Raw genomic sequence first — 72,089 nt, forward strand, 5'->3', positions numbered from 1 at the left:
AAAGTAGATGACATCTGTTGTTTCAACACTGGACAAACAGATTTGGAGACACCAAGTGTTATCACCTAAGTTATGCAAGCTAGTTGAATTCCACATTTTGGATTTCCTCATATACATATATATATATACATATATATATATATATATATATATATATATATATATATATATATATATATATATATATACACACACACACACACACACACACACATCATGTAGTATGTAAAACTTTCAGCAATATGCAGTGGTCTACTGCTTGCTTGAATGAATGCCTATAGCCAAATAATGATTTTTGTCATCAAACCAAGTACTGATACAATTTAGTTTGGTGGTTTAACTCTGAAAGTTAAGGCTAAACAATGCTAATAAAGCATAGCCTGTAGTCCTGAGTTTAAATCCTTCAATTTCCACCTGCAAACTGTATTACTCAGAGCAAAAAAAAAATTACCAGACAGTACTGTAGGTGCTTGTAACCAGTAAGTTTGTATAAAGAAAAAATGTAGTTATGATATATGCAGATATAGAGTGTGATACAAGAGAAATATCATATGCTGTAACATTATTAGGGGAAGAGTTTATGATGAGCAGAGAAGCAATAAATGTTGAATCTTTCTTAAGGAAGTTGATTTATCAGTTACTTTTTGTTGTGATGGCGAACGCCAATAGCCCACACTCCCAGTCTCTATTTTCTGAGGAAAACAACACTAGTGGCCCTGGAGGATCTTCACTTGAGGCGAATGCAGTGGGGATTCTGACCACCTTAATCCAGCAGCTCACTAACTGGGTTGAGGACCTGTCGAGGAGAATGTCCGAACAGGATCTTACCCCTTCATGCCACCATGAGATCAGGAAGCTATTTAAGTGAGGCATGTTCTAATGCTTCCCATGCTCCTGCTTCAGCATCGCCAGTAGCAGAATTGCTTAACTGACATTCGGGTGCAGATCTACGAGCAAGTGTTATACCTAATGCTAACAGTTTGAATGTTAACCATCATTCTGCATACAGACTGCTCATGCCAACACTTTCTGATTTTATTAATGCACCTGTTCAATTCGGTTCTTTTAATTTGCAACATCCTGTAACAGCTCAAATGGAACAAAGAAATATAGTAATGAATCTCAAAGAATTTGATAAGTTATTGAAATATAAAAAACTGCAAACTGAAATTCTTTATTTTAGAGAGTGTATTAAACTCAACCGTGTCCAAAGGGGCTGAGACAATGGAGATACCCCACTGGTTTAACTAAAAATTCAGCCTTCCACCTACAACTACTTGACATGTTTAATAAGCAAGGTTTTGAATTTTTAGAGATACCTATCGTCAATTATGATCAGCAGGTGAACGATCTAAAAGCCTAGCTTGAGACTCTCGAAACTGACATTAAAACAAATTCTGAATTTGTAAGATATGAATAAAAATTTCATAGGATTTTCACAAGTATTGCTTCATTGATCATGAAAATCATGGAAACAAAAATACGTAAATTGAAGAGGGATAGGCTTGACTACGAACGTAAAACAGACTATCCAGATCCACCGGATGTTATAAATAAATCTTTGAATAGTTCTTCCTCTTCTACAAATGCACTAAATCAAATCCCTCACTGGTAAGATCAGACCATAAACTAATCTCACTAGATATTCACATCCCGACCCCAGCCCCTGCCCAGAAAACCACAGTGAAAAACTTCTCTAAAGCAAATTTCACACTCCTCAAAACCGAGGTGGAATCCTTCAAAGCCCCTGGGCCTGTGGAAAATACAGCCCAGACCGCAGAATCCTTTATAAATGCATTCTATGAACACCTTCAGGAATGCATGGATCATGCAATCTCAAACAAAACCAAGACCCAATCCTCCAAAGGCAGGCATCCTGTCTGGTAGACCCCAGCCATAAACAAACTATACAATAGAAGGAGGAAGCTACTACATGATAGAGCAAAATCCCAAAAAGGAAAGGCATCTCTGATCAGTATTAGCAAAAAACTACGGGCACTCATAAAATCGTCTAAGGCCAGCTTCGAGAGAAAAATTGCACAGGACACTAAGGATAATCACAAGCCTTTCTTTAGTTATGGTAGGAACATGGGTGGGAATTCCCAGATATGCTCAGAATTAGTCCAAAATGACAAAAAATACACCAAACCCACATACATTGCCAACATCATAGCTGACAGATTCAGCGCAAACTCCCCCCCCCTTCCCCACCAAAAGGGCAAATATATATCCCAGCAGAGTGCTGCCCCCCTGACATCTCAGATGCTCAGGTAAGAACCGCCCTCTCCAAAGCAAAAAACACAGCATCAATGGGACCAGATGGTGTCCCGGGCTGTGTCCTACATAAACTCCAAGAAGAACTAAACCCAAACATAAAACTACTGTTCAATCTCAGCCTTACTACAGAATATGTACCCAAAGAGTGGCGTACAGCAACAGTGGTCCCTCTCCACAAAAGTGGTGCCTCAACGGATCCTGGAAACTATCGGCCCATAAGCCTGACTAGCTTGGTCTGCAAAGCTATGGATCATCATGGACCTCATAAACAAAGATACTGGGGACCTACAGACACTGGATCCTACACAGTTCGGCTTTGTTAAGGGCAGATCCTGCCTCTTAAACCTGGTTGATTTCTTTGAAACAGTCACCAAGGCAATTGACGAGGGGAAGGTGGTCCACACAGCCTACCTGGACCTCGCAAAAGCCTTCTATACAATACCCCACTCTGGCATTATACATAAGCTCACCAGCTTAAATATAAACCCCTATGTCACTAGATGGGTTCAAACTGGCTCAAGGTCAGAACCCACATGGTTAGAATTGCTGGAGCCATGTCAGACTCCAAACCAGTTACAAGTGGCGTCCCACAAGGCTCAGTCCTGGGACCTCTCTTGTTCGGTATATATTTCTCGGAGGTACAGGCCAACACGGCAGAACTGTGGCTGACCAAGTTTGCAGATGACTGCAAACTGGGCGCCATAATCGACTCTCCAGCCGACACAAGCATCCTACAAAAGGTCCTCATAGAAACAGACAACTGGTGCCAGAGCCATGGCCTCAAGCTAAACGCCAAAAAGTGTATAGTCATCCCCTTTGGGAAAAACAAAGTGCCCACAAATTACCACATAGATGGTAATCCATTATGTACGGAAGAAGTAATTAGGGACCTGGGGACCCAAGTTTATAGCAATCTCTCATTCGACAACCACGTGGCCAAAGTGGTTAGAAAATCATTCTATATAGCCCACCTAATCATGAAAGGATTCACATCTAGATCAGGGGAGGTCATCGTGCCTCTTTACTCATCCCTCATCAGGCCCATAATTGAGTACAATGCCCCTTTTGGGATGTACCTTACCAGACACCTGCAGCAACTGGAAAGACCCCAAAAGTACCTCACCAAGGGGATCAAAGGGCTCAAACAGATGCCATATGCTGCCCGGTTAAAGAAACTCCAGCTCTACTCAGTGGCATACCGCCTGCTCAGAGGCAATCTGTGCCTGACATATAAAGCCATGTCCAACCCGGAATTAATGGACATGCTGCACCTCAGAAAATCCAAATCCCATTGAGCTATGCGCTCGAGAGACTTGAACCTCAGCACTGAAATAAATAGGACATGCTGGAGGGACAGATTCATAACCCAGAGGCTCCCTTCACTCTGGAATAAAATCCCAGTCCAGGTTAGGCAGAGTCCCTCATTGACTCTCAAGAGGAATCTTGATGAGTGGATGGGCGATCGTAGATTTACTCCGGGTATCACTTCTGTGTCACTGTTAGACAGATGCACAGTATACTAACCTCGAAAAAGGGCATAGCAAAATTCATTTTAAAATGGGTGGTGAAAGCCAAACACACTCTGGCTAGGCTTGTAAATGCCCTAGGGCAGATAGCCTAGTATGAACCTACGACAGAGTCAGATGTCAGACATTATATTTAGCTGGATTCTATATGGCTATCCACAAAAATATAGAGTGAATGCACCAGACATGAATTCATACAGATGACAAGAAAAGCATTAAAATAGATATCCTGAGAGGCACAGACGGTGTTTTTAAATTAAAGGTGAATGGATCCCATCCATCAGGTTCTACCTGTGGAGAGTTGAGCAAGTCCAAAATGAAAGAAATCAGTATATGCGAACTGCTGATGCTAATGACTATGGATGGAATTAAATCTAGATGAGTTTGCTTTAAATATTAAGTACAAAGTCCAACAGAGGACCACACACTTGGGTCTTGGGGAGTTTACAGGTCACTCTTGGCGAAAACGGTTGAAGGCAAAGGCATACACATATATATATATATATATATATATATATATATATATATACACACACACACACACACATACACACACATTATATATATATATATGTATGTGTATACACACATACATATTATTTATATATATATATATATATATATATATATATGTATTTATATATATATATATATATATATATATATATGTGTATAGGTTCACAGGTAGGTACTAGGCTATCTGCCCAAGGGCATTTTTAAGCCTAGCCAGTGTGTGTCAGCTTTTGCCGCCCCATTGATTAATCAACTGGGCCTCTGTCAAGCAGAGCCAATGAAGTGATCCCAGGGGAGTATTTCCTGTTACCCATCCACTCATCAAGACTTCTCTTGAAGAGTGTTAGTGAGGGGCTCTGCCTAATATAGTTAGGAATTTTGTTCCAAAGCATGGGGAGTCTCTGTGACAGGAATCTATCCCTCCAGCGTGTTCTATTTATTGTTGTGGCGAGGTTTAGCTCAATAGAGCACATGGCTCGCAGTGACTTGAATTTCTTTAGGTGGAGCATGTCCATCAATTCTGAGTTGGACATGGCTTTGCAAGTCAGGCAGAGGTCACCTCTGGGTAAGCGATATGCCACTGAGTACAGCTGGAGTTTTTCAGGCGGGGCTGCACAGGACATATGTTTGAGGCCTGTAATCCTCTTGGTGAGGTGCTTTTGTGGTCTTTCCAGCTGTTGGAAGTGTCTTGTGGGGTACATCCCAAATGGGGCATTGTACTCCATGATGGGTCTGATGAATGACGAGTAGAAGGGCACTATAACCTCTTTATTTCTAGATGCGAACCCCTTAGTAATTAGATAGGCCACACAGAAGGATTTTCTAACTACTTTGGTAATATGATTGTCAAAGGAGATATTACTATTTACCTGGGTCCCCAGATCTCTTATTACCTCTTCTGTATTAAGGGGGCTGCAGCCTATGTGGTAATTCGTGGGTGTTTTGTTTTTCCCAAATGGGATGACTATGCATATTTTGGCATTTAGCCTGAAGCCATGACTTTGACACCAGGTGTCTATCTCAGTAAGGCCTTTTTGAAGGATGTCCATGTCAGCCGGAGAGTCAATTATGGCTCCCAGTTTGCAGTCATCGGCGAACTTGGTTAGCCATAGTCTTCCTGTGTTTGCCTGTACTTCTGAGAAATACATGCTGAACAGTAGGGGTCCCAGAACCGAGCCTTGCAGGACACCACTTGTGACTGGTTTAGAGTCGGACCTGGAGCCCGCTATTCTTACCGTGCGAGTTCTGTCTGTAAGCCAGTTGGCAACCCATCTTGTGACACAGGGGTTTATGTTCAGGCTGGTGAGTTTTTCTATAATACCAGAGTGAGGAATGGTATCGAACGCCTTGGCGAGATCAAGGTAGGCTGTGTGGACCACCTTTCCCTCATCTATGGCCTTGGTGACTGTCTCGAAGAAGTCAACCAGGTTTAGTAGGCATGATCTGCCCTTAAAACAGCCAAAATGGGTCGGGTCTAGTGTTTGGAGGTTCCCAATGACTTTGTTAATGAGTTCCATAGCCTTGCAGACCAGGCTAGTCAGGCTTATGGGGTGATAGTTACCAGGGTCAGTTGTGGCCCCTCCTTTGCGGAGTGGAATAACTGTTGCTGTGTGCCATTCTATGGGCACGTAGCCTGTGGAGAGACTGAGGTTGAACAGTGTGTTTAGGTGGGGGGTTAGTTCGTTCTGTAGGACGCAGCCTGGGACACCATCTGGCCCCATCGATGCTGCGTTTTTGGCTTTTGAAAGGGCTGTTTTCACCTGTGCTTCTGTGATTTCTGGGACACTACACTTTTACAGTATTGTTGTGGGCCCTTTTGAAGGTGAGAGGGAGGTGAAGTTTGCACTGAATCTATCTGCCAGGATGTTGGCAAGATCAGTAGGTTCAGTATATTTTGTGCTATTTTGCACTAGCTCAAAGCATATCTGCGAGTTGTCACTTAGATTCTTAACTTAGCTAAAGAAGGCTTTGTGGTTATCTTTTGAATCCTTGGCTATTTTTCTTTCGAAGTTAGCCTTGGATGATTTTATGAGGGACCTTAGTTTCCTGTTGATACTGATCAGGGATGTCTTTCCTTCTTGGGATTTGCTTTTTTTCTGAACTAGTTTCCTCCTTCTGTTGTATAACCTGTTTATGGCAGGGGTCCACCAGACTGGTTTCCTTCTCTTAGGGGAGTGAGTCTTGGTCTTGGTCTTGCTAGGGATGGCACGATCCATGCATCCTTGCAGATGCTCATGGAGTGCAATTGTAAAGGATTCTGCATCTTGGGCAGTGTTATCCTTTAGCATGGGGGCTGTGAAACTTACCATCTCTGCCTTAAGTAAGGTGAAGTTTGCTTTAGAAAAGTTTTTCACTGTGGTTTCCTTGGTTGGGAGTGGTGGTGGTGTGTGGACATCCAGGGTGATTAGATTATGGTCTGATCTAACCAGTAAAGGGTTGCCTTCCGGCACAGAACACATGTTGTCCATGTTGGTGATGACCAGGTCCAATATGTTGTGGCCTCTGGTAGGGGAGTTTACCAGCTGATCCAGGGCATTTGAGTTGATAAATTCCAGGAAGCGCTGAGCCTGGGAGTTTATACTCAAGTAGTTTTCCCAGTTAATGGTAAGGTAATTGAAATCGCCCAATATCAGGGTGTTCGGTAGGACCTTCATGTTTTCCAGTGTCTCCAGAAAGGTGGAGTGGTGGTCCTGGGTCATGGAGGGTGATCTGTAGCAGGCCGCAATCTGCATTGCAGATTTGCCCGATGTTAGTTGCACATGGATGATCTCAGAAGTATCATGCTGCGCCACTAACCTGGAGGTGTGAGTATCACTGATGATTTTGGATACACCCCCTCCTTTTGTGTTTTGATCCGTGTTCTGTGGCCGAAATGTGTGGTAGGAGTTGTAGCCCAGTAGTGCTAGAGTGCTCTCTGGAGCCTTGAATCAGGTTTCAGTTACTGCACAGATGTCGACGTTCTCCATACTTAGGAGTGCTTCGAACACATGCATTTTATGATTTAAACTCCTGGCATTGAGTAGCACAACCCTCATTTTTTTACTTGAGCTGTTTACGTTGGTGGGTTTGAATTTTGAGCTTTGCCTAAAAAAGGCACTATGGGGGCAGCAAGAGCCTTGGCCAGTATTCGAAAGCTTAGGGGTAACAGGTGCAAGCAGTCTCTTGTGAAGCAAAGCAGCTTGTCGAGCATGTCATCCCAGGCTGACAGACATTGGATCCCCTTTGAATGACACTAGAAGCTTAGCCAATTGTTGAAATTGATCATTTTTTCTTTACACTGAGGTATCATTCTTGGTAAGGGCAGGATGCTACTCAGGGTCAGGGCTGAGAGGGTGGTGTGTGCAACTCCGTACGATCATACCTGGATGGAGGTAATTCCTAGATATATATATATATATATATATATATATATATATATATATATATATATATATATCTACATACACAAATGATTTACAAGCAATTCAAGTTACCCACCACAACTACTCATTTTCATTGCAAAATGATTTGCAGCACATTATGCTGGCTGAGAGATAGGAATTACCTCCATCCAGGTATGATCGTACGGAATTGCACACACCATCCTCTCAGCCTGCACACAAATGATATGGATAGGTATATTTAACTTTAATAAAATAAATAGCTATGAATTAAATGCAGCTATACGTATTGATGTCATTTGTTTAACATCTATAAATGAGTGGTTCAGAAACTCTGTCTGGATTTACAGTTGTTACAATGCTCTACATGGCAAACAAATCCCATCATTCTACTATAAAAGTTATAGTGCTTGCACACAACCTATACAAATATTAATTAAAATTAATGTATCCTCAAAAGGACCATACTTAATACCTCATTACACCGCTCTCTCCAATGTGTCTACTATGCATTTGCACAATTTTATACAAACAAAAAATGTTCATTGTTGACCTATTGAACTATATCAATGTAAAATTGTTACTTAGCTTCTTTTTAATGCAACTTTAAATTTATGCATGTATCCCAACATATGTGAATCGTTTAGCTATAACTGCTATTATATCAATATTGTTTAAAATTGTACTTGTTTTAAAATGTATTACTGGAGCTTTTCTCCTCGGGTCTCCAGTGAAAATGGGCCAGAAACCCGGTTAACAAATGTCAATGCTGTAGCTTTCGGTGGTTAACAAATGTCAATAAATAAATAAAATAAATAAATATATCATTATGTTAGGGACTTGCACTGTACAGCTGTGGGCAGATCTTAGCAGTAACAAACTTTTGAAGCACTATAACAACTGGGTGTCTTGCTGTCCAGTATCAGCTGTATTCTGATGTGTCTATGGGATTAGCTGGCCTATGCTAAGTTGGTGATGTTCAGTGTGTTTTTCATTTCTTCAAGTAAGAAACATTTTAAATCTGAAACTATGGTGACATTGCCTTCATCACTGCAAGTAGTGAAAATAATTATAAACAGGTCACAGCATGCTGGCTAAAAGGAGAATCGCTGTAGGAAGTTTCAAAGGGAAAGCACCTGGATTGTTGCAAGATATTATGAGTACCTCCTGAAAAATCTCAGTCTGAGGAGGATTCCTACAGAAGGACAGATGGGCAGAATTCCAGGTAGTATATCATCCCTGACCAGCAATGGAAAGTGAAGAGTTTGGACAGACAACTACTCAGGACGGTTTAAACACAGTTCTTCCTTAACATATGACATAGTTCGTAGTGTTTAATGAATATGTGGGGGAGAAGGCAAATTCTTGAAATAAAGCAGTGCAGGTTGTAGTCACCCCAGTGGACAGTAACAACAGTGAGTTTTGTTGTGCTTGTTAAACGAAAAAGCCACTCAGATAATTTCTGCTAAGCAACATGTACACCTTGCTTGTTTTACACAAAGAAAACAGGTAGCATAGTTTTTATTTTTTCTCCAATCCAAACATCTGGGAAGTGTCTTGATATCCAAGGAGAGCAATGGTTTTTCCTTTTATTCTCTTGTTTTGATGTTTATCAATAGTGAGCTTCGTTGGAAATTATGAAATTACTCTGGGATGAAAGAGGTACTCCAACCCTGTGAAATACATAATCATAAAATGGCTTGTACATTACTTCTGGTATTTCTGAGTGCTACTGTCCATACTTATAAAAAATTATGCTTTTTTTTTTCTGGAGAGAAACTAAGTTTCCTGCAGTACATAGTTCAAGGAAATCAAATATTATATTTCCTGTAACATAGTTCATGTGCTATACACAAGGCAAAACAGTGAGGATCAACATATTCATGGAGGCATTAAACAGCCCCATTTAAATGTTTAATTTAAATTAAAAACTCTGAAGACCAGTTTAGTTCCAGTGGACCAAAAGCTATTGCATAGGGGAAACCAGGAGAATTAAATCCATTACCTGATGAATCTGGGCATCTTGGGGCAATGCAGCAATTGCCTCATGTACACAAACAACCCTCTCCCCCTACCACCCAACACTACAACCTGTGAGAGATGCACTTATATAGCCAAACTGGAAGCAAAGCTCTCTTCACCCAAGACTGGACTAGACAGTCAAGAGGAGAAGGTAAACACTTGCACCACACCACACTCATTGCATAGTCACTCAAAACCCACACCACCAAAAGTAACACAAAACACACACCTACATTCGCGGAGGCTCTCAATAAAAACCTGCCCAAGCATCAGGGACCTCCAAAGCAGAGGCAAGCAAACTCTACCCCCCAACACAACCCAAATGACATATAGCCCACAAACTCAGTGTGCCACTCAACCACAGCCCATAAGGTATAACAACGTACCCAACACTCTAGTCATAGGTGGCTGTATAGTCAGGCACACTGATGTTCCACTCACCAGGCTAAACAAGAAGAAAGCTACTGTCAGCTGCCTGTCAGGTGCCAGGTTCCAACACATAACACACATGCTCAGGTCACTCCACAACAAGTACAAAATATGACATTATCATTGTCCATGTTGGTGTGAATGACCTGAGACGTACCTCCCTGGACTACATGAAAAGAGACATGGAGGAGCTCTTCGATCTTGTAGCCCAGGCAGGTATGACCCTAGCCCTGAGTAGCATCCTGCCATCACCCAGAAGGATACCAAAGTACAAGGACAAAATGACTGACTTCAACAATTGGCCAAGCTTCTAGTGTCATTCTAAGGGGATCCAGTATTTGTTTGCCTGTGATGACATGATCGACATACCACGATGCTTTCCCAGAGATGGCCTGCACCTGTCGCCCTTGGGATTCCAAATACTGGCTAAGGCTCTTGCCACCCCTATAGTGCCTTTTTTAGGCAAGGTTCAAATGACAAATTCACCACCGTAACAGGTACAAGCAAGCAAAATCTGAGGGTAATGATACTCAATGCTAGAAGTCTAAACCTCAAAATGCGCTCACTCGAGGCACTCCTTAAAATGGAGAACATCGACATCTGTGCAGTGACCGAGACCTGGTTCAAAGCTCAAGAGAGCACCCCTGCGTCACCAGGCTATAATTCATATCACATTGTTCTGCCACCTAACCTGGACAAAGCACTAAAGGTGGAGGCATGTCCATATTCATTAAGGACATCCACACCTCCAGGCAAGCTGCACAGCATAATGCATCCGAGATTAACCAAGTGCAACTTACTCTGGGCAAGACCGCAATACAAACTGTAGCTTGCTACAGACCCCCCCACTATGCCCCAGGATTCCCACTCCTCATTTCTTGATACACTGGAAAGTATTAGGGTACAACCCAACACCCTAATACTGGGCGATTTCAACTACTCCACCATTAACTGGGAAAACTACTCATGTACCAACTCTTTTGCTCAATGTTTTCTGAAATTCATAAATTCCAACATCTTGGATCAACTTATTCACACCCCCACCAGCGGCAGCAATATCCTAGACCTGGTCATTACCAACATGGCAACCAGTGTTTCACACCAGAGGTCAATTCCTCGTTGGTCAGATCCGACCACAAGCTAATCACCCTAGACATCCACATCTTGCCCCCACCCCCAATTAGGGAAACCACCGTAAAAAACTTCTCTAAAGCCAACTTCACACTTCTTAAGACATAAGTGGCAAACTTCATGACACCCATGCAGACGGACAATAGAGGTACGACTGCTGAATCCTACACAAATGCACTTTATAAGCACTTACACGAGTGCATGGATCATGCTATCCCTAACAGAACCAAGATGCTCTCCTTCAAAAAACGGAAGCCAATCTGGTGGTCCTCTGCCATAAACAAACTCTAGAACAGAAGAAAGAAACTGTTGCAAAAAAAAAAATCCCATGACTGGAGGAACTCCCTGGTCAACCTCAGTAAGAAGCTGAGATCCCTCATAAAATCCTCCAAAGCTAGTTACGAAAACAAAATTGTCACTGACTAAAGACAACCACAAAGTATTCTGTAGCTATGTTAAGAATCTCAATGGCAACACTCAGATCTGCTCTGAGTTACAGCACAATGGCACTAAATATATAGCATCAACTAATATTGCCAACACCCTGGCAGATAGGCCCTCTAGGGGGTGAGAGGGGGTAAAGTTAGCACTGAACCTATCTCTATACCGGAAGAATGCAAAGTTCCTGTAATTACGGCTGCACAGGATGGGACCTGACAATATCTCAGGCTGCATTCTACACAAACTACAGAATGAACTGGCACCCTAAGTACCATGTTCAATCATAGCCTCACCTCAGGCTTTGTGCCCACTGAATAGCACACCGTGACGGTTATCCCACTCCACAAAGGGGGAGTCACCACAAACCCCGGGAACTACCGCCCCATTAGCCTGATGAGCCTGGTCTGCAAGGCCATGGCACTCATAAACAAGACATTGGTAATCTCCAAACTCTGGACCTTACCCAGATTGGGTTTGTAGAAGGCAGATCATGTCTCCTAAACCTGATTGACTTCTTTGAAGCAGTCACCAAAGCCATAGATGAGGGCAAGGTGGTTCACACAGCTTATCTAGATCTCACCAAGGCTTTTGACACCATCCCCCACTGTGGAATTATAGATAAGCTCACACACTAGGTATAAATCCCTATGTCACAAGATGGGTTGCCAACTGGCTCACGGACAGAACCCACACTGTGAAAGTAGCAGACTCAAAATCCGACTTCAGACCAGTGACAAGTGGAGTACCACAGGGTTTAATTCCTGGGTCCTCTCCTGTTTGGTATCTACTTCTCTGAAGTACAGGCTAACACAGAAGGTCTTTGGCTAACAGAGTTTGCAGATGACTGCAAACTAGGAGCCATAATCGAAACTCCTAACGATGTGGACATACTACAAAAGGTCCTCACTGAGACAGATGCCTTGTGTCAAAGCCATGGCCTGAGGCTCAATGCCAAAAAGTCTATTGTCATCCCCTTTGGTAAAAACTCTGTACCCATGAACCACCACATAAGTGGTAGTCTACTTAATGCCGCAAGTGTGATAAGAGACCTTGGTTCACAGGTGGACAATAGTCTCTCCTTTGATAATCACATTGCCACAGTGGTCAGGAAATCCTTCTAAATGGCTCTCCTCATCACAATTGGCTAAGCTTCTGGTGTCATTCTAAGGGGATCCAGTATTTGTTTGCCTGGGACGACATGATCGACAAACCACGATGCTTTGCCAGAGATGGCCTGCACCTGTCGCCCTTGGGATTCCAAATACTCTCATTCAGAAAAAAAGAGGTCATTGTTCCCCTCTACTCATCACTCATTAGACCCATTATAGAGTACAATGCCCCTTTTGGTATGTACCTCACAAGACATCTACAACAACTGGAAAGGCCACAGAAATACCTCACAGAGAGGATTACTGGCCTCAAACAGATGACCTAAGCAGACCACCTCAAAAAACTCCAGCTTTACTCTGTCACATATTGCCTACTCAGAGGCGATCTCTGCCTAACATACAAAGCTATATCAAACCCAGAGCTGTTGGACATGCTCCACTTAAAGAAATCCCAATCCCTCAGAGCTACACACTCTAGGGACCTAAACCTTGTCACCACAATAAACAGAACATGCTGGAGGGATAGATTCCTGTCCCAGAGACTTCCCATACTCTGGAACAGACAACCTCTCTGTGTCAAACAGAGCTCCTCATTAGCACTTTTCAAGAAAAATCTTGATGATTGGATGGGAAATAGGAAATTCACCCCAGGGATCACTTCTGTGGCTCTGCTCGACAGGGGCACAGGAAAATAATTTTCTTGGGTGGCGAAAGCCAGTGTATCTTTTTGGCTAGGCTTATATAGGCCCTAGAGCTAATAGCCTAGTACCTACCTATGAACAAGTGACAAATTTCAAGTATGTAATCATATAACTTTGCATATTTAATGCAGTAAACATGGGCAGCCACGGTGGTGCAGCGGTTAGCAGTCACCTCACAGCAAGAGGTTCTTCAGTACAGTCCTCAGTTAGGGTGGCTTCTGTGTTGAGTCTGCATGTCCTCCCTGTGGTCGCGTGGATTTTCTCTGGGTGCTCCGGTTTCCTCCCACATCCAAAAGACATGCTGTAGGTGGATTGGACACTCCAAATGGGCCCTAGGCGTGAGTGTGTGTGTGTGTGTGTGTGTGTGTGTGTGTGTGTGTGTGTGTGTGTGTGTGTGTGTGTGTGTGTGTGTGTGTGTGTCCTCCAAAGGTTGGGCACTGGGTTGACAACTCAACACTGTAAAACCCCACTGCCAATCATGAGCGGACAGATGATCTGCTGTGGCAACCCCTAACCGGGAAAAGACGAAAGAAGAAGTGCAGTAAACATTCTTCTACCAACTATAACTTTGCTGCAAATTACAGACGGACAAGCACATACAGTCCAATCCATTATTAGATGTCACAGGTTTACAATTAATTGTAATAAACAGATTTCTGTATGATACAATGAAGAAAACACTACAGAAGCTCTACTACCCCAGAAACAGCCTATGATGAGAGAAAAAGAGAGGCCTACCTTAGAAGAAATAAGGACTAAGGAAAATGAAGTCAGGGAAAGCAGCAGGCTCAGACTGAGGTCACAACAGGTATGATAAAGGTGCTGGGTGTGATAGGGGAGAAATGGCTACTGAGGGTACTCATAGCAGTGTGGAGTGAAAGATGTATCCCAGATGACTGGAGAATAAGCATATTCATGCCAGAGTACAAGAAAGTACAGTTGTGTACACCTACCATAAATGTAGATGTTAGAATGTCTTCACTGTTGCAGTCATGACTGTAGGGTTCTCCCCTGCCGGCAGGCAGCCCTCGGTCGGCCAGAATCCCAAAGTCTGGGTCCGGCGTCGGCTGTTCAACCATGCTCCCTGACGTCAGAGCGCCAGGAGTGTAAAGCTGACAGCCGACGCCATCTTCTCCAGTTTTTCTTGCCCCAGATGTCAGGAGTCCCAAAATGAAAAAGGTCCCATAACCTTTGCAAATACACATCAGAAGAATGGTGAAAAAAGGAAATACACAAAAGTAAAAATAAGAGGGGACAGGAGGGAGGGAAACCCAGATTGCAACAGTGAAGACACTCGAACATCTACATTTATGGTAGGTGTACACAACTGTACTGTTCATCGTGTTTCACTGTTGCAGTCATGACTGTAGGGTAGAATCACAAAGCTGAAAGAAAGGGAAGTGGTCATAAAGAGGAAGGGGCGGCTAAAAGGCCCTGCAAGAATGCAGAGGCAAAGCCTGCCCTGGACTTAGAGTAGAGGTAGATTGTAGTGCTTAGAAAAAGTATGCACTGAACTCCAAGTTGCAGCTTCCAAAATGTCCTTGGTAGGAACTCCCCTGAGGAAGGCCGCGGAAGTGGCAGCAGCTCTGGTGGAATGAGTCCGTATACTCCCTGGGATTTGCTTTCCATGGTGAGAATAACAAAATCTGATTCCATGAGCAATCCATTTAGAAATGGTCTGTTTTGAAATGGCTTTACCTTGGGAACTTGAAGCATAAAAAACAAACAATTGTTCTGATTTTCTGATGTCCTTGGTTCTGTTCAGTTAAAAACGTAGCTGTCTGTGTACATCCAAGGAATGCAAGATCCTTTCCCCTTTATTTTGAGGAGTGGGGAAAAAAGTTGGCAAGTGGACAGTTTGATTTAAAGCCACTTTGGAAACCACCTTAGGCATGAAGGTAGGATTACTCCTCAAAGATACCCTGTCTTGATGAAAAATAATATAAGGTTCCACAGCCATAAGAGCTCGTAACTCTGAAACTCTCCTGGCAGAGGTTAGGGCTAACAGGATAGCTGTCTTCCAAGATAAAAACTTGATGTCAGAGGAGGCAGCAGGCTCAAATGGAGGCAAGGTTAGTTTTTCCAAAACATAGTTGAGATCCCAAGAAGGAATGGGAGGAGATCTAGGAGGTCTTAAGTTCTTAGCTCCTCTGAGAAACTGTCTCATGAGCTGGTAGGAAAAGATGGGAGGGTCCGTATTATAATAAGCAGAAATAGCAGAGGCATGTATCTTAATGGAAGAAGAGGATCAGAATCCTAAGCCTGCATCCAGGAACAAAATCTTTTCCATTTTCCTGCATAAGATTTTCTAGTGCTAGGACGTCTGGCTTCTAAAATGACATCCATAACCTGCTTGGGCAGTAAAGAAGAAATCAAAGGCCCTGGATTAACCAGGCCGCCCGGCTGAGAGTTCTGACATGAGAGTGAAGAACCTGACCCTGATGCTGGGACAGAAGGTTTGGAGACGGAGGTAAAACCCAAGGGGGCTCCAGACATAGGTTTTTTTTAGAGTTGGATACCAAAACTGCCGAGGCCAATTTGGAGACAGCAAGATTATCATCTTGGGCTTGTCCTGTTTTATCTTCAATAAAACCCATGGAAGAAGAGGAAGTGGCGGAAAGGCATATCCCGAGAGGTTCCTCCAACTGAATGACAGGGCATCCACTTTCCAAGCTTCTCTGTGGAAAGTCCTGGTGCAAAAATTCTGTAGTTGATGATTGAGATGGGATGCAAAGAGGTCTATGTGAGAACATCCCCAGACTGCTGTTATCATCCTGAATATTTTGGCGTCCAGCATCCACTCGTGTGGATCCGAAAGGTTTCTGCTCAGACTGTCTGCCAGGAGGTTTTGTTTCCCTGGTAGAAACTGAGCTTGAAGATCCTGATTGCAAGCTAGAGCTGTGTTCCATAGATCCATGGCTAGTCTGCATAGGGGGTAGGAATGAGATCCCCCTTGCTTGTTTATGTACCACATAACTGTGGTGTTGTCTGTCCATATTAGTAGTTGTCCTGGTTGTAAAAGATTCCTGAAGGCCAATAAAGCTTTCTGAACAGCTAACATTTCCTTTAAGTTGATATGCAGGTGCTTCTGATCCTTTGTCCAAAGGTCCTGCAGACAATTGCCCTGAAAATGGGCTCCCCAAGCATAATCCGAGGCGTCCGTGGTTAGAATCTGAGTGGCAGGAGGCAGACGAAAGGGTTTCCCTTTGTTTAGACCACAAGCTCTGGACCACCAAAGAAATTTCTTTTGAAGGCAAGGAAGGACAGAGATCAGTATGTCTAAACTGTGGCAATCAGTAAAAGAAACTCACCACTGAGCGAAGCAGCCTTGGATAAAAAGAGCTGTATACAAGAGAACAAAAACCAAGGATGCACCAACAGCTATGTAGAAATCCAAAAATTATCAGCAGACAAATCCAAAACGACAACAGCCAACGATATATTCCACTTTTTATTGACAGGAACAGAATAAAATAGTAAGCGCTTTCACATCCTATGATGCTTTTTCAGACTTCAATAACATTCAGTGAAAAGCCACTCTTTAAATACAGCTTCTTTGCACAGCTTAATCACATAACAAGCAATTACCTATTCATGTTTAAAGTGCCTGTGCCTAAAGAATTCAGTAGTACTTTAAAAGTTGATCACTTAACCCAGCATTATGTACATAACAAAGTGCAGTTGAAATAACTTTATAAAGTGTTGTTTCAGCATTATTCATAAAACACATATAAGCCACTCTTTAGATGCAGCTTCTTTGCACAACATAATCTCATGTCAAGCAGTTGACTAATCATATTTAAAGTGCCTGTGCCTAAAGAATTCAATGGTGCTTTAAAGTTAGTCACTCAGTACAATATTATATACATAACATAATGAAAATGTTATTTCAACAAGTGTATTTCATCCTTTGAAGTCTTCTTCTGAAAACTCCATTGAACTTATTGACCAAGTTTATAAAGTTTTGTCTATATAAATTAGCTTATTAAAAATATATAAAAAAATAAAATAGAAAAAACTATGATGTCTAGTAAAAAATATATATGCCATTTTTAAAATGTCTCACTAAAAAAACATATAAAAAATCAATGTTTTTTAGCAAGCTTATTGTGTCCATATACAAAGCTTCAGTGTTTAAGTGGTCTGGCTGCTAGGAATGGTTTTAGTGAGATCTTCTCATTTAGACCATGTTTATGGGCTTGCAGCCTAAGGATCCACTTGTTTTCTACTTCCTCTGTTCTATTTTTGGGGTGGTATTTTCCTTGTTTATAGCATAGATGTGCATAGGGGCCCTACTTTGACATCGAAGGAAGGCACTTTTCCCTGCAATGCATGCAATCAATGCAAATACATAGTGGAAGAAGCAACTTTCATACACCCTTATACAGGGCATACATATAGATTTAAAGGCTTTGCCAATTGCAAAACCACAGATGTGGTCTATTTGGCACAATGTCAGTTATGCAAAACGTTCTATGTTGGAAAAACCAACAGAACGTTACGTGAACGCATAAGAGAGCACATCTATGCTATAAACAAGGAAAATACCACCAATGCACTGGCACGACATGTGATAGAAAATGGTCTAACGCAATGTTTTAGATTTAGGGTGTTGGAAAAAGTGAATAGGACAAGTAGGTTGGGGAACCCCAAAAATAGAACAGAGGAAGTAGAAAACAAGTGGATCCTTAGGCTGCAAGCCCATAAACATGGTCTAAATGAGAAGATCTCACTAAAACCATTCCTAGCAGCCAGACCACTTAAACACTGAAGCTTTGTATATGGACACAATAAGCTTGCTAAAAAACATTGATTTTTATATGTTTTTAGTTAGACAATTTAAAAATGGCATTTATATTTTTACTAGACATCATAGTTTTTCTATTTTATTTTTATATATTTTTAATAAGCTAATTTATATAGACAAAACTTTATAAACTTGGTCAATAAGTTCAATGGAGTTTTCAGAAGAAGACTTCAAAGGATGAAATACACTTGTTGAAATAACATTTTCATTATGTTATGTATATAATATTGTACTGAGTGACTAACTTTTAAAGCACCATTGAATTCTTTAGGCACAGGCACTTTAAATAGGATTAGTCAACTGCTTGACATGAGATTATGTTGTGCAAAGAAGCTGCATCTAAAGAGTGGCTTATATGTGTTTTATGAATAATGCTGAAACAACACTTTTATAAAGTTATTTCAACTGCACTTTGTTATGTACATAATGCTGGGTTAAGTGATCAACTTTTAAAGTACTACTGAATTCTTTAGGCACAGGTACTTTAAACATGAATAGGTAATTGCTTGTTATGTGATTAAGCTGTGTAAAGAAGCTGTATTTAAAGAGTGGCTTTTCACTGAATGTTATTGAAGTCTGAAGAAGCATCATAGGATGTGAAAGCGCTTACTATTTTATTCTGTTCCTGTCAATAAAAAGTGGAATATATCGTTGGCTGTTGTCGTTTTGGATTTGTCTGCTGATAATTTTTGGATTTCTACATAGCTGTTGGTGCATCCTTGGTTTTTGTTCTCTTGTAAACTGTGGCAATGCTGAGACCATACACTTTTTAGGTACCACTGTATTTTCCTCATGTGTTGTCTTGCATATGGTACGAGAAGGATGCAGGAGGCCATGTAACCCAAAGCCTGCAGGAATTTCCTTGCAGATAGTTGAGTTAGAGTTGCCAAGGTTTTGAAAGTTGAAGCCAGCTGTAATTGTTTTTCGGATGTCAGAAATGCCATCTGGGTTGTAGTGTTTAGAAGTGCACCCAGAAAAGTGATCTGTTGTGATGGTGTCAAATTTGACTTTTTTATGTTTACAGAGAATCCCAGGAACTTGAGGAGGTTCTGTACAAATTCTAGATGCTGGAGTAAGACATCTTTGCTGTCTGCCTGAATTAGACAATCGTCCAGATAAGGGTAAATTTGAATTCCCTTGAGTCTGCAGTAAGCTACTACTGGAGCCAGGCATTTGGTGAAGACCCTGGGCGCAGTAGACAATCCAAAGGGCAGCGCAGAAAACTGAAAGTGCCTCAATCCGGCCTTGAACCTGAGGTATTTTCTGCGATCCTGCCTGATGGGAATGTGTAAATATGCCTCCTTTAAATCCAAAGTTACCATCCATGCATCTTTGGACAGCATTGGAAGTAGCTGCTGTAGAGTAAGCATCTTGAACTTTGGAATCTTTAGAAAGGTGTTCAAGACCGACAGATCCAGAATGGGTCTCCATGAGTTTTGCTTCCTTGGGACTAGAAAGAGCCTCGAGTAAAAACCTTTTCCCATCTCTGAAAGAGGAACCAGTTCTATGGCATTCATAGCCAAAAGAGCTTCCACCTGGTTTAAGGCCTCCGTCCATTGATGTTTTGGAAGGTCTGGCCATCCGCTTAGCCTTGGCAAGTTATGAAAATGGAATTTGTAACCTCTTAAAATCACATCCAAAACCCATTTGTCTTGGGTTATTTGAGCCCAATTTTGATAAAAAGAGTTTTCCTCCGAGAGGGGCTTCCAGGCAAGAAGTTCCTGTAGCCCAACAGAGGGAGTCATTGAGTTTGTTTCCTTTGAGATTGTGACCTGTCCTCTCCTCCCCTAGGGGTGGAAGCAGTCCACTGTCTTGGTCTATAAGCAGCTTGTGTTTGAGGCCTCCCTCTGGAGCGTCTATATCTACCCCTCTGAGGCCTGTCTGAAGTGGGAAAGGACCAATTTTTTGAAGGCCAATTCCTGTTAAATCTAGGTGGCTGTACTTGTAAGAAATCTTTAACTGTTTGCATGGATTTCGCCTTATCCTCCATCTTTTTAATCACCTCTTCAGCTTTTGATCCAAACAAAACATTATGCTGAACAGGAGCATCCAATAATTTAGCCTTTACTTGTTCAGGTAAATTTTGTTCCTTTAGCCATGCATGTCTTCTAATGACTGTGCCAGAGGCCACAGCCCTACAAGAAAACTCCAAGGCATCAAATCCATAGTGTAAACCATGCTTCCCAACCTGTTCAGTGGCATGCAATAAGTCATGTAATTCCTTATCATCTGCACAGGCAGAAATGGAAGTAAGCTTTTGTTTTAAGACAGACAAGAGAAATTGCTGGTATTTAAACATATGAAACTGACAGTTTAAAGCCCTAATGGACAAAGTAGCAGAAGTGTACACCTTTTTGCCCCATCTTTCTAAGGATTGAGAATCCTTTTCAGTAGGAATGGGATTTTTGGCAGAAGCGGCCTTAACTCCCTTAGGACCCTGAGAAATGGTTTCAGGGTCAGCAGCAGGGTTCTTGTATAAAAACTGATGGGAATCAGGAACCCTGTAATATCTATCAGGCTTAACAGGAGCAGGAGGAAGAGAGTCAGGGGTTAAGTTAGCCTCCGAAAAGGCATCATCCACAATATCCAAAACAGGAGGAATAGCCAAGGGTCTATGTTGGGGAAGAAGAAGAAAATCCCTCAGTCTTTTCTTGGATTCCGAATACTCCTGTCCTTCCCAGTGGAAATGTTCCCTCATTTCATGCAAAGTTTCCCCAAAAGAGAAATCCTCAGGGGGAGAAGCTGAAGGAATGGATTCTTCAGCATCAGAATCCTCATAAGGAGGGAAAGAATATTCCTGATCAGAAGAAGAAACTGAGGAAACAGAAGCCTGATCAGAGGAATCATAATAAACATCCTGCCTAGGCCTTTTGTCTGGAGGGGGATGTGAACCCCTAATCATAGTAAGTAAATCCTCCGCCATCTTGAGTAACTGTTTCTGTGACTTGGGAGCTGGTTCAGAAGAGGCCTGTGTTGAAGTCTTTGATTTAGAAGGAGTCTTTGCCTTTACTAGTAGCTGAGTAGGCCTGAAAACCCCTTTGGAAGCCGGTACCTGCACAGCAGCTCCGGACCCATCTGAAGGAGCATTGTCCGAAGGTCCTGCAACAGAAATATTTAAAGGCCTGGTTGGCTCCTCATGAGAGTCCGTTTCGGCCGTCGGTTCTGAAATGGCCAACGACAGGGGCTGCAAAAGCACCTTACTGACGACGGCCGAACCTGAAGCTGGCTCCGCATGTGCGCTATCATCAGATTTGGACCTCAGAGGCCTGTCTTTATCCTTGCGACGTTTGTGAACTCCAGTAGCCAGAACCGTATCCGACAACATTTTGTAGTTAAAGCGCCTACCGAAGTAATGAAAAGCAAAATCGTATCTTCGCTTAATTGTACGTTGACTGAATCTAGCACAAAACCGACAACTAGCTACGTCGTGGTCAGGGCCTAAGCAAGGAATACAGTAAGAATGAAAATCCTTATGAGGTATTTGCTTCCCACATGAAATACAATTATTAACTTTTTCTGACATTGGAGTGGAGCAAGAAAAAAAGTTTCCCCAACGGGGTACTTAGCTTTGAGTGGAGAAGAAAGTCTTCGGACCGAAGTATATAGAAAAATTCGTCAGGAGTCAACTGACCGGCACTTGTGAACTGCTAGCACCGCACGGCAAGAAAGACTGGAGAAGATGGCGTCGGCTGTCAGCTTTATACGCCTGGCGCTCGGACGTCAGGGAGCATGGTTGAACAGCCGACGCTGGACCCAGACTTTGGGATTCTGGCCGACCGAGGGCTGCCTGCCGGCAGGGGAGAACCCTACAGTCATGACTGCAACAGTGAAACACGATGAACATCAAAGGGGACATCCACAACTGTGGGCAGTAGAGAGGCATCAAACTCCTATCACACTGCATGAAAGTTCTAGATAGGGTGATTGATAAATGGATATGCAGAGTACTAGAATGTAAGATGGGAGATGAGCAGTTCGGATTCAAAGAAGAAGCTAGAGATGAGGAGAGACTCCAACTGGGAATTCTTAGACATGGAGAAAATATATAACAAGGTCCCAAGAAAGCTAATCTGGGCAGCACTGAGGTGGTTCAAAGTCCCAGAAACATTGGTAAAATTAGTGCAAGCTATGTACAAGGACCCAATAACTCAAGTACAAACAATGTTTGGCCTCACAGAGGGGTTCCCAGTTGGAGTGATTGTACAACAAGTTTTAGCTCTAAGCCCATTGCTGTTGAGACTGATGATGGACTACATTAGCAAACAGGTTGGAGGGAACAGATCAACAAAGCTGTTGTATGCAGATGATGTAGCATTACAGGCAGACTCTGAGCAAGCATTTCAACAAAGAACAAGGGAATGGAATGCAAAACTGAAGTGACATGGGATAAAACTGAGCACTGATAAGACAGTGGTAATGGCAGCAAATTGGTGAAATCAGAAGAAGATGAGAACTGACACAGAAGGGAAGACAGTGGTAACAGGTAAATAACTTCAAGTATCTGGTAGGGGTGACTGAGCAGAAAGGAAGTCTGAATGAAGAGATCAAAGCTAGAATCAGTGGGGCTGCAGCCAATTGGAATAGTCTCTCAAGTGTAGTCTATGACAGAAGAATGCCAAAGAAACTGAAAAGTAAGTTCTATAAGACAGTGGTGTGACCAGTAGTACTGTATAGTACAGAAACCTGGGCAGCAAAGAAAGAGCAGACGAAGAAGCTAGAGGTGATGGAAATGAAGTACCTGAGAAGAGTGGTAAGATGCACACTGTGGGACAGACGAAGAAATGAGCACATAAGAGCAGACGCCAAAGTAGCTCTAATTGCAGAAAACGTCAAAGAGAACAGATTATGGTGGTTCGGACACGTGCAGAAAAGCAGAAGATAATCGGGTGAAGACTTATGACAGGAAGGTAAGAGGAAATGAGAACGTTCAGCAAAGAGGTGGATGGACTATGTGAAAGAAGATCTACAAAAGTCAGGCAGGAGTGTGATACTGAATTGAGAGAGATGGCAACAGTTAACACGATACCCTGGGAAAAAGGGGGGGCTGATGATGATGATGATGTATAGTAAGAATACAGACATATCGGTCATGTTTCTTATGGTGAGGTAGCTACCAAACACCATACTAACAGAAGTTTTTATGATGTATATTTTGAAATTATGCTGCCAGTGCCAGTTATCTCACTCTGCTATAACAGCATTTGGTGAGACTAACAATATACATATTTTTTAATATCTGATAATTTTCTCTGCAACCTGTCACATGCATCAAGTTCCAATGTCTTGGTTTTGCAAAAGCGAAAGCCTTATTGCTAGCTTATTTCTGGTTCAGGGTACTTTAGCCCTGAGGTTCTTAATTTATCTTAGTATTTCATACACTTTTGTACCATAAACAAGTGGCTATGATGTTTAGTCAGTGTTTTGTGGGTGGCCCTTGAATCTGTCCTGTGTTTTAAAGGTGGTTATGTGATCACTGACAATAGGTTACAGTGGTGTATTCTTCTGTATGCCCAGTGGCAAGTCCTTCTAATTTCTGTTAGGGATAATAATGACACTGCCTTGTACTAATGGTAGACTGTAAATAAGGTTCTCTACTGGCCTAAGGTGGATAAGGAGAAGGTGGCATGCTATGCCAAGATTGGTAATAACAGATGTACAGAATGAAGCACTTACAAAATTGTATGGCCTCTTATGGGACTGCAGAGGCATCAGCTGACTGAAAAGTAGTAACACTGGTCCATATACAAAAAAGAAGGCCCAGGAGGTGGCTCTGTAATTGCAGACTACTTAATAATAGTTAATAAACCCCCATTCTCAGGAAAATATTAATGGGACAAATTCTGCATAGTAGGATGCTGAAGTCTCAAAAAAACAAATGGTCAAGCAGAAAAGGCAACAATATGTATTTGCAGAGTGGAAATGAGTCTGACCCCATCATGTATGATCAAGTCACCACTACCATGACTGACTGACATACAAGGACAGGATATTGGACATAATGGAGAAAGCCCATTATCTTGACCAAGTCATTACCACCAAGACTGACAGATATAAAAGGATACAAGGACAGAATACTGGCTATAACAGGATAAGCCCACTATCTTGACCAAGTCACTACCACCATGACTGACAGACATACAAGGAAAGGATACTGGATATGATGGGGTAAGCCCATGAGCACAAGAGTCCCTTTTCAGGCAGGGCCCTGAAGCACTGTCTGGTTAAGTGACTCACTCAGAGTCGCACAGCAGCCAAGTGAAGGTTGAGGGAATCAAAACCTGGACAACAGGAAACAACTCACTAGTAGGTCATAGCCTTAATTATCTGCAACTAAAAGTACAGACACACACATGCTACTTACCTGCAACAGTAGATGTTCATACAACACATTGCTACTGGCATTCAGACAGTAGTGCCCTGCTACCTTCCCCTTGCAGTCTGCTAAAGGTCAGAGTCCCTCCCACTGCCTGCCTGGGGGTGTGATGGAACAATCACTTGGTATTACACAGACTGCCTTACAGATCTACAAAGGACCCTTTCCATTTTCTGTGGTCCAGCAGTAAGAGAAGATGAAAATGCCAACTTCACAAACACCTACTGTTCCAAACCAAAATACACCACACAACAATAAAGGACATGAAGCAGATCTCAGCAGCAACCTAAACATCAATCTATGTACATTAAAAAAAAATAGAGAAGTAGGACTTAAGCAACTGTACCATGTTCAACACACAAACAGTGCCTTACTGTCATTGGGTAGATTCCCAAAGCATACCCAACCTGGGAGGAGGAAGGATAAGGTCCAACAGGCCCTGGAAAATGGTCATAAAGAAGCATATTCTGGATCAAGAAAAGGCATTCAGCTTGCAGTGCTTCATATAGGCATGGACAGAGAACCAAGCTGCTGGCTCTAGAATATTTTGGGAGTCCACTCTTTTCCAATATGCCACTGAAGAAGAAAAGGCCCCGGTGGACAGCACCTTGTCTTCTCATGGTGGAAGTGACAAAAAAAATAATACCAGAGGACAATCAACATGCAATGAGTTGCCTAGAGACAGGCGAACCTTTCTTTGCCCCCTGTGTAGGAAATGAAAAGCCGTTCAGCCTTCCTGTTGTGTTTCATTCTGTCAGGGGAGTAGCAGAGCTGCTAGTGCACATCAAAGGTATGAAGTAACCTCTCTCACTTATTCATAGGGGCACTGACTGGCAGTGAATTATGAATGGAATGAAAGAGGGATTGGTGTGTAACGCAACCCTATCCCTATGGAAAATAAGGTAAGGTCGTCTCACTATGAGAGCTTTCAGCTCAGAGACTAGAGTAAAAAGCAAAACAAGCTTCTCAGGTTAAGCTTTTCAGATCATTAGCAATAGGTTCAAAAGGTGGCAAGTCAAATTTTTCCAGGACATAGTTGCCATGAAGGGAGTCTCGTATGCAATACTCCTTTCATGAACTATTTTACACAAACAGAAGATAAAGCAGGACCCACTGGCAAACAAGCAAAATGTTCACTAAACATGCCTTAATGGAATTATATGATGAGCCATCCTGAAGCAGCTTAAACAAATATTTCAAGACAAGAAGAATGCTAACCTCAAGGGATCCTCTGTTTTCATTTAGACACCATTTAGAAAACCTTATCTGTTTGTAAACATAAGACTTTCCAGAAGCATGTTTTTCTGGCCTCCTTTAACACCTGCTGCATGTCTTCATGAAACAAGTGTCAGGCATAGTTGCTCCAAACTCGGATGCACCAGTAACCCCTGAGACTGTGACAGCAAATCCAGAGTGTGAGGAAGCATGTGGTAATTGCCCTTGACCAGTACCATTACAAGGGAAAAAGCAAAACAAGACTGCTTGAGCCAACACGGGGCCACCACAATGATCTTTGGAAATTGTTTTTGACTCTTCAGATGTACCTTGTGACTCAGTGGAGAGGGTGGAAACACATACAGGAACTTTTCTGTCCAAGGGAAAGAAGTCTGTCCTTCAAGCACAGCTTTAAGGATGTCTGGAAAAAATGTCTCCAGCTGTCATTTTTGAAATGAGTTGAACAGATCTGTTGAAGCATTCCCCACATCTGGACTACATCCTGGAACACAAAAGGCTTGATCTGTCACTCATGCAGGTCTGCCCAGGGTCCACTTAGTCTGTGTGACAGAATGCTTTGCTCTGATGGGATGTATGATGATTTAAATAGTCAAAAAATGCTGTAAAGTTAGCTTCCAAGCCATCACTCTAAACTTACACAGAGGGTATGAACTTGTAACCTCGTTTGTTGAGGTAGCACATCACTGTGGTGTTGACCATAACCAAGAGAGGAGGGCCCAGAATCCGTATGTGGTTAAGGACTTTCAAGGCTTGGATCACCATCAACATTTCTGTTCCTCCTGGAGAATCCCTGAAAGTCAGCAGGTAGGATAGGACCTTATCTTCAAGATGAAAGGCCATTCTTTTGCTGGTGTTAAACACCCCAGAAAGATGAATCTTTGTGAGGATGTCAGGCATGACTTCTGAACATTCAACTTGAACCCTAAGCTGGGAGAGTAAGGTTGAGACCTTCTCTAGTGAGTCCAAACACCTGGACACAGGCTCTGCACAGTTCAGAGAGTTATCAATTACAGAAAAATGTGTATGCCAAGAGTCAGGCAGTGAACCAATACTGGAACAAGGCATTTCATAAACACTTGAGGTGCAGTGGATAGCCCAAAGAGCAATGCAAACCAGGCAGAACAAATTTCAGGTATCACCTAAAGTGATGTGCAATGGGGATATGATGATACGCATCTTTCAAGTCCAGATTCACCATGATGCACTGGACTGGCAGTAAAGGAATTCTGTCTGCAGGGTGAGCATCTTGAACTTGGGAACCTTGACGAAAGTATTCAGAATAGAAAGGTCCAAAACTGGTTTCCATGATCATTCTTTTTTGGGTACTAGGAAAGCACTGGAGTGGAAACCTTTCTTTCCTTTCAAAGAAGGTACTAGCACTATGATCCCAGAGTCCAGCATGTGCCAAAGCATAGGAAGGCATAACAAAGTCAGCTGAGGTGGGAACCCTGAACGAAGGTGGATGCTAGCTACTGCCACCTGCACCCTCTGCTGACTATAATAAACACCATTTGTCAGAAACGACTGATGGCCAAGCCACTTTGCTGACAGCTAACTTTCTAGACAGAGCACCTTAAGGGGAAGTTAGAAATGATGGGTGCCAAGCCTCAGCAAAGTCCTAGATTAGAAGCTGGGTTATTCATTTTTAGGAAAGGAGCCCCTCATTAGGTTTGGTGGAGTTCTTGTTCTGCCATTTCCTTTTAGTGTCTTGTTTTTTTGTTTGTCTGGAACTACTTTTTCATGGGCTGCTAAAAATTATCCTGCTTATTGTGGGAAACTTAGGAATACGGATCACTTCAGACACCCATTGCATTAGTTAACCTCTGTCATCCCAGTGCTTTAGAATCTGTTAGTTGCTGTTTCAAACATGCAATCAGAATAAAGCAGGGCATTAAAAATGTTATTTTAACTCATCAGAAGAGTTTTACACATACTTCCTTACCACAACCAACATTGCCACATTTCTAGAAACAGTATCAGATCCCTCCAAGTCACTCTTTAAAGCATGTTTAGACACTTTACATTGGAAATATCTTTCACATAGTCTTTCTGCTCAACAGGTAATGATGCAGCGATCTTGCCTAAAATACCCATACACTTCAACCAAACTTCCATATAAACACTGGTAGTTAAACAGTTTAAAGCTAACATGCTGGAATGCAGCAGCTTCTTTCCCTGAGATTCTAGCCACTTGACTAGTTTATCTAGGAGGACTGGGTTTGATTTGACAAATACATAGTATTTTATTAGAAAATGGTTGTTGGGGACACCAAAGGAGGTTCTGCAGATAAAGGGGCTTGGAGGCTAGGCATGGCTGAGCACACCCTGAATTTAAGCAATTTTTTTAAGCAGAGGAGAACTGCAAACTTTCTTAAAAACATCCTCCATTGCTAGGATCATTAGAAGAATGGTTACCACATCCGGTGCCTTATTCTCCAAAAGATCATATACCCTGCTTAGATTCCCTAAATCTAGCCAGCATTTGGGAAAAGAAAACATATATTTGGGTTTCAGAACCTGTTCATCCTCAGGGGAAACTGATCAGACTGACACCTCAGATTCTTGATCCCCTATCAAAATCAGAATCCTTGGGTGGTTGAACCGGGGAGGGTGGAGCACCAGCTTTATTCATAATTGAGGTTTACACACCATGCTCAACAGCTTGAATAACTGATCTAGCCATAGCCACCAGTTCAGGTGAGAACACAGTTGGAGACTGTTACCCTACAATGTGGTGGGTCTTCTGTCTCTTTTTTTGCAAGTATTACAGTAGTGGGAGAATCTTCAGTGGGAGACATATCAACACTTGCAACGGATTCTGTACCCCTGACCTCACCTGCAACTAAAGAGTTTAGCTCTTCAATACATGAACCAGGCAACTAAAGAGTTTAGCTCTTCAATACATGAACCAGGCAATGATACAGCCTCAGAAGACATGTATGACCATTGTGTCACACACAGTTGTGGTACTGACACCACCCCAGGGGACCTGGAGGCAAACAAAATGTGAGTGGACTGATAGCCTGCCCAAGGCTATTGGGAAGTCACTGAGGTATACTCCTTGATTTACATCTATGTTTTTCAGTTGCACAGGTGGTAGATGGGGGAGTGGTGAGGACCATATCAGAGTCCATCATTTCAGGGGACTAAAAAACTACACACAGCACAGCAATACCAAATAATGGTTGAACAGTCTAACCTGTAAAACAATGAACAAATCCCACAATTCTCCCTCTAAACAGCAATGTGAAGTATATTTCTGCAGGGATACTATTCTAAACACTGCACTGAATAACATGGACAGTAGCTTCAGTAATACAGCTCAAAACACATGTACAAACGTCCCCCATTTTTTTTTATTAAAAAAGGTTAGTTTCAGCCCCAAATGATAATCACTTCAAATAATACCACCACCAAAGGAAAAAAAAAATACAAAATCAGCAAGTTTACCTGTTAAACTTCCAAATGAAGCTTTTAATAAACAGTATGGGCCTTGATCTGTGCAGGCAAAGTAAAAACCCAAGCATATACACAATTTCTAATAAGAAAAAAAAACAAGTCACAGCACAAGAAGCATTCAAGCACTGAGCTCAACATCTAAGGAGATCCCAAATAAGGAACAATCTTATAAGAAATCCTTCTCTTACTATGGCACTTCTCTTACTACGGCTGTGGAAGGCAGTGTCTCTACCACCAAATGATTGGTCCATCACACTCGGAGACAGGCAGTGGGACGGACTCTGAGCTTTAGCAGACTGGTAGAGAAGGGTAGCAAGGCACTACTACCTGCAGTAAGACAGTGTGTGTGTTGGATATCTGTATTAACAGACTATAGCCATATATCTAACATTCATCCTAACAGGATGCTTGTATAAACAGCAAAAGGTATGAGTGTGGGATATGACTGGGGAGGCTACAGGAGACAGACAAGAGAGAAAGAGAATAATGTGGAACTAAATGTCTGTGACTAGTGAGCAGCCACAATTCAAGCGATATATATATATATATATATATATATATATAAATATATGATTAACACTTAATTTATTTACTTGCTGTTTGTTTACTAGTTAAGTGTCATTCACCTGGTCAGGAGGTAACAGACTAACATTCGTGGATTCTGTTCAAGCAGTTCTCTCTCATACATGCTCACTCTCTGGCTGCACTCTCAAAATGGCACTGAAGCTAGCACACACTTGCTATTTATATGCACGTGCTGTCCTTGGACATGCTTCTTAAAGGTACAGCACACATACATATTCTACATCCTCCCTCTTTGAGAAATGAATTGTACTTCATTTATGACATTGCTTGACATGCAATAAATACAAGATGGTTCTTAGACATGCAATTATACAAAACTAGACACATACAGACAATTATGTCCAAGTTGCTATGTATTTCACACTAGGTCTGCAGACGCGACCAAATTGTGTGACAGAACTTAAGAGTTAAGTCTAGCAACTGGGACTGCCACTGCTGAATGTTCAACTGTGGGGACATCAGGAACATCATCAGAAGTAGTAATGGAAGTTAAGACATGTTCTGGAAAAGGAACATTGTCGGGCTTGCTCTAAGATCTAGACATTGTATCACAGGAACAATGCTGCAATACCGGTTCTGATACAGGAAAAAGATTGTCTGCCATTTCGCCTGTACTCCACACCCTCAGATTCCACAAAATAAGATCTCGGCTTGGTACATAAACCTGTTACTTGTCCAATCTGGTTGAAACCTTTCACCATTTCTACCCTCTCGCTCCTTTTTTTCAATGGACGAAGAAATCTGCTCATTTTATCACAAATGGACTTCTGAAAAGAACGTTTTCTGAGTAGTTGGGCTTTGATTCCTTTGCTGTTTTTAGCTTTAGGCCTCAACAAACTGGAACTGATAGGCAAGGTTGTTCTGGTTTGCCTAGATAAAAGTCTTTGAGCAAGTGAGTCAAGTATATCATCATGGGATATGTTTCTGAGATTAAGTAAATTCAAAAAGACGTCAGTAGTATCATGCTTTGACTTCTCTAATAATTGCTTTGCACCCTGTACTGCACATTCAGCTAGTCCATTTAACTGTGGGTATTCAGGATGACTAGTAACATGTACAAAGACCCATTCTCTTCCAAATTTCTGAAACAAACTGACTGGCAAATTGCATATCATTGTCAAAAATAAGCTTATGTGGACTAGCATGGACTGAGAAATGATGTTTCAGCTTGGTAATAAACAGTAGTGGATGATAGGTTAGGCAACAAATCGATCTCAAACCGATTTGAATAAGAGTCGACCAACACTAGGTAATGTTGATTGTTCCACTCAAATATGTCAGTGGCTACTGCTGACCATGGTAGTTCAGGAACTTGACTTAGCTGAAATGGTTCTTTTTGCAATGTGGTTTAGTACTATTGCAGACTGAACAAGATGAAAGTACTCTGTCAATGTCTTTCGCTACAGAAGGCCAGAATACTAGTCCTCTCGCTCTTCTTTTGTTAGATTCGGAGCCTGGGTGGCCTCAATGCAAAATCTAAATATATTCATGTTGTAAGGAAGTAGGAACAACTTCAGAACCTTTGAAAATAATGTCATTTTCCATCAACATCTCATCTCTGTAAGGAAAATACTGTTGTACTTCAGGAGGTACACTGGATTGCTTTGACGGCCATCCTACCAGGATGTAGTGGTTGAACTTTTGCAAAACAGGATCAGTCTTTGTATGATCTCTCAGCTCAAATCTCGTGGTTGAAAAATTATGCACTTCCATGACATCAAAGTCAAAATTCTCTGCATCAAACTGTTCCATTGTATTTCTAGGTGAACTGGATAAGGTATCAGCCAGATAAAGATGTTTGCCTTTTGTATAGACCACTTTGAAGTTATACTTTTGTAATTTGAGTATCATTCTTTGCACTTTTGCTAAAGGGGAATGCATAGGCTTCTTTAAGATAGTAACTAGAGGTTGATGATCAGTTTCAATCTGGATATCTTGATCATAAATATAATCATGAAACTTTGAACATGAAAACACAATTGCCAAAAGTTCTTTCTTAATCTGAGCATACTGCATTTCAGTTTGGGTAAGAGTTCTAGATGCGTAGGCTAATGGTCTGCCCTCTTGAAGAATAACTGCACCAAGACCAAACTTTGAAATGTCACAGGAAAGAGTAAGTGGTCTATTAACATCATAGTATCTTAGTGTAGGTGGAGTGGCAATTTTCTGCTTAAGATAGTCAAAAGCTCTCTGGTACTGTTCTAGCCAAGACCATACAACATTTTTGTGCATTAGCTCTCTTAAATGCACTGTCAGTTCACAGAAATCTGGTATGAACTTGACCAAATAGTTAACCATTCCAGGAAAATGCTGTAGAGCTTGAATATTATCTGGTGCTGGCATCTCAAGAATAGCTGCTTGCTTAGACGGGTCTGGTTGTAAACCTGTACTGGTAAATAAATGACCAACATATGTGACTTCTGGTAATCTGAATTTGCACCTCAGAGAATTGAGCTTTAAATTCACTTCACATGCTCAGTCTAAAACTTTCTTGAGGTTTCTGTCATGCTTTACTTCGCCACTGCCTCCAACAAATCATCTACTATAATGGCACAGGGATAACATGAAAAGATCTGTTCCACTGCACACTGAAGACTTCACTTGCAGAATTACTTCCAAATGGAAATCTGTGTCTTCCAAATGGGGTACTGAATGTAGTTATTAATGAAGATTTGCGATCAAGCATTACTTGCCAAAATGAACTCTTTGCATCCAAGACAGAAAATACATTGCCATTCAGTATCAGGGCTGTGACTTCTTCGACTGTTCACATAGGATGAGGAGGTCTCTTTAATGCCGTATTCAAGTCTCTTAGGTCGATGCAGATTCTGATTTCAGCCCACCCTTTTTTATGAGTTGCCACCATAGATGACACCTATTCAGTTGGTTCTGTAATTGGACAAATTACATCCTGTTGCACCATTTTATCCAACTGTGCTTCAACTCTGCTCTGCATGGCTACTGGAATTTTTCTTGCCGGCCTGACCACTGGACTGACCTCTTGGTCTAACTTCATAGAATACACAACTGAAAGCTTGCCTAGCTTGTCACTGAAAATATCAGCATGTTCTGAGAAAATAGGATCAGTGAAACTAGAACTGGGACATGTGCTTATATTATGAACTTCTTTTATAAAGGAAAGCAAGTCCACTCTCAGACTATCTCTGAGACCCAATAATGACTGCACTTTGCACACAATAAACTCTTTGGAATAAATGCACAGTAATAAACATACACTGTAAGCACTTTTACACACTGTGATGCTTCAAATAACTCTAGCTATGCTATTCAGAGCTTTAGTTAATGCAAAATAGTAGTTTATGCCAAAACACTGATTTGCCAAGAAACATGCAGTCGCCTTGCTTTATGTTTAATATGCCCTTTCTGCCCTTTATAATATTCGTTTTGCCCATTTAATCTCTTTTCTTGTGCTCGTTTTACAAGAAACACACTCATTTTGCAATTCCGAGGTGACTCTGAACCGCCTATAGGCTTTTCTGATAATCAAGAACATTTCGTTTAATTAATAAACTTTTTATACTTTTCGTTTGCTTAAACATTCTATGCTATTCGCTTGTTTAGTAGTGCATTTTTTTGCCCTTATAATGCTCCGTTTTATCTCTTTTAATAAAATAATTGTTTGTGAAAGTTTTCATAACCTTCAGCTTATTTCCAGCCCTTTTTGCTCTCATTCTCTTTCTTTACCTTCCCTATAAATTCTGCACCTCATAACTCTGAAAAGCAGTCTCTGGAATCCTGGTTCTGGCACCATGTCATTAACCCGGTCAGGATGTAACAGACAAACATTTGTGGGTTCTGTTCAAGTAGCTTTATTATGTACAAATATGTAAAAGATTCTGTTTTTTGTTGGAATCTGATTGGATGTTCAGTCAATGTTTAGTAACATGGATTGGTTAACTGTAAGAAGATGGTTTCCTAGGTTCTGAAATGGTCTGAAGTGGCATTTTGTTGCAGTGAAAGCTCTAATCATTTTATTTTTTTACATAAATAAATGTACATGTAGTGTTTAGCAGTGGTGGTTGAAGCCTGAAATATTTTCTCCGTTTGTGGGTATATTCGACCTTTGCCTGGTTCTATTTGATCTGCAACCTTTTGGCTTTCAAAATTCCATGATTATAAGTCTAGAGAGAATCCTCTTCATTACAACATGACCGTATACAGACAGCATGAATCAGGATAAACCGAATATCAAACAGAGGATTGCTGGCAGTCCAAGTGTTCAGTGCAATCCTTTCAACTAAATACGTTTATTTCTAAAAACAAACAAAGCTAGTTCTAAATCTTCCTCTTTCAAAAAAAAAAAGACCAACTCTAGATCATTCTGGTTATAAAACAGTTTTAATTATGTGGATTATTACAGGCCAAAATCATTGTTGAATTCAGATGCAAAAATATTTAATAGATTTCTGGCTACAGTGACTGAGGGGGAACTGTTCAAACTGCTGTAACATTTGTTAGGCAGATGTGATGCAGACAGTGTTAAATGATCCCTATACAGCCTTAAAACTTTACAGAATGGGAATGGAAAGGGCGGGAAAGTAGGAGCAAAGGATGTGGTAATACGGTTACTTGAACAAAAGAAAGTTTCTGATATAGTTAGTTGGTGTTTCATAGTACGGTGAAATTAGAAGTTATGTACTTACCATAACGTTCCATCTGAGTAGGTGTATTCATTTGTCTGCAACCTGTGGGTTATGGATCCGATATCAGATCCGAACCGGCATGGTTTTCCAGCTATGGATCCGAGCTCTCAGCTCCTCCCCTCACCCATAATGCCCTGCTCTCCCTACATGACCTCAGATCGAGTTTGCCATAAATCAAAATACCCTAAAAAGGGTAACACGTAATATGCAGGAAACTGACAAGGCCAGGGGGATAGGAGGGCGGGATGGCTGCAGACAAATGAATACACCTACTCAGATGGAACGTTATGGTAAGTACATAACTTCTAAATCTGAAGTAGGAGATTCATTTGTCTGCAACCTGTGGGACAGAGTCCCCAGCTACCTGAATCTTGGGCGGCCGTCATGGAAGGATATTCCGAGCACCGCTGAGCCAAAGGATGCTCTACCTCTAGATGTAATATCCAACTTGTAGTGGGAAATAAAGGTATGAGATGAAGCCCAAGTGGCTGCTGAACAAATATCATCCAGAGGAATCCTAGCTTTAAAGGCCACTGAGGTAGAAACTGACCAGGTTGAATGGGCATGTACTCCTCCTGCGGGCCTCCCAGAAGCTTGATAAGCCAATAAGATGCACTGCGAAATCCAGCGTGATAAGGAGACTTTGGAAATTGGTTTACCCAAATTGAATTTAGCAAAGGAAATAAACAACTGGTCGGATTGCCTATGACCAGCTGTCCTGTTCAGATAAAATCGAAGTTGCCTGTGAACATCTAAGGAATGTAGCTTGTATTCACCTTTGTTTTGATATTTAGGAAAGAAAACAGGGAGGTTAATGGATTGATTAATATTTGCTTCTGAAGCTACCTTAGGAAGAAAGGACGGGTTGGTCCTGAGGTATACACGGTCCGGATGAAAGACCAAGTAAGGAGGCTTGATGGATAAGGCTTGAAGTTCCAAAACTCTCTTGGCCGAAGTAATGGCTACTAAAAAGGCCGTCTTGAAAGATAAAAATTTTAGATCTACCGTGGCCGCAGGTTCAAGGGGAGCGGTCAAGGCCTGAAGAACCAAAGAAAGGTCCCATGGAGGAACCACTTGCTTTACAGGGGTCTAAGAAGAAAAGTACTTTTAGGAAGATTTTACACAATTTGGCAGACATCAGTGGACGGAGTCATGACCAATATGATAGTGAGAAATTGCCGCAAGTTGTACTTTGACCATGGAACTGCTGGCACCATCATTAAAAAGAGTGGTTAGGAAGTCAAGCACCAGAGGAAGGGGAACAGTGAAGTGGTCTAGACCTTGCCGCTCCGCCCAAATGGAGAACCGTTTCCACTTGCTGCGGTAAACTTTCCTGGTAGATGGTTTATGAGCCGCTACCAGGATGGCCTTAACGGGAGATGAAATACCGGGAGTCCTGATTAGGAGTGGAACTGGAGCAGCCAAGCAGTTAGCTTCAGGTTGTCCAGATTCGGGGTTGATAGATGGGATGGGTGAGATATCAGATCCGGAATGGGATCTAGAATCCAAGGTGGATTCACTGAGTGAGACCTTAGGAAAGGGAACCAGATCTGTTGAGGCCAGAATGGGGCAATGAGAATCATTCTGCACCCCAACCGAGAGGCTTTCTGAAGAACTTGGAGCATCAGAGGCAAAGGAGGTAAGCGTAAAGAAGACCGGAGGGCCAAGCATGCACCAGAGCGTCTCTTGGGGTATCTCCGGGAGGAGGGATTAGAGCAAAAAACTGTCGCACTTGGTGTTTGAGGGAGACGCAAAAAGATCGCAACAAGGTGTTCCCCACCGTGCGAAGATGCGTTTCGCTACTTGAGCACTGAGAGACCACTCGTAAGGGGAGAGAATGGTGCGACTGAGCTTGTCCGCAAGGATGTTGGACCGACCCGGAATATGCGTTGCGATGAGAAAGCGGTTGGTGGAGATTGCCCATTCCCACACTCTCATGGCTTCTCGACAAAGAGGGTAAGACCTGGTTCCCCCCTGTTTGTTGATGTACCAGACGACATGTTGTCCGACTGAATCGCAATAGTTCCCAAGGGAAGAAAGGCCTGTAGTGCTTGCAACGCTAAGAGCACTGCTCTCATCTCTAGAACATTGATATGCAGTAAGGTCTCTGAATCGTTCCACGTGCCTTGGACTGTACGGACTGCAAAATGCCCCCCCCACCTGAGGCAGGAGGCGTCCATGGTCACCGTGGCGAGAGGGGGAGAAGCACAAAAGGGGCGGCCTCCGTGGAGATCCTGTGAGTGGAGCCACCACAAGAGGGACCGCTTGCAAGCCTTGCTGATCGCAATGGGATGATGCATAGGAAGAGCAAGATAAGACCACTGAACTAGGAGTGTCCATTGAAGGACCCGCATATTGAGCCTGGCGAGAGGTAGAAGAGCTATCACTGCTGCCATGGACCCTAGAGCCCTCAGGACCAATTCCGCCGGAACTGAGCTGGAGTGGAGGATGGCCCGCACCTGGAGCCGTAGATTCTGAACTCTGTCTGCAGTGAGGAAGACTCTTAACTGTCTCGTGTCTAACCTGGCACCTATAAAATCTATGAATTGCGTAGGGGCTAGGTTGGATTTTTCTGCATTTATTGTGATGCCCAGGCGGGGAGCTAGATGGAGAAAGGAGTTTTGCGCCAATAATAGTAGATGCCTTGTTGGGGCGGTAAGGAGCCAGTCGTCCAGGTATGGGAAGACCTGTACCCCCTGAAGCCTCAGGTGGGCCGCTACCACTGCTAATACTTTGGTGAACACTCTGGGGGCTGTAGTGAGACCAAAGGGAAGGACCCTGAATTGGTAGTGACTGGCTCCCAGCCGGAAGTGAAGAAACCTCCTGGAGCGTCTGTCCATTAGAATGTGGTAGTACGCATCCTTGAGGTCTATAGAGCACATCCAGTGATTTTCTCCCAGAAGGGGGAGAATGGACTGCAAGGTAACCATTCGGAACTTCTCCTTGGGAACTGCCAGGTTTAAGAGTGACAGGTCTAATATTGGTCTTAGGTCCCCCGTCTTTTTTTGCACTAAAAAGAACCTGGAGTAGAACCCTGATCCGATCTGGTCTGGGGGGACGGGCTGGATGGCTCTTTTCTTCAGCAGATGGCCAATTTCTGCCAAAGCAGCCTCCCACTGACCGGGTGGAATGACAGGGAAGGACTTTAATTTTGGTATGTGATGAAATGGAATGAGGTATCCTCTGGATATGATGCGGAGGACCCAGAGGTCTGATGTTATGGACTCCCATGCCGCTAGGTGCTCCGAGAAACACCCCCCAACTGCCTCCAGAGTGGAGCAGCCGGGCAACCCTTCAGGGCTGCTGTGCGGGCCGTTCAGAGAAAGGTTCTCTGGACCCGAAGTTCCTGGGAGCCCCTCTGCCCCTGGGCGGCCCTCCCTGTCCTCCTCTGCCACGGAAGGACTGGTTGTCCGAGCGGGTTGGGACTGCTGCGACTTCGAACCACATCTTCTTTGGCCCTTTTGGTTCCTAGAATAGGACCTCTGGGGCACAGAGAAGCGGATTCCGACGGCAGACAGCGTCTTCCCATCCTTCTCGCTCTGGGTCAAAGTATCGCGAACAGTTTTGCCAAAAAGGGCAGAACCATCGAAGGGGGCATTCGCGAATGTCGCCTTGAAGGGCTCCGTGAAATCGCAATGGCGGAGCCAGGCCTGTCGTCTAGTAACAAGGCCTACCCCTGCGGCTCTAGCGGCTCCCTCCGTAGCATGGGACAGTAACCGCATAGAGGAATTAGTCACGGACCTGAGAGTGGCCATACGGGTTGAGTGCAACAGTATGGACTCTGGGGGGGATGCAGCGTATTCCTTGATAAGATCGCGCTGCATCCTGATCACAAGTGCCAAGTAGTTGAGCGCCCTCACTGAGAAGGTCGCTGAACTAAACATTCGCTTCCCCAAGCAGTCCATCATCCACGACTCCTTGCTCGGAGGATGGACTGAGGGACTCTCCTGGGCGAGTTCCCTCTTGGTGGCTGCAGCCGTCAACATGGCATCTACCGGAGGCCCCTTGCTCCAGTGGGCACGGTCTGCCGGTGGACTAAGGATGCGGTCTGGCCTTTTGGGGATTGGCTCCACGGTGTCCGGTTCCTTCCACGCCTTGGTGGTAATTAGGTCCACCAGGGGGTTGGCAGGAGGGGACACCCAAGAGGTAGACGGGCCCGCTTCAAATGCCTCCAAGAACACGGACTCATCCGAGGAAGACTTGGGGGCAGACCACCCCCGCCTTATGCGAAGCATTTCCATGATGTCTCCAAAGGAGACATCCTTGGGGGGTGATCTTGGGGAGCCTTCCCCTTCCTCCAAATCCGTGTCTTCTGTGAGAGACTCGGGAGTCTATGTGCCTCCTTTTACACGTATGCTTGCGAGGTGCATCCTCAGGGGGGCTGTCCGAGGAACCCTCGCAAGCGGTGTCCTGTTCCAATGGAACAACTTGGGGCAATGGAGCGGGCTGTCCCAGTGGCCGGATGGTGGAAGCCTGACCCAGTGCAGATGGAGCGCGGGAAGGAGCCGAAGCAAGTGCCGGGGTCCGGAAACCCTCAACAGGGCCCTCTCCACTACATCAAAAGCCGAGGGGAGCCGACTCACCAAAGGATCCGATAATCGGCTCCCCTCGGATCCGAAGAGGATCGGAGCCGCCCCAGGCACTCTGATCCGAGGGGCAGTGCGCCCGCCCGGCACAGACGGCGCCGAAGGAGCACTAATCCCCGGATCCGAAGCTCGATCCAGGCTCCGGGAGGTTGGATCCGGCACTCAAGGGCAGGGTCGGATCCGGTACCAGTACAATCGGCGCCGACCCACCCCGCCCGGCTGCTCGGCTCATGCCTCCGAACCCGGTAGCGGGTCGGAGAAGGAGCTATAGGTTTGAAAAGGGGTCGAGCTCCCCAGAGGGGAGGCAGGAGCACTCCCATCTGCATCTGGGCCTGGATGAACCTTCTCATCATCCGTCCAGATCAGCCAGATAAACTATATGTAGATCTCGACGAGGCTACCGAGGTAGGCCTTGAGTGCCTCCTCGATAGCCTCGACGGAGATCGGGTCTCCTCCTCCTCAGGTCCCGTGAGAAGCAGGCCGGAGACTGGAGCCGAGGAGGGAGAACTGGTAGACAAGGAGGCCGGAGGAGAAGCCATGGCAGGCGGGCCGAAACAGAGGTCTCGGCCCGCTTGTGGTGCTTCTCTCCGGTCCTTTTTTTTGTTTCTCTCCTCCAAACCACTAGAGGGAGGTTGAGTCCCAGGTGGAGGAGGGGAGCAGGAGAGGAGGGAACCAAGACACGGTACCCCTGAAGGAGCTGCTAGCCGTGTCCGGGGGCAGAAGTCCTGCCAGGACCAGCTTCGACCTCCGCTCCTTCAATGCCCTGGGGTTGAACCCTGCACAAATGGAACATCCAGAAGTGAGGTGTTCAACCCCAAGACATCGACCGAGTGTGGCCATCAGCAGGAGAAAGCTTATGGCCACACTCGGAGCACTTCGAAAAGAAAGCCTTAGGGGCTTCAGACATACTAAGGTTTTTTTTTTTTTTTTTTAAATAAAAGTGTTAACTAGCCACAAGAAAAAAAACACAGGCCCAAACACACACTACGCACCAGCGAGGGGAGGGATAAATAAAGTTATAAAATTAACAAAAAACTTTAAATTTTAAACTTAAAAGATAGGGAACCTAACACTTCCACACAAAACTGACTAACAATTTTAGATTTAAATGCTGTAAATATAACAATAAACACTTAGCTGAAGAGCTCTAAAATCCAGTCTGGTCACCAGCGCGGCAAACTAGATCTGAGGTCATGTAGGGAGAGCAGGGCATTATGGGTGAGGGGAGGAGCTGAGAGCTCGGATCCATAGCTGGAAAACCATGCCGGTTCGGATCCGATATCGGATCTATAACCCACAGGTTGCAGACAAATTAATCTCCTACTTCAGATGAAGTGGTTTCCAGACCTGGTGTGTTACCATAGCTTTCTTTTACTGCATGTCATCAGCTAGGTAAATTTTGGCCTTAGCAATACATTTCAGGGCAAAATTTGTTCACAAAAAAAAGCACTCAATAATGACCTACAGTAAGGATGAGGAAGGATAGAGCTATTTGTCTGTTTTTGTTAGTTAAAAAACATTAGCTTAAAGGATGAAGAAGGCCATGGAGAAGGGAGATAAATGAATGAGGATCATTTCAAGCTTTTCATTTGTGATTGCTTACAAATCACATAGGGATTGTTTGTCCCAAGAATTTTTTAAATGCTTTTTGTTTTAGATTTGTTATGTCCAGCCAGTATCCCACTGAACTGCCACCAATAAATGTGACGTCTGGCCAATAACCTACTGGACTGCCAACAATTAATGTGATGTCCCTTACTATCCTGGGTCAGTAACTAAGGAGCTTCTATCCTCACTACTGACTTCAATATGAGACGGTCACTTAAACAGGAGTAATATTTTGTCATTTTCCCCTAAGAGCACAACAGGAACACACTCTATTTTCCTGGGACTGGACTATATATCTCTCCGTCCACCCCAAATGTAACTTCTCATTACAAACTTCAGAGCAATGTGCCACAGTTTAAGACCTCTGATACCCTCACAAGCAAAGTAAACTTAAATCTCACACAACCAAACACTTCTGGAAAAGCCTGACAAGGATTTCCAGCTGTGTCCCTTTCCCAAAATAATACAGTCATGCTGTCACCAATTAGACTGCCCTCATGCCATTCTAAAGGAGTGTCTAATTATGAAAATTAAATATCAAAATAAATGACAGCTATGAACAGACCTTTGAGGTGACCTGGGGAGTATCAAACAGGTATAAGCACGTAATCATAGCTTGGTACTAGGTTATAAGCACGCTCTAATCATAGGTTGGTACTAGGCTATCGGCCCTAGGGCCTATATAAGCCTAGCCATAAAAGTTCCCTGGATATTTTTTCCCACAATATTTACTTCCCTGGACCCCTGTCCAGCAGGGCGACTGACATGATCCCCAGGGTGAATTTCCTATCTCCCATCCAATCATCATGGTTCCTTTTGAAGAGGGCCAAGGAGGTGCTATGCTTGACATGTATGGGGAGTTTCTGGGTCATGAACCTATCCCTCCAGCATGTTTTGTTCATTGTGATGACAAGGTTTAGATCCCTGGAGCATGTGGCTCTGAGGGATTGGGATTTCTTTAAGTGGAGCATGTCGAACAGCTCAAGGTTTGACATGGCCTTATACGTTAAGCAGAGATCACCTCTGAGTAGACGATATGCCACAAAGTATAGCTGGAGTTTTTTTTAGATGGTCAGCATATGGCATCTACTTTAGGCCTGTGATTCTTTTAGTGAGGTATTTCTGCGGCCTTTCCAGCTGTTGCAGATGTCTTGTGAGGTATATACCAAATGGGGCATTGTACTCTATAATGGGCCTAATGAGGGATGAGTACAGTGGGACAATGACCTCCTTTTTTTTCTGGATGAAAAGCCCTTAGTGATGAGGTGTGCCACATAGAAGGCTTTCCTGATTGCTGTGGCAAAGTGGTTATCAAAGGTGAGACCACTGTCCACCTGTGACCCTAAGTCTCTCATCACACTTTCAATGTTTAGTATACTGCCACCTATGTGGTAATTCATGGGTACATGTTTTTTTCCAAAGGGGATAACTATACATTTCTTGGCATTAAGCTTGAGCCCATGGCTCTAGCACCAGACATCGGTTTCTGTAAGGCCCTTTTGTAGAATATCCACATCATTTGGAGATTCAATAATGGCTCCCAGTTTGCAGTCATCTGCGAACTTTGTTAGCCAGAGTCCCTTAGTGCTAGCCTGTACTGCAGAGAAGTAGTTGCCAAACTAGAGTGGTACCAGGACTGAACCCTGAGGTACTCCACTTGTCACTTGTCTGGAGCAGGACTTGGAGTTGGCTACTTTTACAGTGTGGGTTCTGTCAGTAAGCCAGCTGGCAAACCATCGACTGATGTAGGGATTTATGCCCAGCTTAGTAAGTTTATCTATGATTCCACAGTGGGGGATGGTGTCGAAGGCCTTGGTGAGGCCCAGATAGGCTGTGTGGACCGCCTTACCCTCGTCCACAGCTCTGGAGACTGATTCAAAAAAGTCAATCAGGTTCAGGAGACAAGACTGGCCCTTCACAAACCCAAATTGGGTGGTGTCCAGTGTTTAAAGGTTGCCAATGTCTTTGTTTATAAGTTCCATGATAATGCGTGCCATGCCCTTGCAGATCAGGCTCGTCAGACTGATGGGACGGTAGTTCCTAGGATCCAAGGTAGATCTCCCCTTGTGGAGTGGGATAACTGTAGCTGTGTGACACTCAGTGGGCACGAAGCCTGAGGTGAGGCCATGATTAAACATGACACTTAAGTGAGGTGCCAGTTCATTTTGTAGTTCATGTAGTACACAGCCCGGGATGTCATCTGGTCCCATGGATGCTGTATTCTTAGCTTTGGAGAGTGCGGTTTCTACCTGTGTGGCCGTGATTACCGGAATTTGGCAATCTTTTGGTATTAAGATGGGCCTTTTAGGGGGTGAGAAGGGGGTAAAGTTGGCACTAAATCGATCTGCCAGGATACTGGCAATACCCTTAGGATCAGTATATTTAATGCCATTCTGTTGTAGCTCAGAGCAGATCTGAGCATTGCAATTTAGATTCTTGGCATAACTATAGAATGCCTTGTGGTTGTCTTTGGAATCTTTGGCAATTTTATTTTCGTAACTAGCTTTAGAAGATTTTATGAGGGATCTCAGCTTCTTACTGAGGCTGATGAGGGAGTTTTTTGCATCCTGGGATTTTCTTCTTTTCTGCAACAGTTTCTTCCTTCTATTTGTATATAGCAGGGGACCACCAGATTGGCTTCCCTTTTTTGGAGGAGAGCATCTTGGTTCTATTTGGGATGGCACAATTCATGCATGAGTGGATGTGCTCGTACAGTGCCTTAGTGTAAGATTCAGCAGTCGAACTTTCAGATCACATCTACATGAGTGTCATGAAGTTTCTCACTTCTGACTTCAACAGCATGAAGTTGGCTTTGGAGAAGTTTTTTTTTACAGAGGTTTCCTTGCTGGGGGGGGGGGGTGGATGTCAAGGGTGATTTGCTTATGGTCAGACCTGACCAATGAGGGGGTGACCACTGGTGTGGAGCATCTATCTCCCATGTTGATAATGACCAGGTCTAGGATATTGGAGCCCCTGGTGGGACAATGGATTAGTTGATCCAGGGCACTGGAATTTATAAATTCCAAGAACCGTTGTCACTAAAGAACACAACAGATTTTCAGCCACAATGTAAAGTAATGAAAACATTTAATAATAAGTAAAATGATTACAAGAATGTAAATCAAGAACTTTCAGTAAACACCAGAATTCATTCACCAGAAATATATAACTAAGCTGTACAACAGAAAGCCATCATTCTAGAAAAACTATCTGAATAACTAAACTTTCCTAATCTAACTGAAGAATACTGTCCCTGATCTAATCTAACACATAACAGCAAGGCAAAGGCAGGCTTACAGCATTTGGTGAGTTCTCTTTCATAGGTGTTCACTGACTGCTCACTACTTGATTAGCTGTTCAGCTTAGCAGTTTCAATTGTCTTATTTTAAAGATAGCAGTCAGCTGTTTGAAAAAAAAAGTTATTTTTCCTGTCAATCAGCTGTTCAAAATAATCACCTACCAACCAGGAACATTTTAATGACATCGCCCACTGTTCAGCTGATTCTCCACAGTACTTTAGAATGTCCCTCACAAACATGCACAATTAGAAATGCAAAACAGACTCTTCAAACATTCTGTTTAAACAGGGAAATAATCAACATTTAAAAAAAAAAAACTTGATTTACATTTCACAGTTAGATATGCTGGCATACAATACAAGTTAATCTGAGAATATGTACAAATCCTGCCAGACATGCTAATACAGATGACAGTTTTTCATTTTCTTCACATTTATCTGTTTCTGTTAGTTTAAAAGATACTGGCTTAAAGAATGAGGAAGGCACTGGAGAAGTCAGATGAATGAATGAGGGATCACTTCAAGCTTTTCGTGTGCGACTGTTTACTGCTCACAAATCACATAGGGATTGTTTTTTCCCCCAAGAGTTTAAATGCTTTGTATTTATTTGTTTTACATTGATCAACAAACATCTCATACATTCAAGCCAGTCAAATAAATGCCATATTAAAAGGACAAAAAAGTAGAATGAAAGTAACACAGAATAAGTGCAACCCATACAACTGTAAATATAGTATCTACTAAAAACTGTAAAATAATAATAAGTTTACACAAGATCTTTCCATATGTTGACAACATTTCAATAACTTTGTCTAACTCAACATTACTCATATGGTAGTACTGTGTAACCTTACTCCAGGCTTTACATATCCAAACTTTGTTCTCTCTGTTCTCTTGTGCAGCTATGATCCCAGAATATGCTCCAGTGTTATTCTTGCTTATCAGTTCTTGTTTCCAAGATAAATTTCCTTCCAAACCTTAGCTATAAAAATATCTAAACCAGTACAAAACACAAACAAAATAACCTTGCCTGAAAAAGACCATCAACCCCACCAACAGCAAAGAAACAATATTGTCATTTTTGGGTAACCTCCTTTTGGAAAACAGTATCCATTCCTTTATACAATTTTCCTAACATTTCGTAAGACTTATAAAATCCTAAAACATATAAATAAAATTACCATTCAGATCATTACATTTCTAGCATCCCCCTCTCCTTTAGTTCCTGCCATGTGAATAAAATATGCTAGTGTTTAAACCAATCATGCAACCATCTCAAATGATGATCCCCTCACTAGCAGAAGAAGTTTCAAATTGTTCCACAATCTGTTATGTCCCAGGGTTTTGGAGGAGCTTACTATATTTGGAGAGCCCCAAGTGGGTATACTACCTGAGATGCCTATTATTGCTCTGGCTAAAGAAGTGGTGAACATATGGAGAAGAATACATAGAGATGTTTAAGTTTTCCTGTGAGTGGACAGATCTCAAAAGGAAACCAGATGTTTGGAAAAAAGCTCAGAAATACTGCAGCATCAGAAAAGTCTGTTGAAGCCATTCTTAAGGAAGACTGGAACACTGAAAATGATGATGGTTTCAATTGTGTTTTACGCTGTATGACACTGGGGCATTCACCCCAGACAGCTGACGATTTAGAGTTTCCAGAAGCAGTTAAGACAGGTTTGTGTGGGGAAGGGTAGTGATGGAGATAGACAGAGTAACACAAGGTGCAGAATGAAGGCCTTGCAGAGGAATGGGCCAGGAAAGTGTCTTTTGTAGTGCTTTTTAATATTAATCTGGAGCTTGGTCAGACATGGATTTGGCATAGACAATGTGTGTGTGTGTTTAAGGAACGTTACTCTCAAGTTATGGAAGCTACTATCGATAATACTGGCACAGAAGGCACTGGTCAGCTGGGACAGGTTGCAGTCATTATGGGAAAATAGATTGCAGTAGAAAGGAAACGTGGCACAAAGAGCTAACATATGGTGTGAGGAGCTAGACAAGGAATAAGTAAGGACTTATTTGTTAATGAAGAAAAAGAAAAGCAAAATGCATAATTTTGAAGAAATAAAAGGAACATCGGATGATACAAATTAGGTCATATGAAACTGGTTAGGAGAAGTAAAGAGACAGAGCTTGGAAATCCATCAGTTAGAATTTAAAGCAGTGGTGCACAATGTCCGGCCCTGGAGCCAAATCCAGCCCCCAGAGAGTAACCAAAAATGTTTACTAAAAGTAAAAAAAAAAAAAAAAAAAAAAAATGTTATGCCTTACTCCAGTCACGGAAACTTTCCAGCACATGCTTACCTACCTGACTGCAGTTGCGCACACCTCTAATTTTAGCTGTGGAAGTAACTATTCTTTGTTGTTTACAACCTGCAGTCTGTAAACAGTAGCAACTTTCTGCAAGAGATTATAATAAGTCATGGCTGCAAGCCAGAATAAAGTTAAATGCAAAGTTGATGTAGAAAACAGGCAATTTCATGACTGCTGTCTTAAGTAAAAATGCCAGACACCTGTACCTATTGTTAACTGGCAATGACTTACTATGTTGTGAGGTGGCCTGCAGATGCATTAAGATTTGTGTGGTGGTTCTTCTCATAAAAAGGTTGTGCACAGCTGATTTAAAGGAAGGTGGAATTACCGTGAGCAGCTTGCTGGTGTGAGGAGACTGGTATAGAGGCTCCATTTACAGCCACATAATGTACGAAGGGAATGGGAAATTAATTTAAAAATGAGATAGGACAGGAAACAGATGTGCTTTGGAGTATTAAGAGATCAGAGACAAAAATATCGATATGGAGAAAGTCAGGAATCCTTGTGGCAATGAATTACAGGTAAATGCACCTCTTGCAAAAATACTAAAGGACACATCCTAGGGTAAAGAATAAAGGGAGGAGTGATTTGATGTTGTAGGTTGGAGGAAACAGACTATATTTACTTGTGATTGGGACTGTCTGAGGTTAATGACTTATGGAAGAGTGCGTTTTGAAATGGGGATTTTTGGTAGACATACCAATTCATGCTGGGGAGTAGGGGAACACACTTGTCCGTAATTTTGTTCCATGCACCAGCTGTTCCCTCAGAGAATCAATAAATACACTTCTCATTCCTATAGAATCTTCTACATAGGTTGTCTGATGTCGCTGTTTTTGATAGCTACCTGTGGGGACATTTGGGGTTATCTCTACTTGCCCTATATACTTGAATAAGATCTCCTCTTAAATATCTATATGAAACACTGTACAGGTTCAGATATTTTAGTCTTTCATAATAACGTAAATTTTCACATCCATGGATGTCCTTGGTACATTCCAGCTGTACTTACTCTTATCTTATAAGGTTTCCATATTGTTATTCCATACTCAAGTTTGGGTGTAGTATAATTAACATACAATGACTTCATAATTTCTGATTTCCTAGACTGTATAAATCTTTTTTTATATACAAGTTACTTAACTATTGTTAACCAATAGGTTGATAAGATTAAAAAAAAACAAACCTAGATCTACCCATAGACCTAGGTCCTTAAATCTATCTACAGTTTCAATCAGTGTGCGCTGTATTAAATATTCACCTTTCAAATTTATGTCTCCTAAATCTCATACATTTAGTCTCTAATGTATTGATCAGTAGATCATTCTCCTGTGCCCAAATGGTCAATTTAGTCATGTTCTTTTGCAAACATGCTCTATCTGTAACACATCTAATCAATTTATCCAGTTTCAAGTCATCTGCATACTGACTGTAGAACACCTCAGATGAAGAAGATAGGCCTGAAAAATATAATTTAAACAAGCATGGGCCTAGGGCAGCGCCCTGTAAGACAACCTGACTGTGACCAAGAATTTCACCTGTCCAATTGCTGTATGATACTTGCCATGTTCTACCTGTAAGCTATGCAGCTATCCCATCTTATCAAAAGTACATTAATATCTAGGTGTTTTAATTTACTGATCAGTGTTTTGTGTACTGACCCGGTCAAATGCTGAAGTTAAATCTACATAAATTACACCACAGCACAATTTTTCATTTATAGCTATTATATTGTTACAGAACATCACGTTAGAGCTGATAATAGATCTATTTTCAACATATGCATGCTGACATATGGTTTCAAGTCACAACTCTTTCAATTCTGACAATAACTTGCCAATATTACTTCATTATTTTTCCACAACATGAAAGGAGACTTAAGAATCTGTATTTCTCTGGGATGTCCTACTCACCCCTTTCCCTTAAAGGCAGATTTAATAAGCACATGGCTCTAGTCTTGAGGAATCTCCACATATTTATATGACTTAATAAATAATAGATACAATGGTACTGTAAGTTCTTGCTGAAGTGTTCATGGGTCATTATTACTAATTCCGTCTCCTCCCTGTGTTTTGTTTGGATCTGGTTTACATAGTTCTTTTTCAACATAATCTAACTTAATTTCAGTATCTGAGGTTACCTGGATGTCACTAGGACAACACATCACTCCTTTTGTGGGGACAAACTGTTTTGCATAAGATTTTGTAAATACATTTATAATATGTTACATCTAAGAATACATTTTAGAATCTATACACAGTTTTATCAATTTGTATGCTTTTTACTCCATCTTCTGTATCTATAAAATTATTTTCTATTATGCTCAGTATCTTTATATACATTTTCTTCAATTTTTTATTGATCGTCTCACATTATGCTTAATTTGTTTGTCTAGCTTATTTATATCAGTTTTCAAAAGTTGTAGTTCAACCTCTTTTCCATTGCTTATATTTGTTTTCTCCAACCTTAAGCAGGTATCTTGTTCTTGTAGAAATATATCCCCCTGACAATGTATGACTCGATCCTGATGTTAAAGATATTTTTGCACTCAACTTCCGTTTCAAAACCCTCCACATTTCTTCTGCAGTCTTTTCCACTGAATACATCACTTCTTTAGTTTTACACAGTGGCTGTTTTGCTTCCATATAATCTGTAATCAATCTTCTGTGCATTGGTTAAGTTTGGAAGAATTATCTAACAGATTAACCTTTATAACCCCATGACCACTGCACATCAATGCTGGTAAAATCTGACATGAAGTAACAGGAATTTCTTTTGGAATACAAACAATACCTAGTATGTTCTGTTCCCCAGTAGTTTTTTTTTTCCTTTTTACAATCTGAAGCAATTCTTATTCCTGAACATACATTGTGAATAATTTCCTTACTAATGTTGTTGAATCAATATTATCCCAGTCCATCTCTTGTAAATTTAAGTCCCCAGCCACTATTATTCTTCCCTCCTGTGTTTCATGCAAGAAATATATGAATTCCTATAGGATATCAGCAATTTACTTTGGTGGTTTATGCAGTCCAACAATTGTTATATGTTCCAAGGTTGTCTTTATTGCCACAGTTATACAATCTATAGTATTGGTGTTACCACTGAACAAGTAATAATCACAGGTCTCATAACCATTTTTAATCCCTATAACACCTCCACCTGATTTTTTTGTTAGAATGATCATTGAAGTAAAACTGTTTTTTCGGTCGTTGTTCTTTAACCATGTTCACAAACAATAACATCAATCTTGTGGGAATGTAAGAAATTTTTCAATAAAAAATTAATAATGTTCCTAGCATTAATAACCATCAGAGATAGAGCAAATGTTGCTAACTGTTGATATGGCACAAATCCTGCCTTGTGTTTGTCAAATATTGCAAAATATTTTCTGCACAAATTTTCTTCCCTGATCTTGACAAATGCATGCCAGCCTGTTTGAACATATGTATGTCCAAAATCAGGCTCAGATGCTCTACACATTCCCATTTTTAAAATAGGAGTTTTTTCATGTAGTAATGGCTTTTCATTCACAGTGACCCGACTTTCCTTTCTATATGTGATTTGTGAAAAATACATCCTAACAACAGTACAAGCTATGCTACCTAGCAGGGCTGTAGGATCCTACTAACAGCCAGAGTGTCCTTGCAGATGAGATCATTTGCACCTACATGAATAAAACCATATTTGTACTTCCTTACATTAAGGCGTTCTAAGGCTCGTCTTACATACTCTATTGTTGCTTGAGGCTAGCATAAACACTATTCAATGTTCTCTACAAATGTTCATTTCCTCCAATAACTGAATTTCTAATTACAAGAATATATTTTTTTCAGAACAAATATGAAGAATGTTCAACTTCTAATTCAGTAATATCTGCTCTAGCATTTATTTCATTATTTAAGTTTGATGACCGGGGAAGTCCACTGGGCCATAAAGAGCCCCTTTTCAGTGGAGGCCCAGGGAGAAAAGCTCCAAATATTGCAAGTTACAAAAGAACAAAGATTTGTACACAACAATTAAAACATTTACAGAAATATAATATATTATGTAATAAGCTTTTAGTGAGTTAACATTTGGAAGTTGGGTAAACTGAACATTTGCAAAAAAAGACATTGTTGTCAAATAAGCTTTTTGTAAGTAAACATTAAACAGGTAGCTACTTTGTTTTTTTTTTTTTTTTTACAAAATTTGTTACAAAGGGATGATCTTCTTCAGCATTAGTCTTATTAATCCCACTGTTTTCATCGCTTGTTACATTTGCCAGCATACAATTATCATCCAGCTGGTTTTGTATATCCACAACTTGAGCTGTCAACGTCTCTCTCTCATCTTTTTTTCCTACAGTAATGTTCTTCAATCCGTCCATGTTCAATTTTCATTTCTTCCTTTTTCACCCGCCCCTTGCCTCAGTTTTCTACATTCTCTTATAGAAAAATGTTGCCTTTTTCTGTAGGCTGAAGGTTTTCTGATTGCAAAACAGTATCATTCCCTGTAATCTGTAAATTATATTAACAGAGAGGTATCATTTTTAGTATGTATTTTCTTTACTTTACAGACATTTATCAGTTTCTTTTTCTTCCTTGTTATTTGTTGTGAACTTCTTCCTTTCTTTTTTATTTCTTTTGAATAATCCTCAGCTTGCCAAATACTTGTATCCAGAATACCAAAGTTGTCAGTGGCATTACCTTCCTGAGGGGGTTGAGTGATCTTTACAGACAATAGACACATCCTTTCCTAAATGTGTTCTCTTTGCCTAACTTTATTTATCCCACCAGTCCAGTCATTAATATACGTAACAGCAGTTCTCCAAGCTGTGCCAACTGCACAAGAGCAACTGTATCAGTAAGTCTAGATTTACTACTAATAATGATAAGCAGATCATCCAATTTATGAGAAACACAGATCACTAGTGTTATCAGGCATTACCTCGAAATATACATAGCATTTATTACACTGCACAAGATATTTGTGCTTTAGCAAATCATTAAATTGCATACTCATTTAAGGAATCCATATTCAGTTGCAAATGAATAAAACATTTCTAAAAGAAAAGAATAATCAAAATCAGTTACCATGGGATTCAAAGAGAACTTAAAATCAAGTTTTGTGAGAAAAATCACACAAACAATATAAAACTAAATACTACATTATGTACAGTAAAGTTGTACTGTAGTTCTGAAAGTCAGATAAAAGCTGGAATTCCTTTACATCACAAGCAGTAGCTTCTGATCACTACTGCTTGCAGTTATACCTCTTTTGCCAGCAAATATCAATACAATCACAAACTAAGACAGGATTGTTTAACTAAGCTCTGGACTGTCCTCTCTGTAGTCTGTGCGACTTTAGAGCTGACTAGGTCCCTTAGGATGGCTAAAGCTTGCCAGTCTAAAACCATTCTATTTCTATCAACAGTGAAAATTAAAGGTAAAACAAAACATAAATCAAAGTAAATCTTCTTGTCTACAAGCTACCCCTTCCTTCCTACAAACAGTGATAACAGTGGCAAGAAATAAAATATAAATTAAAAAAATCTTTTGCCAGGCAACTCCACAGCCAATCACAAACCAAGACAACTGTTTAGATAAGCTGGTGCGAAGGAACATGGTGCATGTTCTGTCATTCTGCCTTACTGAATCTCTCTAGTCAGCATGGAAAGACTGCTCAAAGACATTCATTATTATATAAGAAATCTTGGAACTCCAACACAGTATCCACTGCTGACTTATGTAGTGAACACATAGGGCACCATTAAATGGAGGACTTTCTAATATAGTTTACCACTGTCTATACAAATTAGAAAAAAAGCAGTTCTGCCAATAGCTCATAGTTTATGGCATTTAAGAATTTTCTGAAGAAAAAAAAAGCTGTAGCTACGTTGTGCCTCCAGTACTCAATGGATGGGGAACTGGGCAGGGTGCACTGCATTACAAACTAAATAAAAATCTGTAAACACCGGATGTCACAACCGACTTAGAGACTTCCTCAGCTAGACATCAAACTGTCTTTAATTTTTCTCCAGCTAGGTTTGTCTTGAAATGCTCTTGGGAGTTGGAAGATTAATATTATGTAAACAGCAATTGGCAGAGCTTTAGAAGTTGATTATTGTTCGTTCTTATTTAAATAAGACGTTTCCAAGCATAACTGTAGCAAACTTCGTTGGTTTGCAGACAATAGCCTACAGCTGCATGGCATGTGAGCACTTGCGTAAGTGCACATGTAATTGAGCACGTGCGTACATGCACAAAGTTTTCTCAACTGCAATTACATTTTCCCACTTTATGTAATATAAATACAGGATAGTATCAACTCTGAAATTTTCTTTGCACTTTATGTAACAAATACAGGATAGTATCAACTCTGAAATTTTCTTTGCAAAATCTGCAAGTGTTACATAATGCTTAAGAGTTTTTAGCTGACATAAGATGGATCGATAATTGTACAAAAGGATATCAGTTTGTGGATCATTCTAAGCAGTTATTTCCCTATAACTGTTATTATTTTGCTGTATTAAATTGGAGAATGTCTTCTCTTGTGGCCAGGATGGGTTATAAACTTCCGCAGCAACTTATAAGTTAGTGTACTGATGCACACTTGATCCGTGTTCTACACATACAACAATACCAGACTTCCTAGTGCACTACCAGCCAATAAGTCCAAGCCAAAAACATATTAAGCTTTCATGCTAATAACATGGGAAAATGCTGTATAAATGTATAAACCAAAAGCAATAGTCTGTGTACTGCAGCTCACAATTATCACACTCACTTTTTTTACATACTTGCTTTTGTGAGAAAATTATCGTCTAGCAATTATTTAAAAAAATACTTTCTAGCTCATAAGTTTAAAAAGTTTCATTCTCTTTGCTATAGAAATGGCAAACCTAGGCGGTTTTAATTTCCTGAATATAAATAAGCTGGACATATACAATACACATGTATTGTAAAATAAATTGCTTTGAAGTGTCTTAAATAAAAGACATTTCCTAATAAGCACATGCTGCAATCACAAGATAAACCAAGGCCTACCGTTCTGTAAAACAATTATGCAATTTTAATTTTCCCTGCAAAACTTGTTCTATAACTGCTGACTATACGGAAGAGAAAAGGGAAGTTCTACTTCTCATCAGCTCAGAAACACAAAACAGAACTTTGGTTAGCACTGCCAGTAAGCAGTTAATATGAAGTCTATGGCAATGTATGTTTCACACTACATAAAACCCAAGATAAATGTCTGCATAGTATTGTGATGACGCACAGACAAACCACTGGGCAACTCTTAAGCACTATAGCCTCATATTAAAGGAGTCTTAACATTCAAAACAAGTTATTGCAACATGTGTTTTTAAGTCCAAAACTGGTTCTCTAATAACTGTGAGAAAGATATTGTCAGTCAATACTCTTGTAGGAAGTAGTTTTAATCTGTTTTCATGAGATCACATATACTAAACAAAGTTGGTCAATGTTCACTGTAAAAGAAGTGTACTGATAGCAGTTATAAAGATAGAGCAATAAAAATGATTAGGCTGTTAAACTACACGGAGGCTAAAAAAAGTATCTATGTGTGTGTGTACACACACACACACACACACACACACACACACACACATATCTATATCTGTGGGTCCCATTCAGATGGTCAAACTTTTAAAAGCTTGACTTTCATATGGCTGAGACCATATGGTCGAACTTTTAAAAGCTCGAACAGTCTGAATGGGAACCTCCATAGAGTGCAGAATGGGAATATTTCCTTTTACCGCAATGTAGTGCGATCTCGGAGTTGGTATATTTAAATAGTGGGGGGTGCAGGGGGGCTTGCTCCCCTGTTAGCACTGTTAAATTTTTTTTTGTTTATTTTTTTTCACATTTTCAAACATTCAAATGTTCGATCATATGGTCTCGACCATATGAAAGTCGAGCATTTCGTTGTTCGATTATGTGAAGTCGACCCATATATACACACACATATATATATATATATATATATATATATATATATATATATACATATACATATCTACTTCATAACACTGAAATTTCATAATGTTAAATTTCATAACACGGAGACCATAACATCGAAAATTCAAAACACTGAAAACCCAAAACATTAAAAACTCAGAACACTGAAAGTGTGCTTCATAACATCGAAAACTACATTGCACAATTAAATAAGATCCCCTCCACCTACACCACCACCCAACTAACAAATACACTTTGTACTACATTTCTGCAGGGGACAAGCCTCCTAAGCCCCATAAATTAAATATACCAACATCAAGATCGCACTACAGTGGAAAAAAGTTAATTTCCTAATCTCAGTGTGTGAGGCTAGGAAATTAACTTTTTCCACTGAAGTGCGATCTTGGAGTATATTTAATTCATGGGAAGGCATGGCGGGTGCAGTGGGGCTTGCCCCCCTGCAGAAATATAGTAGAAACTGTGTTCGTTAGTTAGGTGTTGTTATAGGTGGAGAGGACGTTATTTACATATGCACTGTAGTTTTCAATGTTATGAAGCACACTTTCAATGTTTTGGTCTCAAGGTTATGAAATTCAATGTTATGAAGTAGACACATTTTATATATATATATATATATATATATATATATATATATATATATATATATATACACAGGATGGTAGTAAATGTGAAGGCAGGTTACAGAAAGACCCTGCCTTACTTATGCAATAAAATAAAGTATGAATGCTATGAAAGAAATGGAAAATATCAAGAGATGAAGAAAACCAAGAAAAAGAAAAATATGATGAGAAAGACAGAGAAAATGATACATCTCAACACCACATACATTGACGAGTAAGTGAAATGCATAGAGACACAAATGTTTAACATTTTTTTTTTTGCTTTCCATCTTTGCTGATATGCAGTTTTGATTGCTGCAACCCTAAACACCATGTTTTACTGTTTATATATTTTAACATGATTGGGAAAGTTATATTATAGACGGACACTGTTTTGCCCTTTTTTTAAATAGTTGTCTATGGCAACTCATGCCTCTTAACCTTTAAGCATTACAAATCACAGAGCTGGACTTTTTAATCATAGCAAAGGGTCAAAGAGAGGGTTACTTTCATTATTTTTCAGAAGAGAAGGTCTTCTGGTACTAGACGTCATACAAGTAATGCTACCAAACCTTTGTGTAGGCTTAACCCTGTTATTTATAGCTTTTAAAGCTTTTCTGTCTTTCTTCATAGGAATCCCCAGTAGTGTGCTCACATTCCCCACAGCAAAAGTTACATCCTGTGTCTTGGCAAACCTCCAATCAACCCAAGGCTGTCTCGTTGCCCTGCACTGTGAGACCCAGCATCGCTGGAAGTGGATTCAGCTACACTAGTGTATGTTAGAGTTGTATTTAATCTGTCCTCCAAACTGAAGTCTCTTTCCCCTTTCACTGTACACGTGCACACTACTGTCCAACCCCCCCCCCCATTTCTCTCTTCCTATAGTACTCCTAGGTCAACTACTTAAAACTACTTTCTCTTGGAAAACGTTTACCTATGTACCTGTAAACCACACTTTTTTGTTTTTCCCTGCAAAAGTGGTGGTCCTTTTCATCACTCTGTACTAGATTAGTAGCATAACATTTGTCGTTAGGAAAATTCTGCACCACGTTGACCTGGAATTAACTTAGCTTGGTTTTCCCGTTTTCTTTTTAGCAGCAGGCCTAGTCCAGTTTTTCTGACTCACAACCTTGCATTACTTTGTTTCTACCCCCCTCCCCCACCTTGAACCTGCACACCTCCCCTCCCACTCCTGCTTAATTACAGAGGTATCAAAAAATCTGATGTAGAAAGGCAACATATTTTGACTTAGCTTTTCTGCCTTGCTTCATAGGAATCCCCAGTAGTGTGCTGGCATGTAAGTAATTTAGTACATTCTACTAAACTGCTACTGCCCTGTTTTCAGCTCCTATCCCCTGTCAACCCTCCGCATCCTTCTAATTTCACAGACAGTGCCTTATGCCAGTGCCTCCTTACCTTTGAGCTAGTTCTCAGCTTCACTGATAACTTAATGCTGACTTTATCCAGTCAAAACCTTCCCCTCTTTGCCTCTCCTCCTTTCACCCACAGTAATTAAATACATCACTAATTAAAGACATCACTCTTTCACTACCCCCTCACCCCACACAACTACAAATCCTCCCATATTAAACTACCTTTTTCCAAACATGCTTTCCTTATCATCCCTAACACTCTGAACCCCCATCTCCCTCCTACTACTCCTAACAACTTTATACCATGCCAGCTCCTATACCTCCAGTTTCCACTCTCTACTCCTTACCATACTCCCACACAAAACCATCTCCCCCATCACACAAATAATCATTTCTTTTCTATCTCCTCCTACGTTTCAGTTCAACCCTCTGCACCTTTTTAATCCTAAAATTATTTCCACTACTGCAAATACACTTGCTCTTAAACAAATACTAGACCATCCAGAATACTCTAAATCCAAACTAAAATAACGTCCTTCAATAACCTCATCTTAGCTGGAGACATTCACCCCAACCCCAGACCTAACCCACCCACAAATAATTACCACCTCTTCCTCTAACCTTTCATCCCCCTACAATACTCAATTTTTCACACTCAGTGCCCAGAGTCTCAACAACAAAGCACATCAGTTTCAAGCATAGCTAAGTCATAACCAACTTGACACTGTAGCCATCTCTGAAACTTGGCTCAAACCCCACACCTCTGACTCTGAAATCCTATCCTCTGGATTTCACACTCTTAGATGTGTGATTGCCCAAAGAAAAAAGGTGGAGGTGTTGCATTAATCTATTCCAATCTACTTACCTTAATTCCCCTACCAAACCCCATTCCTAAATTTGCCAATGCAGAACTAACAGTCGGTCTATTAAAAATAAATACTCACAAAAGCCTCTGTATCATTGCCCTTTATATCCCACCTGGAAATAACATCTCAACCCTTGAAGACATACTCCAATGGGCCTCGGCTGAAATTAACCTTGAAACTTGCATACTAAGCAATGTAAACATAGACTGGAATAAAGTCAACAGTCCCATGCCTTCCCTTGTCCATTAACCTCTTTTACGTTACTCAAGTAATCCACTCCATCACTAGACCCAATAAAACAAATCCCCCAGGATCCACTCTTGATTGGATCTTAAGTCTCCCATCCAAATAAAATTACCAACTCTGGCACCATCCCTGACTCTATTAGTAACCACCTCCCAGCATTCATCACAGTGCAACCACCTCCCATACATACCAACATCAATATAATCAGACCCACAACCTTAGTAAATTTGACCCCAAAACCTTCTCTAACTATCTCAAACAAATGAATTAGAACATTTTAAAAAACCCTCCACTCGATAAAGCCATAGACCACTTTAATTCTACTTTCCTAGACACTCTAAATTCCCTAGCTCTAAGGAAAAAAAGAATAAAAACTATAACTGCCCCTTGGCTAACCAAAAAAAAAACAAAGCAAATTATGCAAAGAGACAAATCCTGGAAGCTTTACCAAAAGAATAAACTTCTCAAAACTCTACTCCAATATACACAGCTCCATAACTTTGCAAAAAAAAAAAACAAATCTTCAAAGACAAAAAATCCTACTACACTAAGTTCCAGTCAAACCATCCCCAAAACTCTAGGCTTTTTTGGAACTCCATAAACTCACTTTTCAACCCAGGCTCCAAAAATAACCCATGTACAGACCCAAGTAAATCTGAACTCGAATTAGCCTCACTATTCAACTCTTTCTTTATAGAGACAATATCCGACCCAACAAAAACTTTTCCCAACAATGACCCATCTCTCCTACATTCCACCTCATCTAAGTCCCCAAATAATTTCCCCCCTAGGTTTGAGCTTAAACCAGTCTCCACAAACTACATAAAAAGACTTCTATCTAAACTTAAACCCTGCTCTAATGCACCTGACATCCCTTCTTTTCTCAAGTCTGCTGTCGATGGTATAGCCCTTTCTATTAGTATCCTAAATAATAGATCTATCCTAAATAATAGAACTATAAAGAAATCCTATGTCCCTAAACTCTGGCGTTCCACCTTTATTCTTCCTCTCCACAAGAGAGGCAAAAACACTAACATTTCAAACTTCCGCCCTATAGCTCTTCCCCCTCCAATCTCCAACATCCTAGAAAAATGCATCCATCTCCAACGTATGCCTTTTCTGACTAAAAAAACAACTTCTTACCCCTACCCAACATGGCTTCCGACCAGGACATAGCACCATAACAGCTCTACTCTCATTCTTAGAAACTGTCAATCAAGCCCGGGATTCTGGGAACTTTGTATCCACAGTGCTCCTAGCTCTCTCTAAAGCATGCAATACTATTTCCCATAAGCACCTTCTAAGTCATCTATCAAACCTAAATCTCTCCCAAAATGCACTTTCCTGGTTCTCAAGCTGTCAGATAGATATCAGGCTGTGAAATGGAAAAAAAGGCACCTCACCTTTCTTACCCACTCCTACCATGGTACCACAGGGGTCCATCCTTGGCCCAATACTATTTACTATCTTTATCAATAACTTTCACTCTATTCCTAATGCCAAAGTCATCCAATATGCAGATAACTCTACACTTGTCTGCTCTGCCTCTAACCTCTGAACTCCTACCTAAAACTAAGACTGCCTTCTCAACTACTGAGATCTGGATGTGCCAAAATCACCTTTCTCTCAATGCTAACAAATCTAAAATACTACTATTCCCTCCCTCAAAATCTTTCTCTGTTGATAAAAATTCCTTCCAAGTCCTTAGCCAAAACAGCTCTCCGATGGAAGTTGTTCCCTTTGCCAAACTACTCGGTGTAACTATAGACAAACACCAAGTTTGACATCCATATTCAGCAAAATATAAAGAAATATCATCAAAAACTAGGTATGCTATACAGGAACAAACACTTCCTCTCTACTTCTACCAGGCATACTCTAACCTCCTCTTACCTCCTTCCCTCCCTTCTGTATGGTGTACCACTACTAACTAACCTATCCTCTTCCATTACTTCCAAACTTGAAAGCTGTTATAACAAAATTTCTACATTTGCCACGAAAGCCAAATATTCTATACATCACTATGTTACCCTCCAATCCCTCAACTGGCTAGAATTCACAAATTCCTCCAGCTCACTACAGCACATAGACTAATATTTAATCCAACCAAATGCCCAGCTCTAACCAACATCCTTCCCCATACACCCCAAACAGAACTCTCAGATCTGAACACCAAAACTTTATTACTATCCACAAACCTAAACATCCTGCTGGACAACTTCTCCTCTCCTTAAGTAAGAAATGGAACTCTCTCCCTTCCTCCTCTCCTTCGGTAAGAAATGGAACTCTCTCCCTTCCACACACTAAGGACAATGTCAAATACAAACAACTTCAAAACACAGCTTTACACCTACCTCTCCTCCAAATGGAAATGTAACTACATTCTCCCTACCTAGAACTCTTTAAACAAAAGCCCCTGGGAGGGTATCCTCCTGAGTTCCTAAGCACCTTACAGCTGGCTATAACCTTCTGTAGCTAATTCCCATACGATCTCTCACACTCAGTCAAAAGCTATTTACAATATTTACAAACTGTGTGAATTTGTTAAAATGTATCTGCATGATATTTTTCCACTACGGGCAATATTGCTCACACTTTGTATTATTTGATATGTATTTGTAGTTGTATCCTATTTTTATTGGACTGCTGTCTTTACTGTAATCTGTTTCATGGAGCTTTTCGCCCAGGGCCTCCACTGAAAACAGGCTCTCTGGGCCCAGTGTACTTCCCCGGTAATCAAACTGGAAATAAATAAATAATAAATTTAATAATGTATATTCCCTTAAAAGGTCTGAATTTTTGAGAAGCAGACAATTCTGTGGGCAGAAATCAAAGCACTATGGATGAAGCAAAGGAGCAGAGTGGTGTACAGCAACTCCTGAATTGATCTGGCCTGGGCAGTATTTGGGCAACAGAAAGTGAGCTGCCTTCATAGGTACAGCTAAATAAAGCAATATAATTCATATTGCTTTCTTTAACTGTATTAAATGAAAACCAAAGGCTCTAATCCCGAAAACTGCAGTTATTTTGTGCATTCATTCCACCAAAAATTAAAGGTGGGTATTGTGAGAAAAATTTAAAAAATGGTCTTTTACTATACGTTGCCCATTTGTACAGCATCACAGCAAAATAACTAATTGCATCTGTTACTTTTGTTAGTGTGTTTCAACTAAACCAGGCTCGCAACACATTAGCTAAAATAATTTATATAAGACAGCTGCAACACATCCCTCCCTCAATTTTGCAAACCTGTTTTGCATACAGTAAAACTAAAGTTTGCTAAAGCCGAAGAATGTATTATTTCATACCACAATGTGCTATATCTGGAAATTTTGATAAATAATTTATGGATTCCATACCTCTCAACAATCCCCGAGTTACAGGGATGTTCATGAAATGCCTCAATTTTGCTCAGTCTCCCATAAAATTTGTAAATATTTTGACCAAACAGTGCAGGTCATTAAATAATTGCCATATATTACAGCTACAAACACTGCAATACAAGAAAGCTATAGTTAAGACAACAAAATGGCTGTAGACTAGTTTTAATGATGTGCACTACACATAATAAATATAAACACTGAATGCTAAATGTGAACTAAGTTAACCCAGCTTTAATGGAAACTGATCCTACAACTAAACTGCAACCTCTATTTTTTTATCCTTCCAGACAGTGATAAAAAGTGCTTTATGCAGCCAGATACCAATTACAAGAGAGCAATGTATCAATAAAATTAGTAAAGCTGATCCGTAATAACCACAAATACATTCTTAACACTGGCTGCCTACACAAACGTATTATAAGGAGGAGTTTAACAAATACTAAGAAAAATATAAACACACTTCTGCTGCACACTTAGCTGTTAGAATACAGTATATCTTAAACTTAGCAATCAGCTCATTAATCTGAAGTAAAACAAAGAATAAAGACGTCTTTGTCTTTGAGAATAAAGTGGTCTTTGTTTTTGTGCATGCTAATCCCACTCCTCCCCATACCTCTCAGCCTCTTAGAGCAAAAAAGCTGGACAAAGCCATAAATAAAAGAGGGACAAAGGCCCAAAAATAGGGATTTTTTTTAATATTGCTCCTACAAACTTAGAAAGTTGATAGAATAACAGGTTTTGCATTAGCATGAATTTTATTAAAGGTATGAAGTTTGAAACTTAAATGTCTATCATTTTCTAACTTCAATCTTTGTAAAACAAGAAGGTAGCAATCCCAGTAAGTATTCCGAAAATAAAATAAACCAGGTGCTCCAAGGGACCAGAACTAGTATCCACAAAGCGTTTATTATTTTACAGCTTAAAAGTTTAAAAACAAACTACTGTTGAATGCTCAACTTCTGAGAGACTTGCTTGGCAATAATCACCTGCATTAGAAGCTGAAATTAAGTACAAACTGTTCTGTTTTTCATTTTTTCTGTACCTAATTGTGTGTTTCACTGAATAGTGTGTGTGCCGTCTCTCTCGCTACAATTTGTTCCCACCCACTCTCTCTGTTCTTGTTCTGGTGTTGGTGGCTCTGGAATTCCCTGTCTCTCCTGTAAGTCTGTATTTGACCACTCCTCCTGAATCCATCTCATTTGCTCACTTAACCAAATACAGTGAGATCATATTCTGAGTCTAGTGTTCACTTTACTTAATACAGAGAGACGATTTGAGAACGCCAACCCACTTAGGTTCTTCCTTCCTCTCCTCTATACTCGCACTTTACTAACAAAAAAAAATTGCAGTTTATTCATCTGCTTTTACTGTATTTGTGTTTCCTCCTACTTTATTTTGCTTTTGCCTCTTCTTCAAAGTACTCCATTTTATTTATTCTGCTGCATTTATTACTGCTTGTTAGTAGCCTGATTAAATTGTAACTGTTATTCTAAATCTTTTGGTTTAAGCACTTGGGCTTCATACTGGTTTTACATGAAGAAGGTTTGTGGTCTGCACTGTTGTAGCAGGACAGGTAGCTTACATCCTTCTAAGCTGGGAAATGCTGAGTGAAGGCTCAGGGTCTGCTATTCTAAAAGTGTATTAGTTCTGGTTTAAGCACTTGGGCTTCAGGCCAGTTATTCTATATTAAGAAGGTTTGTGGTCTGCACTCTTGTAGGAGGAGAGGCTGGATTATGCCCTTCTGAGCTGGGAATTTCTGGTCACAGGCTTATTGTGCCTGCTTATTTGAACTGTTTCTTTCTGAAATTGGTGCACCTTGTTACTGTAGCATAGGACCAGATTCAGGCCTGCTGAATCTAGCTTTGTTTCTATAACTTGAGCACTGATCCAGGCCATCCTTTTTTGGAGAAGTTTCCCCTGCACCCTAGTAGTGGCAGTGTGCAGTTAGAATGTGTCTGATTAAAGACTGCTGGAACAGGGCTCAGTGTTGAGCTTTTTTCTGGTTAATTGGGTAACTTGTTTAAATCAGTTTGTTAGTTTTCTATTGTTTTTTATATATATATATATATATATATATATATATATATATATATATATATATATATATAATTGCACTTTATTCATCTGCTTTTACTGTATTACTTGGGGCATTGACTACAACTCTGAACTGCGATGTACAACAATAAGCATCCCTTCTGTGCATTTAAAGTGTTTATTGTATCTGCTTTATCTTCTGGAAAAAAAAAAAAAATATATATATATATATATATATATATATATATATATATATATATATATATATATATATATATATATATATACATACATACACACACACTTGTTTCCTGCCTTTCTAAGCTAGTATAGTCCAGTTTTCAGGTTAGTGCTGAATTCAGGGCTGTGTTACAAATATCTGCGTTTTCCCATACCTTACTTTGACAAAAAGGAAGTTCTTCTGTTCACCTGTGAGGGAGGGGAGCTTTGAGCAGCGTATCTGTCCCTAGAGTAGTGGTTTCAGTTCAGAAACTAGTAGTTTATTGGCCATTTTGGGCTAATTTCTATCTCTGTCATTTCCCTGTTATAAAAACCGCATTTGCCTGGTTTTGCGCAACGGGCAGCACCAGTTAGCCAAGGTATAACTATTCCTGGCTCCACAAAGTCTGCTCTTCAATTTTTCCCTTGGAACTAGACAAACTTTCACCTTTAGTACTCAAGCCATTCATTTCTCAGCCCAGCACTTGCTCAAAACTCATAGCAAGCACTTATAAACCCTAGCACTAGATGTCCCTATACTGTACAGAAGGACAAGGCTCTCTATTCGACCTTACCAGCTATTCAGTAAAACAGTTCACTGTACCTATCCAGGCATGTCCAAAGGGCAGTTTCTGGTGTACTCTCCAGTCCAACTGGTGAATCTGGGCATTTTGATGCAATGTTACAACTGTCACATGTACACAGACAACCCTCTCCTCCTACCACCAAACACTAATACATGCGAGAGATGCAATTATACAGCCAAACTGGAGGCTAAGCTCTCTCAACCCAAGACTGGATCAGACAGTCAAGAAGAGAAGGGAAATACTGGCATCACACCACCAGTCTCACACAGATCCATTAAACCAGGACCAGCAAAAAACACACAAATACATGAAAACATACTCAGATGCTCTAAATAAAAATCTGCAAAAGCAACAGTGACCTCCAAAGCAGACATCCAAGCAACCTCCACCCCCCTACACAAACTATGAAACACATACTTCACAAAACCAGCATGCCACACAATCACAGCCCTTAAGGCAAAATAACATACCCAACATACTAGTAATAGGGGACTCTATAGTCAGGCACACTGATGTCCCACTCACTAGGCTGAATAAGGAGAAGTTTACTGTTAGCTGCCTGTCGGGTGCCAGGATCCACCACATAACACAGGCACTCTGGTCACTCCAGAACAAGTACAAATACGACTCTGTCATTGTCCATGTTGGTGCGAGTGACCTGAGCCTGCAGCTCCCTGGACTAAATGAAAAGAGACACAGAAGAGCTCTCTGATCACGGAGCCCGGGCCGTTATGACCCTGACCCTAAGTAGCATCCTGCCCTCACCAAGAATGATACAATGGTATAAAGAAAAAAATTATCAATTTCAACAATTGGCTAAGTTTCTGGTGGCATTCAAAGGGGATCCAGTGTCTGTCCACCTGTGATGACATGCTTGACAAGCCATGCTGCTTCACTAGAGACTGCTTGCACCTGTCGCCTTTACGCTTTCAAATACTGGCCAAGGCTCTTGCCACCCCCACAGTGCCTTTTTTAGGCAAGGCTCAAAAGACAAACCCACCGCTGTAAATAGCACAAGTAACAAAAATCTGACGATAATGCTACTCAATCCCAGAAGTCTAAACCTCAAAATGCACGCACTTGAGGCACTCCTCAGTATGGAGAAAATAGATATATGTGCAGTAACAGAAACCTGGTTTAAGGCTCCAGAGAGCACCCCAGCACTACCAGGCTACAACTCGTACCATACATTTCAGCTACAGAATCCAGACCGAAACACAAAAGGTGGGCGAGTATCCATATTCATCAAGGATACCCACCAACACCTCCACAGCACGATGCTTCAGAGATCATCCACATGCAACTAACAGGCAAAACTGCAATTCAAATCGTAGCTTGCTACAGATCATCCACCATGTCCCAGGACCCCCATTCCACGTTTCTGGAAACATAAAGGTCCTACCAAACACCCTAATATTGGGTGATTTCAACTACCCAAACATTAACTGGGAGAACTACTCCAGTAACTCCCTTGCTCAACATTTCCTAGAATTTATAAACTCAAATGCCCTGGATCAACTGGTTAACTCTCCCACCAGAGGTGACAACATATTGGACCTGGTCATCACCAACATGGGCGACCAGTGTTCCACACTGGAGGTCAACCCCTCGCTTGTTAGATCTGACCATAAACAAATCACTTTGGATATCCACATTCCACCCCCACCCTCGGACAAGGAAACCACCATGAAAAACTTTTCAAAAGCAAACTTCACGTTACTTAAGACCAAGATGGAAAGTTTCAAAGCCCCCATTCTAAAGGATAACACTGTCCAAGCTGCAAAATCTTTTACTAATGCATTCTATGGGCACCTACAAGAATGCATGGATCATGCTATCCCAAGCAAAACTAAGACTCACTCCTCCAAGGAAAGGAAACCTGTCTGGTGGACCCCTGCCATAAACAAGCTATATAATAGGAGGAGGAAACTAGTACAGAAGAGAGTAAAATCCCAAGAAGGGAAGACATCCCTGATCAGTATCACTACTACGATCCCTCATAAAATTGTCCAAGGCAAGCTTCGAAAGAAAAATTGCCAAGGACTCCAAAGATAACCACAAGGCATTCTTTAGCTGTGTCAAGAAGCTAAGTGGCAATGCTCAGATCTGCTCGGAGTTAATGCAGAATGTGCACAGAATACACTGAACCAACCGATATTGCCAACATCCGGGCAGACAGGTTCAGTGCAAACTTCACCCCCAAAAGGGCCCATAACCATATCAAAAGAATGTAGAGACCCTGAAATCACACTCAGGTTAAAACAGCCCTTTCCAAAGCCAAAAACACAGTATCAATGGGACCGGACGGTGTCCCAGGCTGCGTCCTACATGAGTTCAAAGACGAACTAACCCCTCACCTAAACACACTGTTCAAACTCAGCCTCTCCACAGGCTACGTACCCATAGAGTGGCGCACAGCAACAGTTATTCCGCTCAACAAAGGTGGAGCCAAAAAAGACCCCAGGAACTATCGCCCTATAAGCCTGACTAGTTTGGTCTGCAAGGCTATGGAGCGCATCATCATGGAACTCATTATCAGAGACAATGGGAACCTCCAAACACTGGACCCTACCCAGTTCAGCTTTGTTAAGGGCAGATCATGCCTCCTAAACCTGGTGGACTTCTTTGAGACAGTTACCAAGGGTATAGACGAGGGAAAGGTGGTACACACAGCATACCTAGACCTCGCAAAGGCCTTCAACACCATTCCCCATTATGGTATTATAGACAAGCTCCCCAGCCTGAACATAAACCCCTATGTCACAAGATGGGTTGCCAATTGGCTCACAGACAGAACCCACATGGTGAGAGTTGCGGGAGCTAGGTCTGACTCTAAACCGGTTACAAGTGGCGTTCACCAGGGCTCAGTCCCAGGACCCCTCCTGTTTGGCATATACTTCTCAGAGGTACAGGCAAGCACAGGATGACTATAGCTGACCAATTTCACAGACTACTGCAAGCTAGGGGCTATAATTGACGCTCTGGCTGACACAGACATCCTCCAAAAAGGTCTCACTGAGACAGATACCTGGTGTCAAAATCATGGCCTCAAGCTAAATGCCAAAAAGTGCATAGTCATCCCCTTTGGAAAAAACAAACTACACACAAACTACCACATAGGTGGTAGCCCCTAAATACAGAACACGTAACAAGGGATCTGGGGATCCAAGCAGATAGTAACCTCTCCTTTGATAATCACATTTCCAAAGTGGTTAGAAAATCCTTCTATGTGCCCTACCTAATCACAAAAGGGTTTGCATCCAGATCAAAAGAAGTCATTGGGCCCCTCTACTCATCACTCATCAGACCCATCATAGAGCATAACGCCCCATTTGGGATGTACCTTACAAGACACCTGCAACAGCTGGAAAGAGCACAGAAGTACCTCACCAAGAGAATCACTGGTCTAAAACAGATGCCCTATGCAGCTTGACTGAAGAAACTCCAGCTGTACTCGGTTGCATACTGCCTTCTCAGAGGTGATCTCTGCCTGACATACAAGGCCATGTTCAACCCAGAATTGATGGACATGCTCCACCTAAAGAAATCCTTATCCCCTCGAGCCACACGCTCTAGGGATCTAAACCTCACCACAACAATAAAAAGGATGTGCTGGAGGGATAGATTCCTGTCCCAGAGACTTCCCATGCTTTGGAACAAGATTCCAATCTACATTAGGCAGAGCTCCTTGCTAACACTCAGAGAAACCTTGACGAGTGGATGGGAAACAAAGTTTACCCCGGGGATCACTTCAGTGGCTCTGCTGGACAGAGGCACAGGGAAGTAATCTAAGGGGGCAGCGAAAGCCAACACATTCTGGCTAGGCTTATAAATGCCTTTGGGCAGATAGCCTAGTACCCAACTATGAACCTAATCAACAGGTTACTGTTGTAAGAGAATCAAACAAATTTGGCGCTTTCGTCTTTCAAATGAATGACATCATCAGAACCATTTAAAACAGCTAGGCATTTATATCCAAAACCACACCCTTAACTGAGAACAAACCATCAAGTCAAGTCCTGCATTTAAAGCTACATACTCAGCTAACATTCACCTTGAACAGATGTGCATTATAAATGGTTACAGAATGAATGCATCATGAATAAAATAAGTAAAAATAATATACCTATATACAAACTGTGTTTGCACAAACCATACTACAAAAACAACAAACACGTGATATTAAATACATTGCATCATACCTTGCAACCTCTTAGACAAAAATTCTGGACAAAGCCTTAAATGATGGGGGGACAAATTTTAAATATTGCTCTTAAAAAAGTTAGAGTTGACAGAAGAATAGGTTTTGCATTAGCATGAATTTTCTGAAGGATGTGGAGTCTTCAAATGTTTGTCATTATTTAATGACTTCAATCCTCAGCTATTTGCAAGAAAAGTACAGATTTTAGGTGGAACACACCAAAAATATGAGGCAAAAGTCTGTACAGTTAGTTGAGAGGTATGCATTGCATCAACTTATATATCGGCAACCTATATTTTAATTGATCTTCCTTTTAACTCACTGGCAATTGAGACTGTTGCGTTTAAGCCTGGTGGCACAGTGGCATTAATTGAAAACTGCCAAAACATTTATCTGTGTAACAACTTATTCTTCCAGTCCCCACAGTATGCTGCCAAATAAATTTTTGATGCATTCATTCTGTAACCATTTACAATATACATCTATTCAAGGTGAATGTTATTTGAGTATGTAGCTTTAAATGCAGGACTTGGCTTGGTGGTTTGTTCTCAGTTAAGGGTGTGGTTTTGGATATAAAAGCCTAGCTGTTTTAAATGTAATGGTTCTGATGATGTTATTCACTTGAAAGACGAAAGTGCTAAACCTGTTTGATTCTTTTACAACAGTAGTTTGTTTTTAAATTTTTTTAAGCTGTAAAATAATAAACCCTTTGTGGATACAACTTCTGGTCCCCTTGGAGCACCTGGTTTATTTTATTAACTTCAGTCTTTAATGATTTGCCACTAATTTGTCAGAAAACCAGAATTTTATGAAAAACTGAACAAAAATATGAGGCAAAAATCTGTACAGTTAAGAGGTATGCCCCGTCCCCCTTAAAAAAAGGTATGGTGGGCTAGCCAGCTCTGTTGACAGAGATACTGTCTAACTATGACCCAGATAATCTGAGCTTTATTAGCAGCTTGGACACCTGTTGGAAATGGAGGAGGAGGGTGGGAGAAGAATGAAGATGCTATACTTGTTGACCTGTCGTTAGGTGTGAAGGATGGAAAGTGGGTGTCCTTGTAAAATCTCTGTGCAGAAATAGAGAGGCTGAGATTTGCATGTTACCACAAACAAAGGAGTGGACATCAATAGCTTGACCCTGGGCATATCCATATTTAGTGGGAGTGAAGGGACGTGACATAAGCCAAACTCTGAACAAAAGTGGTGGCTACTAGACTCACCGTCTCCCCCAACACCAAATATCACCAGTATGGGACCAGGCTGGTGACTCCAGCACAGTGGGGTTAAACCAAAGTTAAACACAGCTTGTTTATAAATCATAGTAACTCTCTTCCTTCTTAGACTTTCAAACCAGCAGCTTTAGTGTAGGTTCAATGCACTCCCTCAACATTGTACCTTTATATCATGTTGTTAATGGCATCTTAAAGCTTGGTATTTTGATATGCTACTTCCCCATCTTTGGAGTTTCTCATTTTCCTGGCAAAAAAAAAAAAAAGAAACTATTGCAGTGCTCATCTGACTGAACAACCAAATCAATGTGTTTCCTCTGCAAGTAGCCACATTAAAATTGTCAGCTTTATCTATAGTATAAGCCCTTTCTGACTCCATATTGTAGATTAACATAGAATTATCATCCGACATGCAATTATTTGACTAAAACATATGTATTTATGTTTTAAAATTTATGTTGAGGCTCATTTAAGTACTACACATAACACGTGTTTTTTGTTACCTGAATAAATCTTTCTGTAGTATTTATGTACCACTTGAGAATACTAGGAAGGATTAAAATGTGAGGGATGAAAGCTGGGTAATGATATGAAGATAGTGGGCAACAGGCATAGCGATTAGGCAAAATCATTAACAGACAGTCCAAGACATAAACTTATAATGCAATCAAGACACTTTTTGAAACGATCAAGTGTATTTTGCATGCCATTTGCATCAAGAGCAAATGGAGACTTGAGGAATTTAATTGGAGAATGCATGCACTACTTAACTTCAAAGACATGTTCTTTTGAGCAGTTCCATTTAGCCTACATATGGTCACCGACGGACACATACTACAGTTGTCCAATCTGTGCTACTGCCCCAATAAATTTGGAGAACAACAAACAAGTAAAAAAATATAAAGAAATACATCAGTATAAATATAAAAAACTAAGTCTGGCCTTAATAATGTACAGAAACAATGACTTCTGTAAATACAGACCACAGTTGTAAAGCCGCGGTTTATCAGGCATTTTTACCACTTTATTCTAAACATGTATCTGTAGTAATTGCAATAGATTAAACTGCTATACACACACACACACACATACACACACACACACTTTCTCTCTGGACCCACGAAAAAATGAACAAATTGGTAATTGGTAATGTATTACAGAAGACCAGCCCAGTCGAGCGTTAAATAAATACAAGTCAGTTTTAATGAGCCACAGTATAAAACAGGTTTGGCGCTTTCATTCCACACTATTGGAACTTCATCAGAACAAATCTCTCACAAGATGCAGCTGACTCTAGTGTCACCCTATAAACAGCCACTGCTACAGATGCAGTCTATAAAATAAAGGGAGGTAAGTGAAGTAGACTGGCAAGTCTTTCTTCCATAACACACACACACACACACACACACACCTATGGACAGTTTAGAATCCCTGATCCACTTACTGCAGGTCTTTGAACTGAAGGAGGAAACGGAAACCTGCAGAGAAAACCCAAACAAACACATGGAGGACATCCTGACTTTGCATAGGAGGTACCCACGCTAAGAAGTGCAAAGTTGAATCACTTGCTGTGAGCTGGCACACTACCCATCGAGCCAGTGTGTGACCCCCACACAAAAACAAATCAATTTCAGGAAAGTCCTTCAACACTTTTATGACAGCACTGTTATCAGCCATATTCCGTCTGCCACACGTTTTCATACCATTCTGCAACACAAGCCAACCGAATAACTAGTTGATAGCAGCTGTACTGAGCAGCCTATCTTTCAGAGGTAGATGCAAACAACCTGTACAAACTTATCACAATACCCTCATTTCAATAAATAATCAGCTGCAAGTCTGTACAATTAAACAAAAAAAAAATACTAACAGAAAATAATGCAATAATGACTGAGAAGATATACAAAGAACAGTTTTGCAAACAGACAAGACAAAGCATTTTAATAAACAGCTGTTTAGGAAAACATTATGATTTCTATTTGTTTCTATTTCTAGCTAGCTTTTAGCTTAAAAAGTTACTAGGACCTATATGAAGCTATCCAGGAATGTATAACACAGCGGGCAGAACTTCAAAGAATATATGACTTGCTCTTATAGAAAGGTATAGAGTCCTGAAGCAAGTGCATTCAAGCAGAGCTGAACAAGAAAAAAAAATGGCTACTGCATGCTTGATATCAAGTGTTTTTCCATCTGGGCCCTCAAGAAGTGTCCAAGATGATTCAACATAAAGAGGCATGCAATCAGCAAGTCTTTCATACCGATTTCCCCTTCACATCAATGGTACTTTCCTTGTCATTCAAACTTCTATTAAAACAATACACATCATCTGAATGACAATAATGCCTCAGATAACTGGAAAGAACTAGTTCAGCAACATAAAATAAGTCCTTACATAATGGGAAGGATACAGCACTGTTGAATGAGTGTACAAGTTTGCTGTTTCACTATGTCTTTTGTAGTACTAATCATATGGTTTGTTTCACATTCTGTGTTTTACCTTGGCTGTGTAACACAGAGGGATAAAGCCCTTACTAAGACCCAGATAAGGGTTTGTGCACTAAAAGAAATGGACAAGGGAGACTAGGAATGAGTGGTCATTGCCATCTCATCCATCCTGGGAGTGTGGATGGTGGTTCTGGCTTGATGCTTGGGTGAAATGTAGAGGGAGCACTGAGTGTTGTACCAATGACATTAGAGCTTATCAAGACCATGGGCCAGATTCAATAAAGGTTACACTAAGTGTACACAATGTGCATTCAATAAAGTTCTCATCACATTTGTTGTGCTTTCAAGTCACTCCAAAATATTACACTAAGTGTACATGTAGTCTACACTTTGTGGTAACCTTTATGAATCCCCGTCAATATTTAAAGCTGCAAGAATATCAATAGGAAAGGTAAAATTAGGAG

Source organism: Protopterus annectens, chromosome 1.part2 (assembly GCF_019279795.1).
Source record: "Protopterus annectens isolate FY-2018-M chromosome 1.part2, PAN1.0, whole genome shotgun sequence".
Taxonomy (NCBI): Eukaryota; Metazoa; Chordata; order Ceratodontiformes; family Protopteridae; genus Protopterus; species Protopterus annectens.